Genomic DNA, 72,089 nt, shown 5'->3' on the forward strand with positions numbered 1-72,089 from the left:
AGACCTCCTTCACCAAGGTCAGCTCCTCCATCCAGCTCCGGACAGACTCCACTTGACAGCCTGGAGGTTGAGAGGGCTAGGCTTAAAGAACAAGGATGTTCCCAGGCAGTTATAGCAACCTTAATGCAGGCCAGGAAGGTCACCACGAATACTGTCTACACCAGAGTCTGGGAAAGATTCGCCCACTTGGCGCAACTCAGAGGTTGGAATCACGTCTCTCCGGATCCGTACCAAATCCTAGAGTTCCTGCAGACGGGAATTGACAAAGGCCTGAGCTCAAGCACCCTAAAAGTACATATCTCCGCTCTGTCCGCCAAAACGGGCACTAGATGGGCCCTGCACCCTTTGATAATTCAGTTCATGAAGGCATGTATTAAAATCAGGCCGCCCAGGAGACCATCCTTTCCGGGTTGGGATCTGTCAGTGGTCCTGGAGGCGCTGTCGAATCCTCCCTTCTTCCCACTCAGCTCAATCTCCTTATGGGACCTGAGCCTAAAGTTGTCCTTCCTCATTGCCATTGCTTCGGCTAGGAGAGTGTCGGAGCTACAAGCTCTCATGTCAAAGGAACCGTACTTAGTTTTCCTACCCGACAGGGTGGTACTGAGGCCTTCGGATCGCTTCCTTCCCAAGGTTACTTCGGCCTTCCATTACGGCCAGGACATCGTCTTGCCATGCCTTTCTAACGAAGAGGGTGAACCGCATGCCTTGGACATTAAGTCTGCAATTTCTAACTACCTATCGGCCACTATCCACCTTCGGTCAACAGACGCCCTCCTGGTTATATCTCACGGGGCCAGACGAGGCCAGGCTGCCTCCTCTCGGACCATCGCCTCTTGGCTAGTTAAGGCTATCGAAAAAGCTTATTCCACCCAACAGCTGGAGATCCCAGAGGGCATCAAGGCGCATTCAACCAGGGCAGTGGCTACCTCTTGGGCAGCATATTGTGGAGTCTCTTCGGAGACCATCTGCAGAGCAGCAACCTGGTCTTCCAGGCATACCTTTATCACCCACTACAGAGTCGACGCCGCTCTGTTGGCAACTTCTGAGTTTGGCAGATCTATCTTCAGGGCCAATTCTTCAGCTCTATAGGGAATAAAATACTTTTGCATTGAACCCTCCCGACTAGCGAGTTATTTCCCAGTGTGTGCTGCCATGAATGCGTCAGGAAAACGGAAAATTGTATACTCACCTTTCCGTAATTTTCCTTTCCTGACGCATCTTCATGGCAGCACACAACTGCCCACCCTTTTGTTCAATGATGATATTTACGGAGAATGATGCCGGGTGTCTCCTCTTCGAATTTATAGCTAACCAATCCTGTCAGGTTGTGGGGGCGGAGTCACAACCCAGTGTGTGCTGCCATGAAGATGCGTCAGGAAAGGAAAATTACGGAAAGGTGAGTATACAATTTTCCGTTTTTTTTCTCAGTCTAGGCCGATACGTATTCTACATATTTTTGGGGGGAAAAAAATCGCAATAAGCGAATGGCTTGCGCAAAAGTTATAGCGCCTACAAAATAGGGGACAGAATTATTATTTTATATATTTTTTTTTACTAGTAATGGCAGCGATCTGCGATTTTTATCGGCACTGCGACAATATGGCGGACAAAATTGACGTCCTTTTTTCCCTACAAATAGAGCTTTCTTTTGGTGGTATTTGATCACCTCTGCGACAATATGGCGGACACATCGGACACTTTTGACACATTTATGGCACCATTCACATTTTTACTGCGATCAGTGCTATAAATATGCACTGATTACTGTATTAATGTGACTGACATTGAAGGGGTTAACACTAGGGGGTGAGGAAGGGGTTACATGTGTGCCCTGCATAGTGTTTCTAACTGTGGGGGAAGGGGACTGACTGGGGGAGGTGACCGATCTGTGTCCCTACGTACAAGGGACACAGATCGGTCTCCTCTCTCCCTGACAGGACGTGGATCTGTGTGTTTACACACACAGATCCACGTCCTTGTCTGTGTAACCGCCGATCGCGGGTGCCTGGCGGACATCGCGGCTGCCAGGCACGTGCATCGGCATCTCAGTGATGCGCGTGCCGCTGTCGGCGTCGCTCGCGCTTCCCCCAGTGATCGCCGCCATTACTAGTAAAAAAAAATATTAATAAAAATGCCATAAAACTACCCCCTATTTTGTAAACGCTATAACTTTTGCGCAAACCGATCAATAAACGCTTATTGCGATTTTTTGTAGAAGAATACGTATCGGCCTAAACTGAGGAAAAAAATAGTGGGCCAGATTCACAGAAGAAGTACGCCGGCGTATCTACTGATACGCCGGCGTACTTTCAAATTTGCTGCGTCGTATCTTTAGTTTGAATCCTCAAACCAAGATACGACGGCTTTTGGCTTCGATCCGACAGGCGTACGGCTTCGTACGCCTTCGGATCGTAGCTGTAATACTTCGCCGCCCGCTGGGTGGAGTTTGCGACGTTTTCTGCGTCGGGTATGCTAATTAGCATTTTCCGTTAATCCACGAAGGTACGCGCGGCCGTCGCATTCTCTAACGTCGTCGCTAGTCTGCTTTTCCCGGCGTATAGTTAAAGCTGCTATTTTGTGGCCTATATTTAGACCTGCCATGTTAAAGTATGTCCGTCGTTCCCGCGTCGAATTTTGAATTTTCTTTTTTTTTTGCGCAAGTCGTCCGTGAATAGGAAATGATGTAACTCACATCGACGTTCAAAAAATGACGTCGGTGCGCTGTCATTTCGCGCAAAGCGCGGCGGGAAATTTCAAAACGGAGCATGCGCAGTACGTTCGGCGCGGGAACGCGCCTAATTTAAATGATCCACACCCTCTACCCGGATCATTTGAATTAGGCGGTGCATTGCCACGAAATTAGATTTGCCATCGGATGAGATGGTCCGCCTCCATCACATCCTATTGGCTCACTCCTGTCACGTGACATATTTAAACGTATCGACGCGAACATCAGTCTCAGCTAGGCTATCATAGGGAGAGGATCTCCTCTCCCTGTGATAGCTGAAGCTGCACGGAGCTGGTGCACGGAGCTCACATGGCCTAGAGCGGAATCGGGCCACAGAAGCTCATACATTTACTAGGCTAATAAATGTTCTCCTTCATTACAATGTTACTTCGGGATCTACAGCGATATCGGGATCCCAATGCCCGATAGCGCTGTCAGCGTGCCTCCCGCCAGCACTAACTACACCCCGCGCCCGCAGCTCTACTCCCCGTCCACCGTTAAGGCTCAGGGAACGGGGAACAGAAAGTAGAGCATCGGGTGCAGGTAAAGTAGTAGTGCGCAGGCGCAGCACTACGCAAACAGCTCCGTGCACCAGCTCCGTGCAGCTTCAGCTATCACAGGGAGAGGAGATCCTCTCCCTATGATAGCCTAGCTGAGACTGATGTTCGCGTCGATACTTGACGTTTAAATATGTCACGTGACAGGAGTGAGCCAATAGGATGTGATGGAGGCGGACCATCTCATTCCATGGCAAATCTCATTTCGTGGCAATGCAGGGGGCTTGCGCTGGAGGGATTTACGATACGCCGCTGCAACTTTACAGGCATGTGCTTTGTGAATCAAGCACTTGCCCGTAAAACTTGCGGCGGTGTAACGTAAATGCGATACGTTACGCCGCCATAAATGTACATGAATCTGGCCCAGTTTTTTTATATATTTTTGGGGGATATTTATTATGGTAAAAAGTAAAAAAAATATTATTTTTTTTCAAAATTGTCGCTCTATTTTTGTTTATAGCGCAAAAACTAAAAACTGCAGAGGTGATCAAATACCACCAAAAGAAAGCTCTATTTGTGGGGAAAAAAGGACGCCAATTTTGTTTGGGAACCGCGTCGCACAACCGCGCAATTGTCAGTTAAAGTGACGCAGTGCCGAATCGCAAAAAGCGCTCTGGTCTTTGACCAGCAATATGGTCCGGGGCTTAAGCAGTTAATGACGGCAATTTTGCAGCTCTCTAATATTTGAAATCATTTCTATTCCTCTCTTCAGAACACAGCTAAAGATCTTCTCTTATCCAACTTCCCACATGTCAAGGTTCTCTTTTGACCCCTTCTGTCATTAATAAATGGGCCTTTAGATTTATGTTATTTTTATTTTTTTTAAGTAATTCTATTGCCTTGAAGAATGAGAGGATCGTATATACATAAGTGTGTTTTATTTTCTGTTTTTCCTCTCTGTTTCCTAGAAAGATAGAGAAGAATAAAATCCGATCTGACATTTGAAATATTATTCCCTTAAGCAGCTCTGGCCTGTTCAGAGCAATGCGTCAGATAGGACCGCGGGGTAGTCCAGTCATATATTGGTGAAGTTGAACCACTTGTGAATTCAGCAGCGCCTGGTTTATAAATTATACTGTAACTAGTGCAACCTTTTCTGAATGAAAATCACATAGAAGACCGCCGGTGACCTTTTGCTGTTCCCTAATGCTTCTCCGAACACTACTACGGCTGGCCTAGATTTTTAGAAAATGTATTATTATTTCAGGTTTCTTTTTGTGTGAAATTTCAGGTTTACACAGATGAAATAATCACCCCACAACTACATACTAATAGCTGGATTCAGGTATGTGGTCGTAACTTTGGAGGCGGCGTAGTGTATCGCATATACGCTACGCCGCCGTAAGTCAGAGAGGCAAGTGCTGTATTCACAAAGCAATTGCCTTTTAAGTTACGGCGGCGTTGCGTAAATGGGCCGGCCTAAGCGCGTCTAATTCAAATGTGGAACAGGGGGGCGGGTTTTATGTTAATAACTGGTGACCCGACGTGATTGACGTTTTTAACCACTTGAGATCCGCGCTATAGACAGAAGACGTCCACAGCGCGGCTCTCAAGTGCCGAGTGGACGCCTTTAGACGTCCTTTTATGTGCATTACCCGCGCGCGCCACTGGGGGCCACGCAGCGGGTAAACACTGTCCCGGCGCATCGCCGAAGAGCCGATGCGTGTACCTGGCGGCCGCGATGTCCGCCGGGTACACACGATCGGCGGTGACACAGCAGGGACGTGGAGCTCGAGAGATTTGGGCGACCATCTTTGTGTGGTTTCTTGTTACAGTAAAGCTCAGGCAAGTTTTTAGGCAGAACACATGTGGATGTAGATAGGGACAGAGACCCTGCTTGTGAGGGAGAGACAGGAGAAGCCTGGGAGAGTGTTCCGGCCTGTGAGGGATAGTTTAGGGGTCCTACGGAGTCCTGCAGTGGTAACCTTGGTCGGATGAAAGACTCCCAGCTGCTACGGGTAACGTGTTTCCAGCCTCTTCCAATAAGCATTGTGAACTGGGGTATATAATATACCATTAAGTGGGAAGTGCCTGTGATACTCAGAAAGCCACATCGCTTAGAACTACAGTATCTGTACTGCATATTTGTGCCTCCATGCCTGGAGAGGAACCATTTGCCGTTTTTTTGTAAAGACTGTTACTACTACCGCCTCTCGGTAATAAACGTTACCTTCTTCAAAGAACTTTACGTGTGTCTCCCTCAGTGAATCGCCGCACCCCCCCACCCCGCTTGCACGCGTACGTTCGTGAATTGGCGTATCTCGCTGATTTACATATTATTCAGCGTAAATCAGCGGGAACGCCCCCCGCGCCATTTTTAAATTACAAATAAGATCCGACGGTGTAACACAGTTACACCTGTCGGATCTTAGCCATATCTATGCGTAACCTGATTCTATGAATCAGGCGCATAGATACGACCAGTGTAAGTCAGAGATACGACGGCGTATCAGGAGATACAACCGTTGTATCTCTTTGTGAATCTGGCCCAACGTCTCCGACAAGTACATTCCTTACATAAACAGTATACATAATGAGAGGGTCTAGGACAGTGATGGCGAACCTTTTTGAGCCCGAGTGCCCAAACCGCGACACAAGAGCAATTTATTTCTTGCAAAGTGCCAACACAGAATTAAACCTACCAGCGGCTCTGTACAGAGGATGGGACTGATCATCCCTCTGAATAAGCCCCAAGGGACTAGAAATGTACAATTCTGCCAGATTCGCTCAGACTGCAGGGATTAGGAATGCATTGTGCTTAGAATGCACTGTGCAACATACACTGACCATTACACTCACCTACCTGACCATTACACTCACTTACCTGACCATTACACACACATACACTGACCATTACACTCACCTACCTGACCATTACACTCACTTACCTGACCATTACACACACATACACTGACCATTACACTCACCTACCTGACCATTACACTCACTTACCTGACCATTACACTCACTTACCTGACCATTACACACACATACACTGACCATTACACTCACCTACCTGACCATTACACTCACTTACCTGACCATTACACACACATACACTGACCATTACACTCACCTACCTGACCATTACACTCACTTACCTGACCATTACACACACATACACTGACCATTACACTCACCTACCTGACCATTACACTCACTTACCTGACCATTACACTCACCTACCTGACCATTACACTCACCTACCTGACCATTACACTCACCTACCTGACCATTACACTCACTTACCTGACCATTACACTCACCTACCTGACCATTACACTCACCTACCTGACCATTACACTCACTTACCTGACCATTACACACACATACACTGACCATTACACTCACCTACCTGACCATTACACTCACTTACCTGACCATTACACACACATACACTGACCATTACACTCACCTACCTGACCATTACACTCACTTACCTGACCATTACACTCACCTACCTGACCATTACACTCACCTACCTGACCATTACACTCACCTACCTGACCATTACACTCACTTACCTGACCATTACACTCACCTACCTGACCATTACACTCACCTACCTGACCATTGCACTCACTTACCTGACTATTACACTCACCTACCTGACCATTACACTCACCTACCTGACACATGCAATGACACCAATAATGAGGCACAATGTTTTCCAATGACACCAATAATGAGGCACAATGACACCAATAATGAGGCACAATGGTCCCTAATGACACCAATAATGAGGCACAATGACACCAATGATGGGGCACAATGTTTCCTAATGACACCAATAATGAGGCACAATGACACCAATGATGGGGCACAATGTTTCCTAATGACACCAATAATGAGGCACAATGACACCAATGATGGGGCACAATGTTTCCTAATGACACCAATAATGAGGCACAATGACACCAATAATGACAAAAAATGGGGGAGCACAATGTTTCCCAATGACACCAATAATGAGGCACAATGTTTTCCAATGACACCAATAATGAGGCACAATGTTCCCGAATGACACCAATAATGAGGCACAATGTTTTCCAATGACACCAATAATGAGGCACAATGTTTTCCAATGACACCAATAATGAGGCACAATGTTTTCCAATGACACCAATAATGAGGCAATGACACCAATAATGAGGCACAATGTTCCCTAAGGACACCAATAATGAGGCACAATGACACCAATAATGACAAAAAATGGGGGGGAGCACAATGTTTTCCAATGACGCCAATAATGAGGCAATGACACCAATAATGAGGCACAATGTTCCCAAATGACACCAATAATGAGGCACAATGTTTTCCAATGACACCAATAATGAGGCAATGACACCAATAATGAGGCACAATGTTCCCTAAGGACACCAATAATGAGGCACAATGACACCAATGATGACACGTTTCCCAATGACACCAATAATGAGGCTGAATGACACCAATAATGAGTCTGAATAACACCAATGATGGGGCACAATGTTTACCAATGACAGTAATGAGGCTGTTCTTTTTGCACAATTGATTGTTTGCAGCACCTGATATCTGAGAGTGGGGCAGGCTTAGGACTAACAAGATAACTGTACCGTACACTGCACATTAACTCCTGTCTCCCAGTGTCTGACCTTGCTCCAGCAGCTTATTATTCCCGCCGAAGGGCTCCTCTGATTCCAGCCATGTGTGCTCCCAGTCACGTCACCGCTGATTTGTGCGGTGTGGATGAGACAGCTTCTTTGATTGGATCAGCGTGCACACACACGCACGCACGTCACCCCCGGGAGTTTCTTCTTTGTCACTCCCACTCAGACACGTCATCAATAGCCCTAGAGAACTGTGGGAGTTGTAGTTTGCGGTGCGGTGGGGAAAAATTGATTTTAGTGTGTTCTTTTCAATTTTTCATGGCGTGTGGCGTGCCCACCGAAACAGCTTGCCGTGCCGGGAGCGGCACGCGTGCCACACGTTCGCCATCACTGGTCTAGGAGCCAGGCTGACTCTCGGTTTCAATCCACAGAAGCAGTCTTAGTTAGCATCTCAACAGCCTCACACAATGGAAGGCCTTTCAAGAGCCAGGCTCATTTAACATGTCACTAGCCAGGGCTAATCATAGAAATGAGTCACTATTGACTGGTAGGGTCACAATATTCTTTACAGACATTTAACTAGTTACCGACCGCCCACCGTCATTCTACGTCAGCACTTTAAAGATGAATATCTCGGTAACGCCAGCAGCTGCTGCCACAACCGAGATATTCATCTCTTCAGTGGGCGGCCGCGTAAACGATAACGGCGGTCTCCGCGGCGGATTCGCCGCGAGATCGCCGTTATCGGTGGCGGGAGAGGGCCCCCCCTCCCGCCGCTCTCCCGCCGCTTACCGTAGCGGCGGAGGAGATCGGGACCGTTCGGCAGCTGTGCGGGGTTGCGACTGAAGGAAAAATCTCCTTCACCCGTCCCCATAGCTCTGCTGGGCGGAAGTGACGTCAAAACGTCAGTCCCGCCCAGCGTCTTAAAGAGACAATTTTTTTTTGTCATTTGAAAAAATGAAATTTTCAATTTTTTTTAATTTTTTTTTGCATTTAAGCCTAAATATGAGATGTGAGGTCTTTTTGACCCCAGATCTCATATAGAAGAGGACCTGTCATGCTTTGTTCTATTACAAGGGATGTTTACATTCCTTGTAATAGGAATAAAAGTGATAATTTTTTTTTTTTTGATTTCAGTGTTAAAAATTGTAAAATAAATAAAAATAAATACGAAAACCCCCCAAAAAATGTTTTAAAGCGCCCCGTCCCGACGAGCTCGCACGCAGAAGCGAACGCATATGCGAATAGCGCCTGCATATGAAAACGGTGTTCAAACCACACAAGTGAGGTATCGCCGCGATCGTTAGAGCGAGAGCAATAATTCTAGCCCTAGACCTACTCTGTAACTCAAAAAATGCAACCTGTAGAATTTTTTAAACGTCGCCTATCGAGATTTTTAAGGGTAAAAGTTTGACGCCATGCCACGAGCGGGCGCAATTTGTAAGCGTGACATGTTGGGTATCATTTTACTCGGCGTAACATTATCTTTCACAATATGTAAAAAAATTGGGCCAAATTTATTGTTGTCTTATTTTTTAATTTAAAAAAGTGTTTTTTTTTCCAAAAAAAGTGCGCCTGTAAGACCGCTGCGCAAATACGGTGTGACAAAAAGTATTGCAATGACTGCCATTTTATTCTCTAGGGTGTTAGAAAACAAAATATATAATGTTTGGGGGTTTTAAGTAATTTTATAGCAAAAAAAATGTTTTAGTCTCGTAAACACCGAATCTGAAAAACAGGCTCGGGGCTTAAGTGGTTAAAGAATATATGGTAGATTACTGTCCATGTTAAAACAATCCAATATTTGCGGGAGTTGTCCGGCCGCCATGGGAGAGACCTGTCAAGGTGGGCCAGTCTGGATGAAGTCCAGCCTCCAGGGCCAAATTTTTGTCCCAGTCCAGCCCTGTCCGCTGCTAAATGTTGGCGTCCAGTGCAAAGTCACTAAATGTGCCATGTGCATGGGGCTTTAATCTGGCTTTGAGTGCATTTGCCATTGGCCATGTGATACAGATATACAAAAAGGAAGGAACACTGTGACAGTAAGCCAACTTTACTAATAATTCCATGTAAAAAATATTATCCAATTAAAAAAAAAAGGTTTATTACCTCATCATAGCGGCATTTTCTAAATTAATTTTTCCGGCCAGTGTTTGTAAACATCAGAAAAATAAATCCTTGTACTGTAAATAAAATGTTTAAATGCGTCCTTTTACTTAATTAACTTTTTATATGCATTTTGGAACATTTTTATTTCACTTTTACTGGTTCCTTTTTTTCTGCTTTGAAATAAAACAGATTGATAAGATGACTTTTAATAGATTCAAACACTAATCACTAAAGTCTCATAGAATTGTTAATATGCCTAATGTACGGTAATTTTAAAAATAGTCTGTATTATTTTTTTAAATTGTAGCTTTAATTAAAAGAATCAGTGCCAATGAAAAATGCCTGCCAGTGCCACCAGTGATGACCGTATCTGCCGGCGTATAAGACGATTGGGCGTATAAGACGACCCCCCTAATTTTCCAGCCAAAATGTTGGTTCTGGGATATACTCTCCGTATAAGACTACACCCTTCATACTAGTCATGCTTTGCCTCGCCTCACGGTGCCACCATTACATGCCAGACTGTGTCACTACATGCCAGACTGTGCCCCATTACATGCCAGACTGTGCCCCAGTACATGCCAGACTGTGCCCCAGTACATGCCAGACTGTGCCCCAGTACATGCCAGACTGTGCCCCATTACATGCCAGACTGTGCCCCATTACATGCCAGACTGTGCCCCATTACATGCCAGACTGTGCCCCATTACATGCCAGACTGTGCCCCATTACATGCCAGACTGTGCCCCAGTACATGCCAGACTGTGCCCCAGTACATGCCAGACTGTGCCCCAGTACATGCCAGACTGTGCCCCAGTACATGCCAGACTGTGCCCCATTACATGCCAGACTGTGCCCTTAACTTATCCCAAGACATGCAGAATCGCGGGCGTACGATTTTTCAAAAGCCGCGCCTCCTACGTCTTCTGTTCCGTGATAGGCGGAACCACTCAGCCTTCCAGGAGGCACTGTGTTCAGTGTTCACCTATCTCGGACGAGAGGGCCTCCGTGATAGGCGGACACTAAACACAGGACGAGAGGCCCTCCGTGATAGGCGGACACTGAACACAGGACGAGAGGGACTCCGTGATAGGCGGACACTGAACACAGGACGAGAGGGACTCCGTGATAGGCGGACACTGAACACAGGACGAGAGGACCTCCGTGATAGGCGGACACTAAACACAGGACGAGAGGGCCTCCGTGATAGGCAGACACTGAACACAGGACGAGAGGGACTCCGTGATAGGCGGACACTGAACACAGGACGAGAGGGACTCCGTGATAGGCGGACACTGAACACAGGACGAGAGGGACTCTGTGATAGGCGGACACTGAACACAGGACGAGAGGGCCTCAGTGATAGGCGGACACTGAACACAGGACGAGAGGGACTCCGTGATAGGCGGACACTAAACACAGGACGAGAGGGACTCCGTGATAGGCGGACACTGAACACAGGACGAGAGGGCCTCCGTGATAGGCGGACACTAAACACAGGACGAGAGGGACTCCGTGATAGGCGGACACTGAACACAGGACGAGAGGGACTCCGTGATAGGCGGACACTAAACACAGGACGAGAGGGACTCCGTGATAGGCGGACACTGAACACAGGACGAGAGGGACTCCGTGATAGGCGGACACTGAACACAGGACGAGAGGGCCTCCGTGATAGGCGGACACTGAACACAGGACGAGAGGGCCTCCGTGATAGGCGGACACTGAACACAGGACGAGAGGACCTCCGTGATAGGCGGACACTGAACACAGGAAGAGAGGGCCTCCGTGATAGGCGGACACTGAACACAGGACGAGAGGGCCTCCGTGATAGGCGGACACTGAACACAGGACGAGAGGGACTCCGTGATAGGCGGACACTGAACACAGGACGAGAGGGCCTCCGTGATAGGCGGACACTGAACACAGGAAGAGAGGGCCTCCGTGATAGGCGGACACTGAACACAGGACGAGAGGGCCTCCGTGATAGGCGGACACTGAACACAGGACGAGAGGGCCTCCGTGATAGGCGGACACTGAACACAGTGTCTCCTGGCAAGCGGAGTGTTTCCGCCTATTACGGAACAGAAGACGTCGGAGGCGCGGCTTTTGAAAAATCGTACAGCCGCGATTCTGGGATAAGGTAAGTTAGGTTACCGGCGTATAAGACGAACCCCGACTTTTAAGAAGATTTTAAGGGGTTAGAAAGTTGTCTTATACGCCGGAAAATACGGTATCTGTAAAATGTATCAGTGGCAGACATCAGTGCTGTCTATCAGTGCCCATCAGTGCTGTCTATCAGTGCCACCCATAAGTACCCATCAGTGAAGCCTTTCAGTGCCTACCAGTGCCAAGTATGAGTACCCATCAGTGCCGCCTATCAACGCCCAGGGCTTTTTTTCAGGGGGAACTTGGTGGAACTCGGTTCCACCACCTCTGGCTCAGACCCTTGGGGGGGGCCTGCCCACCACAATCACTTGTAAACATAGAAGTGACAGCTCTGTACTCTGTGTGTAACCCCCCTGAACTCTGCACTCTGTATGTAATGCATTCCTGGGGCTAGATTCAGAAAGATCTGCCTATCCTTAGGCAGGCGTAACATATCTCCGATACGTTACGCCGCCGTAACTTAGGGCGCCAGTTCCGTATTAATAAAGAACTTGCGCCCTTAGTTACGGCGGTGTAACGTCTGTGGTCCGGCGTAAGCCCGCCCAATTCAAATGTGGATGATGTGGGCGTGTTTTATTTAAATTATGTGTGACCCCACGTAATTGACGTTTCTAATGAACGGCGCATACGCCGTCCGTGAACGTATCCCAGTGCGCATGCTCCTAATTACGCCGCAAATAGTCAATGCTATCGACGGGAACTTAACTTACGCAAAGTCCTATTCGCGACAGACTTACGCAAACGACGAAAACGACGCATAATTCGACGCTGGCCCGACGTCCATACTTAACATTGGCTACGCCTCATAGAGCAGGGGTAACTTTACGCCGGAAAAAGCCTTGTGTAAACGACGTAAAAAAATGCGGCGGACGTACGCTTCTGAATCGGCGTATCTACCGAATTTGCATATTTCTTGCGTAAATCGACGGAAGCGCCACCTAGCGGCCAGCATAAATATGCAACTAAGATACGATGGTGTAAGGGACTTACGCCAGTCGGATCTTAGCCAAATTCCGGGGGTATCTTGTTTTCTGAATAAAGAAAAAAGTTACGCCGGAGCATCCTAGAAGTTACGCGGAGTATCAATGGATAAGCCAGTGTAACTTCTTTCTGAATCTACCCCCCTGGTATTTAATGCCCCTTTAAGACCCTCCTACTGTTTGTGAAATTTGACTGACCACGCCCACTATTTTATGTGATTTGAAGGGTGTATGTAGGGGGAGGGGTTTTGGGGGGTCGTGGTTGAATTCCAGCACCAGCACCGTGGTTGAGTTTCAGTTTGAGAACTCAACCACGGCCCATCAATGCCCATCGGTGCTGCATATCAGTGCCACCTATCAGTGCCCATCATCAGTGCCACCTCATCTGTGCCGCCTTATCACTGCCCATCGGTAAAGGAGAAAACGTACTTATTTACAACATTTTATAGCAAAAACAAAGAAAATATATCAATTTTTTTTAATTTTTGGTCTTTTTTTTATTAATTTTGCAAAAAATAAAAACCACAAGAGTGATCAAATACCACCAAAAGAAATCTCTATTTGTGGGAATAAAATGATAAAAATTTACTTCAGGTACAGTGTAGCATGACCGCGCAATTGTCATTCAACTAATGACAGTGCTGAAATCTGAAAATTAGCCTGGGCACGGAGGGGGGAAAGTGTCTGGTATTGAAGTGATTAACCACTTAAGGATCGGTTCACACACATATATACATCGACACAATGCCTCCTGTGGGCAGATCGACGTATATATATACGTCCCCTTTAAGATGCCGCATTGTGAGCGCACGCCCACCGCGAGCTTCGTGACTCCGACCGCAGGTCCTGCGGACTAGATGTCTGCGATCGTATCACGGAGAGGAAGGAAATGCTGATGTAAACAAGGCATTTCCCCATTCTTCCTAGTGACAGGACACTGATCACAGCTCCCTGTAATCGGGAGTGGTTATCAGTGTCGTGTCACACACAGCCCACCCCCCTCTACAGTTAGAATCACTCCCTAGGACACACTTAACCCCTTCAGCACCCCCTACTGGTTAACCCCTTCACTGTCAGTGCATTTTTTACAGTAATCAATGCATTTTTATAGCACTGATCGCTGTATCAATGACAATGGTCAAAATGGCGTCAAAAGTATCCGATGTGTCCACCATAATGTAGCAGTCACGAAAAAAAAAAATCGCAGATCGCCCCCATTACTAGTAAAAAAAATATTAATAAAAATGCCATAAAACTATCCCCTATTTTGTAGACGCTATGGCCCGGATTCACAAAGCACTTATGCCGACGTATAACAAGATACGCCGACGTAAGTGTAAATGTCGTACCTGTGCGCCGGACCCACAAACTAAGATGCGCCTAAAAACAGGCTTCATCCCGCCGATGTAACTTGCCTATGTCGGCGTAGGGTGGGCGCACATTTAGGCTGGACGCATGGTGGCGCTCCCATTGATTAGCCATTCAAATATGGAAATTAGTGAAATACGGCGATTCACGAACATACGTGCGCCCGACGCAGTGCGCGTAAGTTGTACGTCCGGCATAAAGTTATTCCCCATAAAGGAGGTGTAACCCAGCAGCAAACATGCAACAGGTCTGCACCAGGGAACACAAGCCGGCGTATTTTACGTGTCTGGCTGGGCGTAGGTTACGTTCACACCGTACGCAGTGATCCGGCGTAGTTTAGGCAGTTGTTCCGACGTGGTTGTGAGCATGCAAAAAGGGGTGCGTCCACGTCTCGGCGCATGCACCGTACGTGATACGTATCTGTCTGGCGCTCGGCCCATCATTTGCATGGGGTCACGCCTCATTTGCATGGCTCATGCCCACTTCCACCTACGCCGGCGTACGCCTTCGAAACCCAGCGCAGCGTTGGGAGCACTGGCTTGGTGAATTCCATGCTTGCCTCTCTGCGCTGCGTTGGCGTAGCGTAAATTTTTTGCGCTACGGCGGCGTAATGTGCGCCCGCTCTCTGTGAATCTGAGCCTATAACTTTTGCGCAAACCAATCAATAAACGCTTATTGCGATTTTTTTACCAAAAATATGTAGAAGAATACTTATCGGCCTAAACTGAGGAAAACATTTAGGCCCAGATTCTGAAAGGGCTTACGACGGCGCAACGCAATGTACGCCGTCGTAAGTCCTAATCTGGGCCGTCGTATCTATGCGACTGATTCTTAGAATCAGTTACGCATAGATATCCATTAGATCCGACAGGCGTAAGGCTCTTACGCTGTCGGATCTTAAATGCATTTTTTTTGTTCGCCACTAGGTGTTGCCTCCGTGGTTTTCCCCGTCGAGTATGCAAATTAGCAAAATACGCAAATTCCCTAACGTACGCGCGGTCGTCGCAGTGAAGTTACAACGTTTACGTTAGATTTGCGACGCGTAAAGTTGCCCCTGCTATATGAGGGGCAACCCATGTTAAAGCGGAGTTCCACCTAAAAATGGAACTTCCGCTTAACCCACTCCTCGCCCCCTTACATGCCACATTTGGCATGTAATTTTTTTGGGGGGGGGGGTGGGGGCTTCAGGAGAAGGGGACTTCCTGTCCCACTTCCTCCTTCCGCCGAGGGGCTGGAAAGGCGATTAGCTTAATCGCCTTTTCACAGCCCCTCCCTGTAGGCGAGCGCCTGTCCAATCGGACGGCGCCGCTCGCGCATGCGCAGTGGGTGCCCGGCCGTGAAGCCGAAAGCTGTCACTGCCGGGTGCCCACACTAAGAATGAAGACGCCGGCCGGCGAGGGGGGGCGAGGAGCGGTGCCCCGGCCGGCGCATCGCTGGAGCCGTTGAGCAGGTAAGTGTCTGTTTATTAAAAGCTTTTAATAAACTTAAAAAAAGGCTGGAACACCCCTTTAAGTATGGCCGTCGTTCCCGCGTCGAAATTTAAAAATGTTACGTTGTTTGCTTAAGTCGTCCGTGAATGGGGCTGGACGCCATTTACGTTCACGTCGAAACCAATGACGTCCTTGCGACGTCACTTAGCGCAATGCACGTCAGGAAATTTTAGGGATGGCGCATGCGCATTACGTTCGGTGCGGGAACGCGCCTAATTTAAATGCTCCATGCCCCCTACCCGGCTCATTTGGAAAGCGTCAGGGGATTTGCGCTACGCTGCCGCAACTTTACAGGCAAGTTCTTGCCTGTAAAACTTGCGGCGGCGTAACGTGAATGATCGCAAAACGTGCCCTGGTCTTTGGGCAGCCAAATGGTTCGGGGCTTATGTGGTTAAGAACGCAGCGTATAACTTTTATTTTTCCAAGGCTGCAGCTGTACACGACAAAGGTACTAACCTTTCTTTTTTTTTTACGTTATTCTGTGTTTTTCGCTGTTTTAAAAGTCTCAAAGGTAACTCTGATGTCCGACATAAAGAATCCAAGCCAGAGCAAATATCTAAAGTGTAACTTTAATGGCGACATTAGAACATTGACTGTACTCGCCGCTTATAGAATGTTCCCTTTTGACAAATTGTTACCTTTTATAGTTTAAGGGGAGAATTTTTTATTTTTTTTTATCCTATAGCAATGTTTGAGAAAAGTGGCTGAACCTTTACAATAAGCGGCATTGTGTGACCAAAGGAATCATTTCCAGTTGGCAGTTAACCCAGAAATGCATCTCTCATTCCCGTAGACCGGCCAGCGAGTTACAAGCTATTAATCTTCCTGATGTAATGCAGCGTACGTCTTTCAAGAATAAAGTGTAAAGTCAGATTTTTTTTTTTTACATTGTATTGAGGTTCACTCACTGATGATAGGGAGGACAATTAATAACCCCTTCATGGGGGGAGGGGGGTGACTTCAAGGGCACTAAAAGCACATCATCGCCCAAAGATTGCATAACATCTGCAGTGTGAAAGCAGGGCCGATCCTAGGCAGCAGGGATGGACTGGCCATTGGGACTACAGGAAGTTTCCCGGTGGGCCGATGGCTCAGTGGGCCAGCTTCAGTGACAGCGGGCCGCTGCCCCCTCTGCTCCTCTGTCTCTCCCTCCCTGCAGCGCTCACCTCCTCTCCGTCCCCGCAGTGCTCACCTGGGGGGGGGGGGGCCAGAGAAGCAGGGGGAGGACCAGAGGAGCAGGGGGATGGCAGAGGAGCATGGGGGGGACCAGAAGGAGCACGGGAGAGGGGACAGACAGCTGACTCAACAGCTATGGCCTGGGAGTTTCTCACTTCTGCCTAATCTTGTCCCATGGGGGGGGGCACCGAACTGATTCTTTGCCCGGGGGAAATAATGTCTAGCTTCCCCACTGGTACTGCCTATAAGAGTACCAGTACCAGCCATTCTACTCTAATAAAGTAGAACGGCTAGTGGCTAGTAAAGGGAGAGAGGGGACTTGGGTGGCTGGGGGGGGGGGGGGGGGTGCGGGAGTTGTCCGGCCGCCATAGGAGAGACCTATCAACGTGGGCCAGTCTGGATGAAGTCCAGGGCCAAATTTTTGTCCCAGTCCAGCCCTACTAGGCAGGGTGCGTGGGGTGCTTCTCACCCAGGGGCCGCAGAGGTGGGGGCGCGGAAGCTCCAAAGTGCTCCCCTCCCTCCTCCTTGTCTGTGTCCAGAGGCGGAGCGCATGTAGCGGGTGCTGCGGTTCCCCATCCCGCTTGCTCTCTCCGCTGGCAACTGACAAGATCGCATACCTCCCGCTGTTCCCGGGAATCCGGGTTGGGTACCGCAGTATAGCCTAGTACTGTAACACGTTCCGGTACGAGGCTCCACTAATTAATTCTGTCCGGTGCGCGTGGAGCAGTCTCCTGTCTGCCCCGCCCCCTATGCGTGTGTCATCTCTTCTGCCATAGGCGGTGTGATGAGAGGCTTCTGGGTTGGCCGGAGCTGCTACCAATCACCCCGTGCACTCCCAGAAATGCTCTCCGAGTGCCACCCTCCTAGTAACCAAAGATGCCACGTAAGCCCCGCCACCTGTAATGTGCGCCTGCTCCCAGCGTGCCCAAGCTACAGGGAGCTATTGGACAGGTACTGATCTATGGGGACACCTGATGTGGGGGGCTTTGATGGGGACACCTGCTGTGGGGGGGGCTCTGATGGGGACACCTGCTGTGGGGGGGCTCTGATGGGGGGACACCTGCTGTGGGGGGGCTCTGATGGGGGGACACCTGCTGTGGGTGGCTCTGATGGGGGACACCTGCTGTGGGGGGCTCTGATGGGGGACACTAATGAAGACTTATTAGGGGAGCATCTATGTGTTTGAGTCATAGCCATAGAAACATTTGTAAAGGGGAGGAGTTGGTAAGCTGACCACGCCCATGTGGGGGTGCCAGCAATATTTCTGCACCCAAGCGTCTGTGACCCTAGGATCGGCCCTGTGTGAAAGCATGCAATAAAATACTTATGTATTCCACCTAAACATAGGTGTGCGCACAGGGTGTGCCTGGGCACACCCTAATTAACCCATGCACATTAGCATTATCACTTTGCATATCAGTGGGAAGATAGGAAAGATTTCCCTCTTACCGGCTCTGCCATAAGAAAAGTGCTTATGCACTTCTTTCACTGTGCAGGGAGATCAATTTGCCAGGGCCATACATATTATATATATACACTAGGGTTGTCCCGATACTGATACTAGTATCGGTATCGGGACCAACGCTGAGCATTTGCGCGAGTACTTTCACTTGCGCAAATGCTCCCGATACTTCCCCCCCCCCCGAGAGCGGATGGAGAGGGGGCGGAGAGCGGGCAGAGCAGAGCAGTCCTCGGGTATGGAGGAGAGGAGACCTGCTGCCGATGCCGCCTAGTCCCCAAAGTGAAAGCCAAGCCCCCCCTTCACTGCCGACATCTACAGGGAGTGCAGAATTATTAGGCAAATGAGTATTTTGACCACATCATCCTCTTTATGCATGTTGTCTTACTCCAAGCTGTATAGGCTCGAAAGCCTACTACCAATTTAGCATATTAGGTGATGTGCATCTCTGTAATGAGAAGGTGTGTGGTCTAATGACATCAACACCCTATATCAGGTGTGCATAATTATTAGTCAACTTCCTTTCCTTTGGCAAAATGGGTCAAAAGAAGGACTTGACAGGCTCAGAAAAGTCAAAAATAGTGAGATATCTTGCAGAGGGATGCAGCACTCTTAAAATTGCAAAGCTTCTGAAGCGTGATCATCGAACAATCAAGCGTTTCATTCAAAATAGTCAACAGGGTCGCAAGAAGCGTGTGGAAAAACCAAGGCGCAAAATAACTGCCCATGAACTGAGAAAAGTCAAGCGTGTAGCTGCCAAGATGCCACTTGCCACCAGTTTGGCTATATTTCAGAGCTGCAACATCACTGGAGTGCCCAAAAGCACAAGGTGTGCAATACTCAGAGACATGGCCAAGGTAAGAAAGGCTGAAAGACGACCACCACTGAACAAGACACACAAGCTGAAACGTCAAGACTGGGCCAAGAAATATCTCAAGACTGATTTTTCTAAGGTTTTATGGACTGATGAAATGAGAGTGAGTCTTGATGGGCCAGATGGATGGGCCCGTGGCTGGATTGGTAAAGGGCAGAGAGCTCCAGTCCGACTCAGACGCCAGCAAGGTGGAGGTGGAGTACTGGTTTGGGCTGGTATCATCAAAGATGAGCTTGTGGGGCCTTTTCGGGTTGAGGATGGAGTCAAGCTCAACTCCCAGTCCTACTGCCAGTTTCTGGAAGACACCTTCTTCAAGCAGTGGTACAGGAAGAAGTCTGCATCCTTCAAGAAAAACATGATTTTCATGCAGGACAATGCTCCATCACACGCGTCCAAGTACTCCACAGCGTGGCTGGCAAGAAAGGGTATAAAAGAAGAAAAACTAATGACATGGCCTCCTTGTTCACCTGATCTGAACCCCATTGAGAACCTGTGGTCCATCATCAAATGTGAGATTTACAAGGAGGGAAAACAGTACACCTCTCTGAACAGTGTCTGGGAGGCTGTGGTTGCTGCTGCACGCAATGTTGATGGTGAACAGATCAAAACACTGACAGAATCCATGGATGGCAGGCTTTTGAGTGTCCTTGCAAAGAAAGGTGGCTATATTGGTCACTGATTTGTTTTTGTTTTGTTTTTGAATGTCAGAAATGTATATTTGTGAATGTTGAGATGTTATATTGGTTTCACTGGTAAAAATAAATAATTGAAATGGGTATATATTTTTTTTTTGTTAAGTTGCCTAATAATTATGCACAGTAATAGTCACCTGCACACACAGATATCCCCCTAAAATAGCTAAAACTAAAAACAAACTAAAAACTACTTCCAAAAATATTCAGCTTTGATATTAATGAGTTTTTTGGGTTCATTGAGAACATGGTTGTTGTTCAATAATAAAATTAATCCTCAAAAATACAACTTGCCTAATAATTCTGCACTCCCTGTAGTTGATCAGCGCTCGGGGGAACATAACAGCTTTCATTTGAATAGCTGTGTGTTCCCTGCCGCGCCTCGTCATGTATAGCCACTCCCCCTTGTCCGGGCACTTTGATAGACAGATCACCCGTCCCAGGATTGGACGGGTGATTTTTCCATCAAAGTGCCCGAGCAAGGGGGAGTGTCTATACATGACGCAGTGGGGAACACACAGCTATTCAAATGAAAGCCGTTATGTTCCACGAGCGCTGATCAAGTAGACGGCAGCGGCGGGGGGGCTTGGCTTTTTCTTTGGGGACACAAGGCTGCATTTAGGGACAAGGCTGCATTTAGGGACATGGCTGCACTCAGGGACATGGCTGCATTTGGGGACACAAGGCTGCATTTAAAAAAAAGTATCGGTAATCGGTATCGGCGAGTACATGAAAAAAAGTATCAGTACTTGTACTCGGTCCTAAAAATGTGGTATCGGGACAACCCCAATATATACGCACATGTGTTTTTGAGCTTTAGGGTGCACACCATAATGCAATGAGCACTTCCCCCAACTAGTTTATTCCCTGACTTAGTTGGGGTAGGCGGTATACTTTGGTCAAGTAGACACGCCTCTTGACCTTTGACCCCTGGGAACCCGCCTTCTGACCTTTGACCTCTGGGGAGGTCCCTGTTCCAATTCCTGAGTCCTAGCCTTATTCTTCAAGGAGAAACCCTAACCCCTAAACCCTAACCCAAACCCTAACATCTGAACTCTAAGTTCCAACCCTAGCCCTAAGTTCTAACCCTAACTTCCAACCCTAACCCTAATCCAAACTGATCTTTGACCTATGAATTTTAACGCTAACCCTAAGTGCATCTCCACTTAGTGACTCTCCCCACCTATGCACCTAAATATGCTTGCAGTATCTAACCCCCAAACCCAAACTCTAACCCTTACCGTAACCCTAAACCCCAAGTGCATCTCCACTTAGTGACTCTCCCCACCCTAAAACCCCTACCTTACCCAAATCCCACTCGGTTTGTCAGAAAATCAACCCTAACCACAACCCTAAGTTCTAACCCTAACCGAAACTAACCTTTGACCTATGAATTTTAACACTAACCCTAAGTGCATCTCCACTTAGTGACTCTCCCCACCTATGCACCTAAATATGATTTCAGTATCTGTTAAAGCGTTCTTAACCACCTAAGGACCGGAAGATTGTCCCCCCTTAATGACCAGGCCATATTTTGTGATACAGCACTGCATCGCTTTTTCCTTAGCTTAGTGAATGAGGTGATACTCTGAGTTCCATCATCCAATCACGTGTGTAGCTCTAACCCCCGCAAGGGCCACTGAGTTGTGCCAGCAACATTAACTCCTTTGGCTCATTAAATTATTAAGTGACTCTCTGTTTAGTATGTCTCTCCCATTGTGTGCCTCCTAGGTGTGCATCCCCATCATTAATTGAATCACCTATTGTTTCTGTCTGTCTGATCATCTCTTGGAGAGATAATTAATATAGGGACTTTGTTATTAAACCATTGTGGGATGTTTATGCTTATGATAATGTGTCATGTGCTTTGTATCCAGGGTTGTGGGCTTGGTGTCGAACGTTCTGGGTGGGCACTGAGTCACCTAGGTGGCTGGTTGTTTAACCATTTAAGGACCGGAACATTTACCCCCTTAAAGCGTGGTTCCCATTACATTTTTCAATTTTTAAAAATATCTCCTTTCATCTCTCGTTTTATATGTTTATATAGTCTCACTTACCATTTTAAAAAGTTCCGCCGAGTTGTTCAAAACAAACACTTTATATTCTTGTCTCCAGATCGTTCTCATTTTGCTTGTGGGCATTGCAAGCAATTACTTCCGGGAATACTGTGGATGACGCTGCCCGTCCCGCCCCATTCTCGTGCGTCCGCAATAGCACTGCAGCGCCGCGCCGTCAAACACTTGGGTTGCCATCACAACGAGCGGCGGTGGTGGCGAAAGTGCACGCCGTTGTGATGGCAACCCATAAACATCAACAAGCCTGGAGACACAGGGGAAGCGCACGGCACCCTGGGAGCCGAGGGAGCTGACGTCAGGATCCTCGGTCAATAGGAAGGCAGATTTCGTGGGACTGCATAGCAACAGGCATTTCAAGGTGAGTACATTTTTTTGTTTGTTTTTGTTTTTTTAGGTCTTATCTACACTTTAAAGCGAAATTGTATCTTTGATGGAACCTCCACTTTAATTACCATTTTTTTTTGGATACGGCACTGCTTCACTTTAAGGCTGCATTCACACCTAGGCGATTTGCGTTTTTTTTTACCGCGATTTGCCGCGACAAATTGCGGCCTTTTTCCCCATGTCAAAACGCTGCGTTTTTCCCCGAGTTTTTGTACAGGTCATTGGCATCAATGTAAAACGCCCAAGCCGCCCGATTCGCGCATCAAAAAAGGGTCCGGGACTTGTTTGAAATTCAGGCGTTCGGCGTTTTGCGTTGGAGATGTGAACCATCTCCATAGAGAAAAATGTTATTTTTCCCCCTCTAGCGTCTTTGAGCGTCGCGCTTCAGGCGACAAAACGCTCAGTGTGAATGCAGCCTAACTAACAATTGCGTGGTTGTTTGATGCTGTGCCCAAAAAAGAAATCTAGTTCTTTTTTATCCACAAATAGAGCTTTCTTTTGGTGGTATTTGATCACCTCTGCGTTTTTTTATTTTTTTAGCTATAAAACTAAAAAAAGACCAACAATTTAGAAAAAAATACATTTTTTACTTTTTGCTATAATAAAAATAAAAAAATAAAAAATTATCGCAAAAAACGGCCTGGTCATTGAGCAGCCAAATTTTCCGGGGCTGAAGTGGTTAAACAGGATAGGTCCCAAAAGCGTGGTCCCAAAACCCTGGGGGACCCCACTACCCACCCCTGACCGTTCCGAGCATTCCCCATTTATCACCACTCTCTGAACCCTCATGTGCGTGTAAAGGCAGGTGTCCCAATACTTTTGGCAATTATGGGCTAGATTCACATAGAACCGCGTATCTTTGCGGCGGCGTAACGTATCAGATTTACGTTACGCCTCCACAACTTAGACGGGCAAGTGCTGTATTCTCAAAGCACTTGCTCTGTAAGTTGCGGCGGCGTAGCGTAAATCGGCCGGCGCAAGCCCGCCTAATTCAAATTTGGATCAGGGGGGCGTGTTTTATGTAAATGTACTGTGACCCGACGTGATTGACGTTTTTCCCGAACGGCGCATGCGCCGTCCGTGGAATTTCCCAGTGTGCATTGCTCCAAAGTACGCCGCAAGGACGTCATTGGTTTCGACGTGAACGTAAATGACGTCCAGCCCCACTCACGGACGACTTGCGCAAACAACGTAACTTTTTCAAATTTCGACGCGGGAACAACGGCCATACTTAAAGCGGGGGTTCACCCTAAAATAAATTTTTTGCCTAACCTATCTCTAGCCTTAATAAAGGCTTGTAGCGTTGTCAATTTTATTTTTTTGTGTACACTTACCTGTCTTCAGCCGCACTTCCGGGTCTTCGTCCTTGCAGGGAGTGGGCGTGTCGCTCCTTTTACCCCGACAGGGAGCTCTGCATAGATGATTGACGTGCGCGTCATCGCCTTCTGAAAATATCTGATGGGGTCTCGCGTAAAGTGCCGAGTCCCACTCGGATATTTTCGGAAGGCGATGACGCGCACGTCACTCATCTATGCAGAGCTTAGGAACGCCTACTTCCCGGGGGAGCGAGAACCCGGAAGACGGGTAAAAACAACAGAAAAAGGTAAGTACAGACCAAAAAAAAAAAAATCCAGCATACTGTTGATGTCAGCAGTATACTGATAAGACAGTTTTTTTTTTTTTTAGGGTGAACCCCCGCTTTAACATTGTTACGCCGCACTTATGCCACCATATAGCAGGGGCAACTATACGCTGGGAAAAGCCTAACGTAAACGGCATAACTTTACTGCGTCGGCCCGGGCGTACGTTCGGGAATTCGCATATCTAGCTAATTTGCATACTCGACGCGGAATTCGACGGAAGCGCCACCTAGCGGCCAGCGTAAAAATGCAGTTACGATCCGACGGCGTAAGAGACTTACGCCTTTCGGATCTAACAGATATCTATGTGTAACTGATTCTAAGAATCAGGCGCATAGATACGACGGCGCAACGCAGAGATACGCCGTCGTATCTCCACTGAGAATCTGGCCCATAGTTTATATATTATTATTATTTTTTCTATGGAAAAATAGTCGTTTTTTTGTGTTTTTATAAAACAAGTCGATAAAATAAATAGAACTTTCCTTTAATAAAATGAGTCGCGTCTGTCTGCTAGACTCCAGCAATTGGATTTAGGAAGAAAGTAAAAGCATCGAGATAACTTTCTTCCCCGGCCAAGTCTGAAGCCTCCTAAAGAGCTCTGCTGGCGATAAATATTTAAAACTCTGCCTCTTTAACTGTCTGTCTGAATTTTCCCTTTAACGTTTTAAGAAGAGGACATGAAAAGTGTCGACGGCAGCAGATCCGACGCATTGTTTTCTTTATTACCGGGCGCTGGATGTTTACCAAAACTAGCAATCTGCAGACTCTACCCCTCTGGTTACTTTTTAATGGCGGAGCTTAATAACTCAGCCATGGCTTTATGTTTAAACTGCACTTAACAAGCTGTTAATTATTTTGTTGCCTGATGTAAAAGAAATCAATTTATGCACACCGAGTATTCTTCTTCATCAAGGCAAAAAATAAAAAAATGTAATTAATAAATCAATGCCCAGCAATGAGCAAAGATGGCAAACAAGTGGTTTGTAATTAAAGAGGCAGGTCGCTATTTTTTAAGCCAATCAGGCTTTTGGCTTTAAGCAACACAGGCACCATGCGGCGGAATTCAATTAGTCCCACTTTAATGGAATAAACGTCTTCTTCTTAATTGACATATCAATAACAGAAATAGCCACCACCCCCCCCCCCCCTCAACACAGCAAAAGTTGGTATTTGTTACGATAACAAATTAAAAGTTAAAAGCTTAACTTGACAGTTGCATAATTATTCATGAAATTAAAATTTGCATTTAATTTTTTCTTTTCAGACTATGGACTAGATTCAGGTAGGGGGACGTAAGTTTGTGCGGGCGTAGCGTATGTTATTTATGCTACGCCGCCGCAATTTAGAGAGGCAAGTGCTGTATTCACAAAGCACTTGCCTCCTAAGTTACGGCGGCGTATCGTAAATGGGCCAGCCTAAGCGCGAGGATGAGGGGGGCGTGTTTTATGTAAATGTCTAGTGACCCGACGTGATTGATGTTTTTTTACGAACGGCGCATGCGCCGTCTGTGGACATATCCCAGTGTGCATTGCTCCAAAGTACGCCGCAAGGACGTATTGGTTTCGACGTGAACGTAAATTACGTCCAGCCCCATTCACGGACGACTTACGCAAACGACGTAAAATTTTCACATTTCGACTCGGGAACGACGGCCATACTTAGCATTGACTAGGCCAGCTATTTGTTCGACTAACTTTACGCCGGAAAAAGCCTTACGTAAAGGACGTAAAAAAATGCGCCGGGCGCACGTACGTTTCTGAAATGCTAGAGCATTTTTTTTTTCACGATCGTGTGTAGGCAAGGCCGTTTTAATGATCAAGTTGAAAAAAAACGTAGGGCCAGATTCACGTAGGACAGCGCATCTTTGTGCGGGCGTAACGTATCCTATTTACGTTACGCCTCCGCAACTTTGACAGGCAAGTGCAGTATTCACAAAGCAAAGTTGCGGTCGCGTAGCGTAAATAGACCGGCGTAAGCCCTCCTTATGTTATGTAAATTTATTGTGACCCTACGTAAATTACGCTTTTTACGAACGGCAAATAAACCCGCAAAAAGCCAATGCTTTCGTCGTGAACGTAAATGACGCCCAGTCCTATTCGCAAACGACTTAAAAACGTGAAAAATTTGACGCTGTTCCGACGTCCATACCTAACATTGGTACGCCTCATCTACGCCTCATAGAGGAGGGGTAACTTTACGCCGGAAAAAGACCAACGTAAACGGCGTATCTGCACTGCGTCGGCCAGGCATACGTTCGTGAATAGGCGTATCTAGCTGATTTACATATTTCTAGGCGTAAATCAGCGTACACGCCCCTAGCGGCCAGCGTAAATATGCAGTTAAGATACGACGGCGTAGGAGACTTACGCTGGTCGTATCTTAGGCCTCGTACACATGACCGAACATGTTTGCTGAAACTGGTCCGTCGGACCAGTTTCCGCGGACATGTTCGGTCGTCTGTACGGCCGACCGGACAATTTTCCGGCGGATCGGACAGGTTTCCAGCGGACAAATGTTTCTTAGCATGCTAAGAAACATGTCCGCTGGAACCATGTCCGCTGGACATGTCCGATGGTCAGTATGACTCATCGGACATGTCCGCTCGCCCGAGAACCCGCGCATGACGTCAAAGTGATTCGACGCATGCGCGGAAGCATTGAACTTTCGCGTCAGAGAACGTCGGTGTCGTATACGTCACCGCATTCTCTGTCCGCGGGGATTTTGGTTTGATGGTGTGTACAACCATCAGACCAAAATCTGCCAGCGGACATGTCCAATGAAAACAGTCCGCGGACCGTTTTTATTGGACATGTCCCGTCGTGTGTACGAGGCCTTAGAGAAATGTTGATGTATCTGATTCTTTAAATCAGGCGCCAAGATACGACGCCTCAGACTCAGAGATACGACGGCGTATCTCCTACGAGAATCTGGGCCGTAGTTTTTTCTAGAGCCTGAAAAACGTTGTTTTTTACAACCCGAAAAATGATCGTGTGTACGCGGAATTAGGCTTAGCTGATATGGAAGCCATTAAACACCCACTCACACACACTCATGTACAGGCTTTAGTCTTCATTTTTTTTCCAGCGCCAAGTGACCTAAAATTGTCGCGTAACCGCCTCCGTGCCGTTGGAAGTGACTTCCTGATTGGCGTAATGAACAAAAAACAGATGGGTTTCAACCAAACTTGCAGAAAACTCCCCATAGAGCGTCGTAAAAAAATTGCTGACAGATAGAGAGAGAATGAAATTCTCTGGAGCAGACGAGGATTAAAATTTAAACATCCAGCGAACAACCCAACACGCTCAATCAACACAATGTTCTGAAATATCAAATGGGAACGATCGAATTAAAGAAAGAAGAAGAGAGGGAAAAAAAAAGTTGCATACAATGTAATTAGAGGCATGTTGTGTGATAGGGATTTGCCTGCCACAAAGCAATATAGCTTTCTTTTTTTTTTTTTAAGAAGGATACTCAGAGATATCCCCAGAAGAATCGTTTCTGAATAATCTGTCAGCGGACACGTTTTAATGCATCTCACATTAGAGGAACGGAAAAGGCGGTGGATGTGGATTGATCAAGCCTTAGTTAATTAGGTGGAAGTGTCCGTGGTTCCCCCCCCCCCCGGCTGGCTGTAGGCTCCTTCCAACTGTTGCCCTATTGTCCGGAATGTAGTGTGGTTGGAAAGTAATGTGTCGAATTGATTGCATTAGAAGCAGGTTACATACCCTGTACAGCATTTACAGCGGATGGATTGAATAGGCTTCAGAATAATGTGAGCAGCCTTTTTTTTTTATTCTGGTCTCTCGAGTTTTTCTGTCTTCTTTTTTTTTTTCAATCTCCACTTCTTCCTCTTTTTAATTTACTCTCAATCTTGTTATTTTCCTTTTTTTTTTTTCTGGTGCCTACGTGGCAGCATAGTAATGATAGAGCTCTGTCCCTATCTCCACCTACAACACCAGTTTAAATGTAGTATAATTGGAGGGAAAGGGAGACCGCCAGTGTCAGGTCACCCGTAGTCAGGTGACAAGTGCACCCCGTTGGGGTCAGGGATGCACCTCAGGGTAGTGAACCCTATAGCCGACCGCTGCTATCAGGGACGAAGCATGAACCTAAGATCACCCAGGGAGCGGAGTCTAAGACCCAGTTTTGTATTCACCAGAGCCCCTGATGGTGGGGATGGCCTTGGCCACAACTGGATCCAGGTCGCGACCCCGAGATTCCCTAGGTCACACTCCGCAGGGAGAGAGCGGAAGCAGCCAGCAGGACAAACGGTGGTGAACGGTGGTGATGGGTAGGCCGAGGTCAGGGCAACAGGCAGACAAGGAAAACCGTGGGACAGGCAAATGGTCGGGGGCACAGGCAGACAAGGATAACCGTGGGACAGGCAAATGGTCAGGGGCACAGGCAAACAGCAGAAGTCAGGAACAAGCCAAAACGGTACATGGAAAGATGATCGTAGCACACTGCAAACAGGAACTAGCAAACTACACTGCAGACAGGAACTAAGCAAAGGAACACTGTTGAACAGTCCTGCAGACCTGTAGAGCAACGGTTAATATAAACTTCCTGGAATTGGCCTGGGTGGGACCATAGAGGAAGAGGAAGTGATAAAAATGGGAACCAGAACAGGGTCAGGCTTTTAATGAACACATGGAGATCAGGTAAGCAGACAGACTTTGTTGCATATCCATGACACCCAGTATCTCCAACTTTGTGGGCGACACATGCCAGAGGCACGGAGAAAGATAATTTAGGAAAAAAATTGCAGCTCTTTATATTGCGGAGGAAATAGATCTTTAGTGCGTGATGCCGCCATCAGGCGCTCTTTTACTTGACAGAGGTGGAGGCAGAGTATAACGTCTCTGGGTATGTTGTCAGGCAAGTGCGATGGCTTAGGTAAGCGGTGGATCCTGTCCACCGTGATGTCCAGCTCTGTCAGATCAGGCAGTATGGACATAAAAAAGTTGAGACGCATATTTGCACAATTCAGATTGATGGACCGATTTAGGGACGCCTCAAATTTTTTTAATTATTCCTTCTGGAGCGATCCTCAATGTCTGCTAACTTAGCAGACATTCTCTGGGTTCCCTGAAGTAGGGGTGTGAAGGCAGGGCTGGACTGGGACAAAAATTTGGCCCTGGACTTCATCCAGACTGGCCCACTTTGACAGGTCTCTCCCATGGCGGCCGGACAACTCCCGCACCACCCCCCTCCGCCAGGTCACCCAAGCCCCCTCTCCCCCTTCACTTGTCACTAGCTGTTCTACTTTATTAGAGTAGAACGGCTGGTACTGGTACTCTTATAGGCAGTACCAGTGGGGAAGCTAGACATTATTTCTCCCGGGGAAAATAATCAGTTTGGTGCCCCCCCCCCCCCTATGGGACAAGATTAGGCAGAAGTGAGAAACTCCCAGGCCATAGCTGTTGAGTCAGCTGTCTGTCCCCTCCCCCATGCTCCTCTGTCGTCCCCCCTGCTCCTCCCCCTGATTCTTTGTTCCCCCCAGGTCAGCGCTGCGGGGAGGGAGAGGAGGTGAGCGCTGCAGGAAGGGAGAGACAGAGGAGCGGAGGGGGGCTGCGGTCCGCTGTCACTGAAGCCGGCCCACTGAGCCATCAGCCCACCGGGAAACTCCCTGTAGTCCCAATGGCCAGTCCATCCCTGTGTGAAGGGGAGACTGTGGGCTTTTTGGTGGTGCATTTCTTTTTTCTGGATTACCTTTGGCAGATGCTGAGTTGTGCTGGACATACCTGGCGCCGATTGGGCCAGGTATTTGATCACCTCTGAATTTTTTTTTTTTTTTTTTTTTGCGCTATAATCAAAAGAGCAGCGACAATTTTGAAAAAAAAAACACATCTTTTACTTTTTGCTCTAATAAATATCCCCAATTTAAAATAAATAAATAAACATTTTCCTCAGTTTAGGCCGATACGTATTCTTCTACATATTTTTGGTAAAAAAAAACGCAATAAGCGTATATTGATTGGTTTGCGCACAAGTTATAGCGTCTACAAAACAGGGGATAGATTTATGACATTTTTATTATTGATTTTTTTTTACTAGTAATGGCGGCGATCTGCAAATTTTATTGGGACTGCGATATTGCGGCGGACCGATCGGACACTTTTGACACTATTTTGGGACCATTCACATTTATACAGCGATCAGTGCTATAAAAATGCACTGATTACTGTGTAAATGAGACTGGCAGTGAATGGGTTAACCACTAGGGGGGCGAGGAAGGTGTTAAGTGTGTCCTAGGGAGTGATTCTAACTGTGTGGGGGCTGGGCTTACTGTGACACAACAGTGATCGCTGCTCCAGATGACAGGGAGCAGTAGATCAGTGTCCTGTCACTAGGCAGAACAGGGAGATGCCTTGTTTACGCAAGGCATCCCCCCCGTTCTGCAGCTCCGTGAGACGATCACGGGACACCGGCGGACATCGAGTCCACGTTTCCCACGGGCATGTGCCCACACGGTGGCAAATTTAAAGGGATGTACCGTATTTATCGGGGTAAAGCGTGCACCGGCGTATAGCGCGCACCCCAAACCTAGAAGGTAATTTTAAAGAAAAAAAAAAAAGAAATACTTACAGTTTGAATGCCCCTCGTCGGTGTCTTGCCCAGCGTCCATCGGCGGCCTTGGTGGTGTCCTCCCCGCTTCTCCCGCGCTGTCTCTGAGCGCCGCTGCCGACATATACCGAGCGCAGTACACTCGGGTACACTCAGCTAGGCTCGGCCACGCTCGGCTCCTCTCGCATAAAGGCTAGGAGGCGGGACAGGGCGTGGCCGCGAGCGGAGCCGAGTTTAGCCGTCTAGCTAGGTATATGTTGGCGGCGGCGCTCAGACAGCACGGATTGGCATATATAACGTACACCCGCGATTTTCCCCTGATCTTAAGGCTCCATTCACACCTAGGCGTTTTGTCGCCTGTAGCGCGACGCTATTGCAGCCTGAAATACGCTGGAGGGGTGATTTAACATTGTCGGCTATGGAGATGGTTCACATCTCCACGCCGAACGCCGAAACGCCGTACGCCTGAAGCTCAAAACAAGTCCCTGACCCTTTTTTTCCAGGTGGCTTCGGCGTTCGGCCATAGCCGACAATGTGTAAATCACCCCTCCAGCGAGAACTGTGGTATAAAACGCCGCAATTTGTTGCGGCAAATCGCAGTAAAATCCGCCGCGTTCAGGTGTGAATGCAGCCCAAGGGGGAAAATGTGCGCGTTATACGCCGATAAATACGGTATATATACGCCCATGTGCCTCTATCCGTGACATTCTGCCGACGTAAAAGTGCGTGCGCAGGTCGGCAAGTGGTTAAACAAGCTGAAGTTGGAAGCCGATTGGCTACCACGCACAGCAGCACCAGATTGCGCACTCTCCCGTTTTAGTAAAGCAGCCCCTTCCTGCCTACATGCATTTCAGCATCGCATGACATTTCTCAGGGGGGGGTACAACTGCTTATATTTTTATATTGCATTATTATTCAATTATATTAATAAAATATAGCACACACACAATTACAGTGCTACCCAATCCACTAATCAATAATCAATTTCAAATCTCTCAAAACTCATTACATCAATAAATAATGAAAAAAAAAAAACATAAATTAATATAAGTCAACTGCAAATTCATACGTTGTAAATAAATCTAATTTAGTGTAAGTTATGAATATAAATCCATATGCCATCAGCGTCCATTCATTATTTTCCACATCGGTGACAAGCGCTGGTTATTTTAAGAAAAGTTGCCGATTTAAAAAGATTAAAAATGATTTTCAAAATGACATTAATATGTTAACGCCTCCGCGAGATTAGAGAAAAAATTCATATTTTATTTATTTTTTCCTTTTAAAAGTTGCTTAGTTTTCGTACTGCAGCATCTTAACCACTTCAGCCTCGGACCATTTGTCAGCTTAAAGACCGGGGGCCATTTTCAGATACGAGTTACGACGGCGTATCTCCAGATACGCCGTCGTGAAACTCTGAGTGTGCGGGGTTGTATCTATGCGCCTGATTCTTAGAATCAGTTACGCATAGATTTCCCCAAGATCCGACCGGCGTAAGTCTCTTGCGCCGTCGTATCTTAGTTGCATATTTACGCTGGACGCTAGGTGGCGCTTCCGTATATTTACGCGTAGAGGGCCAGATTCAGGTACAAATGCGGCGGCGTAACGTATCGTCTATACGTTACACTGCCGCAAGTTCATCGCAAGTGCCTGATTCACCAAGCACTTGCGTGCGCCTAATTCAAATGGGGCGTGTGCCATTTAAATTAGGCGCGCTCCCGCGCCGGACGTACTGCGCATGCTCCGTTTTGAAAAATTCCCGCCGTGCTTTGCGCAAAGTGACGTCATTTTTTTGAACGGCGACGTGCGTAACGTACTTTCGTATTCCCGGACATCTTACGGAAAAAAAAAAAAAATTATTTGAAATTCGACGCGGGAAAGACGGCCATACTTTAACATGGCTCGTCTAAAGTTAAGCCATGTAAAAGCAGGTTTAACTTTGCGACGGGAAAAAATTACTAGCAATGACGTAACGAACGCGAAAACCGTTGTGGATCGCCGTAAAAGCTCATTTGCATACCCGACGCAGGAAAACGACGCAAACTCCACCCAGCGGCGGCCGAAGTATTGCAGCCTAAGATCCGAAGGCGTACGAAACCGTAAGCCTGTCGGATCTTAGCCAAAAGCCGTCGTATCTTTGTTTGTGAATCACAAATTAAGATACGACGCGGCAAATTTGAAAATACGCCGGAGTATCAGTAGATACTCCGGCGTATCTCGTCTGTGAATCTGGCCCCGAATATGTAAATTAGGTAGATATGCCGATTCAGAAACGTACTTCCGCCCGGCGCATTTTTGTTTACGTAAGGCTTTTTCCGGCGTAAAGTTACCCCTGCTCTATGAGGCGTAGCCAATGTTAAGTACGGACGTCGGGCCAGCATCGAATTTTGCGTCGTTTACGTAGTTTGCGTAAGTCGTTCGCGAATAGGGCTTTGCATAAGTTACGTTCACGTCGAAACCAATGAGGCTTTGCGGCGTAATTTGGAGCATGCGTACTGGGATACGTCCACGGACGGCGCATGCGCCGTTGGTAAAAAGCGTAATTTACGTGGGGTCACGAGTAATTAACATAAAACACTCCCACCTCCTCCACATTGGAATTAGGCGGGCTTACGCCGGCCCAGTTACACTGCGCCGCCGTAACTTACATCGCAAGTTCTTTCTGAATACGGGACCTGCCGCTGTAAGTTACGGCGGCGTAGTGTATCTGAGATACGCTACGCCCGCCGAAAGATACGCAAATGTATCTGAATCCGGGCCCGGAGGTCTTTTTGCGATTCGGCACTGCGTCGCTTTAACTGACAATTGTGCGACGTGGCTCCCAAACAAAATTGACGTCCTTTTTTCCCCCACAAATAGAGCTTTCTTTTGGTGGTATTTGATCACCTCTGTGTTTTTTTATTTTTTTGCACTATAAACAATGATAGAGCGACAATTTTGAAAAAAGAAAAAAAAATATTTTTGACTTTTTGCTATAATAAATATCCACAAAAATATATATATAAACAATTGTTTTCCTCAGTTTAGGCCGATACGTATTTTTCTACATATTTTAGGTAAAAAAAAAAAATCGTAATAAGCGTTTATTGATTGGTTTGCGCAAAAGACATAGCGTCTACAAAATAGGGGATAGTTTTATGGCATTTTTATTATATATTTTTTTATTAGTAATGGCGACAATCAGCGATTTTTATCGTGACTGCGGCATTATGGCGGACACATCGGACACTTTTGACACATTTTTGAGACCATTGTCATTTTTACAGCGAACAGTGCTGTAAAAATGCACTGGTTACTGTAAAAATGACACTGGCCGTGAAGGGGTTAACCACTAGGTGGCACTGCAGGGGTTAAGTGTGCCCTAGTGAGTGTTTCTTACTGTAGGGTGGATGGGCTGTGTGTGACAAGACACTGACCGCAGAGCGGGGAGATGCTTGTTTACATTAGCATTAGCGCCAGCACCAAAGGCCCAATTTTTCTACCACTGTTCAACAACGGCATGTAATTACAGTTCTTGATATAATAGTTCGCACAGCAGGGCGTTCCAGCGCCCACCAAGACTAACTGTGAGGGCTTACAGTGTTGTGGCAACACCCAAATTTCTGCAGAGTATATACGGCAGGCCCCTACTTTCAAACATCCAACTTACAAACGACTCCTACTTGCAAACGGAAGGAGACGACAGGAAGTGAGAGGAAAATCTACCCCTAGGAAGGGAAATTCTCTTCTGTAAGGCCCCGTACACACGACCAAACATGTATGCTGAAACTGGTCTGCGGACCAGTTTCAGCATACATGTTCGGTCGTGTGTAGGCGCGAGCGGGCCGAATTCCAGCAAACATTTGCCCGCCGGGCCTTTTCCCAGCGGGCAAATATTCCTGGACGTGTTTTAAAACCGTCCGCTGGAATCCTGCCCGCTCGGACATGTACGGTCGTCAGTACAGACCTACCGTACATGTCCGAGCGCCCGCCATCCCTCCCATGCGTCGAATGACTTCGACGCATGCGTGGAAGCCTTTAAATGGCAGGCAACACATCATTTGTCATTGGGACAGAAAGTGAGGTGCAATCTTCTGAACAGATGCACACAGACAGCAAAACAAATGTTTTTACAGGGGTGATAACCCTTCTCTATGTTTTCAGAAAAGCTTAAAAATAGATTTTATGGCTGGAGCTACACTTTAAAGAAGTACCAGTTCAAAATTACAAACAGATTCTACTTAACAACAAACCTACAGTCCCTGTCTTGTTTGCACCGCCTGTAGACTGCTGTTCAAAGTACTGTATATAGGGCCTGGGGGTCCCACCTCTTTCCTTTTTTTAATTTGGGTGCGGAGTTCCCCTTATAATCTATACAAGACCCAAAGGGGCTGGTAATGGCCGGGGGGGGGGGGGGGGGACCATGCCATTTTTCTCAATGATTTTCATCCATATTGCCGGGACCAGACATTACATTAAAAAAAATAACTCATGTGGTATTTCATGTGTTTTTTTTTTTTTGTTAATTGCGTATTCCTGAATTACCGTATTTATCGGCGTATAACGCACAATTTTTCCCCCTTAAAATCAGGGGAAAATCGTGGGTGCGAGTTATACGCCGATCCTCGATATCTCAGAGCGTCGCCGACAAAGACCGACAAAGACCGAGCCGAGGGTACTGGGCACTCGGCTAGGCTCGGCTCTGCCCGCAGCCATGTGAGAGGAGCCGAGAGAAGCCGAACACACCGGAAATCTGGCTCTGCACAGCTCGACCGAGGCGCCAAACTCAAACACACAACGCTGCAAACCACGGCAGACGGATGCCGTACAAGGCCACGGATGGACGCGACGCCTGGCAAGACAGCAGACGGACACCGACAAGGCTGGATGGACCCCGCACAAGGCCGCAGACGGACGCCGGACGAGGCCGCCGATGGATGCTGGGCAAGACAGCAGACGGACGCCAAAAAGGCTGGACGGATCCCGCGCAAGGCCGCAGACGGACGCCGGGCAAGACGTTCCTTAAACTTCCCTTCTAAGCTTGGGGTGCGCGTTATACGCCGATAAATACGGTAATTACTGCTTGAGTTATTTTAACACAAATAATCACATGGGGCTAGATTCAGATAGCCCGCCATAACTTTGTGCGGGCGTAGCGTATCTCAGACACGCTACGCCACCTTAACTTAGTGAGGCAGGTTCTGTATTCACAAAGAACCTGCGCCCTAAGTTAAGGCGGCATAGCGTACGTTGTCCGGCATAAGCCCGCGGAATTCAAATTATCCATGTAGTGGGCGTGTTGTATGGTAATGAAGGCTGACCCCACGTAATTGACGTTTTTGACTAACGGCGCATGCGCCGTCCATGAACGTAACCCAGTGCGCATGCTCCAAATTAACCCGCAAAAAGCCAATGCTTTCGACGTGAATGTAAATTACGCACAGCCCTATTCGTGAACGACTTACGCAAACGACATAAATCGGCGGAAAATTTGACGCTGGCCCGACGTCCATACTTAACATAGGATACGCCTCATATTTTTTTTTTTTAAATCCAACAAAAGTTTTATTTAGTTTGCAGAGGTACAAGGCATACATAATCCCCTCGACATATCGGGGACATAAACAAGAATAGAAATAAAGTTCAAAGCCATGGTAACATGTACAGATATAGCAACCCCATTCTGGAGGTAAACCCCCCCACCATCACTCCGGACAGCACTCTCGTGACATCCACTCCCATTCCATGTCTCACCCAACATTAATACCCAGCAGGATACGCCTCATATAGCAGGGGTAACTTTACGCCGGAAAAAGCCGAACGTAAACAACGTAAAAAAAATGCGCCGGGCGGACGTACGTTTCTGAATCGGCGTATCTACCTAATTTGCATATTCCTCGCGTAAATCAACGAAAGCACCACCTAGTGGCCAGCGTAAATATGCAACTAAGATACAAAAGTGTAAGAGACTTACGCCAGTCGAATCTTAGCCAAATTCCGGCGTATCATGTTTTCTGAATCCAGAAAAAATATACGCCGGAGCATCCTAGAAGTTACGCGGCGTATCAATAGATACGCCACCGTAACTTCTTCCTGAATCTACCCCATGGTATTTAACTATTAGGCCCCGTACACACGACCAAACATGTATGCTGAAACTGGTCCGCGGACCAGTTTCAGCATACATGTTCGGTCGTGTGTAGGCGCGAGCGGGCCGAATTCCAGCAAACATTTTCCCCGCCGGGCCTTTTCCCAGCAGACAAATATTCCTGGACGTGTTTTAAAACCGTCCGCTGGAATCCTGCCCGCTCGGACATGTACGGTCGTCAGTACAGACCTACCGTACATGTCCGAGCGCCCGCCGTCCCTCGCATGCGTCGAATGACTTTGACGCATGCGTGGAAGCCTTTAAATGGCAGGCCCACCCACGTCTCCATGTCAACATCGCGGCGACGACGCGGACACGCCCCGCGTATTGTTTACGCGCGGACTTCTGTACGATGGTTCGTACTGCCATCGTACAGAAGCCCTCTGGCAGACATGTACGGTGAAAACGGTCCGACAGACCGGTTTCATCGTACATGTTTGCCCGTGTGTACCGGGCCTTAGTGACTGCTAGGTATTCCCCTTATAGTGAGAGGCTGACTTAACCCCCTTTTATTATTGGCCCTTATAGACCAGCAGGCCATAGTTCAAAGGTCATGCATTGCTTTATGGTCAATTTTTTTTTTGTAAATGCTCAATAGAAATTTTTCACATAAAACGCTCAACACACCACAGTTACCGCACCTCAACGGCACAACAAACATTTATTTTTCATTTCTATTAACAAGCAAAACTGCCTGAAATTTTCATCTCAAACAGTTGGCATACCAATATTCCCGAGTTGCGAATCCCCCGGATGCTGCAGTGTGTAATTATGTGACAAGAAAGGTTTTTGGAACTCTCGGAGACAAATAAATGCTCTCAGAACTTGCATTTAGCATGACATTTACAAAAGAACAGGGCTCTCCACAAACCCTGTGTTTTTCAGCAATTGACAAGTGCTGGTCTGATGAGTTTTCTTTTTTTTTTCTTGTTTTTTTTCCCCATCTTCTAAATAAATATGAATATAATAAAACAGCTTTGAGGTGTCAGGAACTGAAAATGTGAGACCCAATTAAATAAATCATATATAATTTGCACAGTGTATTCACAAGTGTAGAACAACTTTTGATTTTTGTCCCTGCCCCCGAGGAACATGGAGAAATAGCTTCACTGTACGCCTCTGTAGTGAACATATTTTAACAGGTAAGTGTAGTGTATCCCTAATAATAATTTTAATAAATATTGTGGTATTTTTTTTATATTATTATTATTCCTTATTTTATTTTATTAAAAAAATGTTTTTGAATATTGTGGTATTTAAAGCAGAGTTCCACCATTTTTTTTTAAGTCAGCAGCTGCTAAACACTGCAGCTACTGACTTTTAAAATAAGGACACTTACCTGTCCAGGGCGCCCGCGATGTCGGCACCCAAAGCCGATCTGTCCCACGGCTCTTAGGTGCTGCTGCCCTCATCATCTTCGGTAAGGCCTGCAGGACTTTTTTTCAGCAGGAACGCGGGGAACACAGTTCCAGCACCTCCAGCTCTGAATGTATGTAATGGCAAGGGTTGCTGGGGTATACTGTGGGGTCTATTGTTGCTGGAGGGGGTCTATTTTTACAGGGATAGGGTCTATTGTTGCTGGGGAGGTCAGTTGTCACTGGTAGGGGATCTATTGTTGCTGGGGGGGGCTCTTATGCCACTGGGAGACAATTGTTGCTGGGAGACATCAACTGTTGATGGAGGGGTCTATTGTTGCTGGGGAGAGCTCCATTGTTGCTGGCTACAGGTGGGTGGGCGCCGGAGCGAAGCCGAGCGGAGTCGTTCGGAAATGCTTGTAAAACCTTGTAAATACTCAGTTTCCTAGCCTTTCCGAGGTTTTCTGAGTTCAGCCGAGCTGTCCTCGGTCCTTTCCGGGTATTTCCGCCTGCACCACCTCTGGCCACATGCGGTATTGCATGCCATTAAAGTCAATGCGGAACTAATTATTTTCGTTTCCTTTGACTTCTATGGGGAAACTCGCTTTGATATGCAAGTGCTTTGGATTACGAGCATTCTCCTGGAACGGATAATGTTCGTAATCCAAGGTTCCACTGTACTTGGGTAGGCCCAACCGGGAACGGGTCTGCTTAGCCTCCGAGATCAGACGAGATTGAGCGCTTTCAGGGTGATGTCGCCATAGGCGAGCACCATGGCTGGCCTTAACTCTCTTGAAGATAGCTTGGGAGAAGACTTGGAGAAGACTAGAAAAATATATACAAGGACTCCCAACAAAAAAAAAAAAAGCCTACAGCACCTGGTATTCCCAGGCGGTCTCCCATCCAGGTACTAACCAGGCCCGACCCTGCTTAGCCTCCGAGATCAGACGAGATCAGGCGCTTTCAGGATGATGTGGCCGTAGGCGAGTACCATGGCTGGCCTTAACTCTCTTGAAGATAACTTGGGAGAAGACTTGGAGAAGACTAGAAAAATATATACAAGGACTCCCAACAAAAATAAAAAGGCCTACAGCACCTGGTTTTCCCAGGCGGAACTAATTATTTTAGTTTCCATTGACTTCTATGGGGAAACTCGCTTTGATATGCAAGTGCTTTGGATTACGAGCATTCTCCTGGAACGGATAATGCTCGTAATCCAAGGTTCCACTGTACTTGGGTAGGCCCAACCGGGACCGGGTCTGCTTAGCCTCCGAGATCAGTTGAGATCGAGCGCTTTCAGGGTGATGTCGCCGTAGGCGAGTACCATGGCTGGCCTTAACTCTCTTGAAGATAGCTTGGGAGAAGACTAGAAAAATATATACAAGGACTCCCGACAAAAAAAAAAAAAGCCTACAGCACCTGGAATTCCCAGGTGGTCTCCCATCCAGGTACTAACCAGGCCCGACCCTGCTTAGCCTCTGAGATCAGACGAGATCGGGCGCTTTCAGAATGATGTGGCTGTAGGCGAGTACCATGGTTGGCCTTAACTCTCTTGAAGATAGCTTGGGAGAAGACTAGAAAAATATATACAAGGACTCCCAACAAAAAAAAAAACCTACATCACCCAGTTTTCCCAGGCGGAACAAATTATTTTCGTTTCCATTGACTTCTATGGGGAAACTCGCTTTGATATGCAAGTGCTTTGGATTACGAGCATTCTCCTGGAACGGATAATGCTCGTAATCCAAGGTTCCACTGTACTTGGGTAGGCCCAACCAGGACTGGGTCTGCTTGAAAAAAAAAAAAGCAACTGAAATAAAGGACACAACCCAAACCTGAAAGTGAATTAAATATGTAATCTCACGGACTAGAAGAATTTTATTATTGATTTAATGGACTTTTTTTTTCCTGTTTATTAAATTTCCTGAGAATTGGCTACGTTCCTGGTTACGTTATTTGTCTTTAACCATTACGGGAAATGTCAATACGCAGCACTTTAACCGAGTAGATAATGATGACAAAAAAGGCCAAGCAGAACAGATATATGTAGATGCCACCACCATAACTCACCGGAGTCTACACGACCCGTAGAAGAGCCGGAGCTTTATTTGGCTTACAAACGAAAAACAAATGACACTAATGTATCAACCCCAACGTCGTTCTTTGATCTATAAGGATGATTATAACGCATGACATTTTATGCTGGGATAATTCAATAATACTTAGATTTTTTTTTTCTCTTGCAATTTGGAGAACATTGCTGTGTTTGGATTATTTATGGAGACCAAAAGGATTTAGTGAGTCATTGTGAAATTAAAATCTGTTTTTCTCTTACGCAAAGGTCAGAAACTGATGGGAAAAAATGTGAAAGATTTGATAAGAGAAATTAACCTTGGCTGGGCAATTTCTGGCTCTTTCTTGCTTTTTACAGTGAAAGGGCAAATGGGCACTTAGCGATAATTCCTTAACCGCTTGCCCATCGCCGCACGAACTTATACGTCGACAGAATAGCACGAACAGTCAAATGGGCGTACGTCCCTTTAAATTGGCCGCTGTGTGGTCGTGCGTGCGCACACCCCCGGCGACCCTGCCGCAAGCTCCGTGATTGTGTCCGCGGCACCCGCGGACTCGATGTCCCGCGATCAGGTCACGGAGCTGAAGAACGGGGAGATGACAGTGTAGACAACATCTCCCCGTTCTTCCTAGTGACATGTCACTGATCGTCTGTTCCTTCTCATCGGGAGCAGCGATCAGTGACGCGTCACCCGTTGCCACGCCCCCCAACAGTTAGAATGACACCCTAGGACACACTTACAGGGGTTGTAAAGGTAAATGTTTTTTCACCTTAATGCATCCTATGCATTAAGGTGAAAAAATATCCGACAATACCGCCCCCCCCCCCCCCCGAACCTCAGTTTTACTTACCTCACCCCTCGAAAAGACAGAAAGGCTCGGACAGGCAAATGGGCGTACGTGTACGTCCCACATTTACATCCCTTTAAATTTGCCACCCTGTGGTCATGCCGTGAGCTACGTGATCTTGTCCGCGGGATCCGTGGACTCAATGTCCACCGGTGTCCCGCAATCGGGTCATGGCGCTCAAGAATAAACACAATGGCGCATTGCCGCAAGAGGTAATCCGTGTCAAACGAGCTTGCTCCAAAGAGGCCTCAGTGCGCCAACCCACACCTGCACAGAAGACCTAATGGAAAAAGGCAGGAAAATGCCCAGGAGGCACACAGGAAGTGACCTCAACCTTATCAATTAGCGGCAACCCCCCCGCCCGGTTCTCAATTTGCCACGCCCTCCGCCCGCTTCTCAATACGCAGCACCCCCCACTGTTTCTCAATTTGCGTCATGACGCTGACAATAGCAATCTGTGTCTATCGAACCTGCGGTCGAATGTGCCTAACCTTAACTCTATTAGTCCAAGATTATTCCACACAGAGAGGAAAGATTCAACATGGAGAGAAAATGGAGAGATTTGACATTATAGAGACAATGTTGGTGTAGACCGGGGATATGCAATTAGTGGACCTCCAGCTGTTGCAGAACTACAATTCCCATGAGGCATAGCAAGACTCTGACAGCCACAAGTATGACACCCAGAGTCAGAGGCATGATGGGACTTGTAGTTTTGCAACAGCTGGAGGTCCGCTAATTGCAGATCCCTGGTGTAGACCATTCGACATGAAAGACGAAGATTCGACAAAGCAGCGAAAAACATACAAACGTCGAATCTGTCGTTGAAGGCTTATGGTGTCTGTCGAAAAAGTTCTAAGAAGATTCGACAAGCAGCTAAACTGTACGACGCCGCAATCGTATATTTCCGGTCAAATGATCCGCCCAAAAGCTATAGAAGAATTCTAATGTTGGTTGACTAGTAATAAAAATGAATAAATATAAATATTACTAGTGTTATACAACATTAGAATTCTTCTATAGCTTGTAGGCGGAACATTCGACCGGAAATGTACGATTGCGGCGTCGTACAGTTTAGCTGCTCCGTCGAATCTTCTTAGAACATTCAACAGACACCATAAGCCTTCGCTGACAGATTCGACCTTAATTCATTTGGATTTTCGGACTAATGCATTTTTTTAACGAAAAAAAATACTGTATTTATTGTCGTATAACACTTACTTTTTTACCCTAAAAATAGAGGGTAAACTGTGGCTGTGTGTTATACGCAGGGGGCTGTGGAAAGTTTTTTCCTGAAACTTCCCTAACCTCATCACTTCCGGCTGACGTCAATTGACGGCGGCACGATAGCTCTCTTGTTCTGAGAGGACATCATATGACGTCCTCGTCTTTCAGAGCCACTAGGGGGCACACCCGCCGCGTTACTGGGAACCCGATGCGCGTGCCCGGCGGCCGCGTTGGCCGCTGGGCACCCGCGATTGCCCAGTAACTAAGCTGGACCATGGATCTGTGTGTGTAAACACAGAGATCCACGTCCTGTCAGGTAGAGGAGACCGATGCTGTGTCCCTTGTACCTAGGGACACAGATCGGTCACCTCCCAAAGTCAGTCCCCCACAGTTAGAAACACTATGCAGGGCACATATTTAACCCCTTCCTTGCCCCCTAGTGTTAACCCCTTCCCTACCAGTCACATTTATACAGTAATCAGTGCATTTTTTTAGCACTGATTGCTGTATAAATGTGAATAGTCCCAATGTGCCAAAAGTGTCTGATGTGTGCGCCATATTGTCGCAGTCCCAATAAAAATCGCAGATCGCCGCCATTACTAGTAAAAAAAATAAAATAATCATAATTACTGTATGTCCCCTATTTTGTTTTGCGCAAACTAGTCACTATACGCTTATTGCTATTTTTTTTTTTTTTTTTTACCAAAAATATGTAGAAGAATACGTATCGGCCTAAACTGAGAACATTTTTATTTATTTTTTAAACTGGAATATTTATTATAGCAAAAAGTAAAAAATATTGGCCCGGGTTCACATACGCTACGGCGGCATAAATATGTGCCGATGTATCACTTTTACGCTACGCCGGCGCAGCGCACAGAGGCAAGCACTGAATTCACAAAGCACTCGCTCCCACTCGCTGTTAAAGATACGCTGGGTTTACTCGGTGTAAGCCAGCGTAGGTGGAAGTGGGCGTTTGCCATGCTAATGAGGCGTGACCCCATGCAAATGATGGGCCAAGTGTCATAGAAGTACTTAAAACGAACGGCGCATGCGCCGTCCCGTGGACGCATCCCAGTGCGCATGTGCAGAATCACGTCGGAACTACTCCCTAAGATACGACGGATCACTGCCTACGACGTGAACGTAACCTACGCCCAGCCCTATTCACGTACTACATAAACGACGTAAAATACGACGGGTCTGTTCCCTGGTCCATACCTTTGCATGAGTTGCGCCTCCTATATGGGGAATAACCTTACGCCGAACGAACGACTTGCGTAAACCGCGTACATTTTGCGCCGGGCGCAACTACGTTCGTGAATCGGCGTATCTCCCTCATTTGCATATGTGCATAGAAAATCAATGGGAGCTGCAAATGCGCCCAGCGTAAATATGCGCCCATGATACGACGGCGTAGGAAAGTTACGTCGGTCGGATGAAGCCTATTTTCAGGCGTATCTCAGTTTATGGGCACGGCGCATAGATACGACGGCGCCTACTTTCACTTACACGGCGTATCTGGAGATACGTCGGTGTAAGTGCTTTGTGAATCCGGGCCATTGTGTTTTTTTTGTTTTTAATTGTCGCTCTATTTTTGTTTATAACACAAAAAAAAAACACGCTTTTTTTACCAAAAATAGGTAGAAGAATACGTATCGGCCTAAACTGAGGGAAAATGTTTTTTTTATATATATTTTTGGGGATATTTATTATAGCAAAAAGAAAAAAAAAATATAGAATTTTTTTCAAAATTGTCGCTCTATTTTTGTTTGTAACGCAGAAAATGCAGAGGTGATCAATTACCACCAAAAGAAAGCTCTATTTGTGGGGGGGGGGGAAAGGACATCAATTTTGTTTGGGAGCCACGTCGCACGACCGCGCAATTGTCAGTTAAAGCGACGTAAGCTGAAATTTCGCCTGAGCAGAAAGGGGGTATATGTGCCCAGTAAGTAAGTGGTTAAATTTAGGGTGCGTGTTATACGCCGATAAATACAGTAAATAAAAACGAATTTCGGGAGTAACTAAATAAATGTATTTTTCGGACAAAAAAAAAAATATTTCAGTGTGCACATGTCTATAAATAAGGGACTAGATTCACAGAAGAAAAACGCTGGAGTATCTACTGATACTCCGGCGTATTTTCAAATTTGCCGCGTCGTATCTTTAGTTTGAATCCTCAAACCAAGATACGACGGCTGTTGGCTTCGATCCGACAGGCGTACGGCTTCGTACGCCTTCGGATCGTAGGTGTAATACTTCGGCGCCCGCTGGGTGGAGTTTGCGTCGTTTTCCGCGTTGGGTATGCTAATTAGCTGTTTACGGCGATTCACGAAGGTACGTGCGGCCGTCGCATTCTCTTACGTCGTCGCTAGTCGGCTTTTCCCGTCATAAAGTTAAAGCTGGTATTTCGTGGCCTATCTTTAGACTTGCCATGTTAAAGCATGGCCGTCGTTCCCGCGTCGAATTTCAAATTATTATTTTTTTGCGTAAGTCGTCCGTGAATAGGAAAGGACGTAACTCACGTCGACGTTCAAAAAAATTACGTTGGAGCTACGTCATTTCGCGCAAAGCACGGCGGGAAATTTCAAAACGGAGAATGCGCAGTACGTTTGGCGCGGGAACGCGCCAAATTTAAATGATACACACCCCATTTGAATTAGGCGGGCTTGCGCCGGACGGATTTACGCTACGCCGCCGCAAGTTTACAGGCAAGTGCTTTGCCCATAAAACTTGTGGCGGTAAAACGTAAATGCAATACGTTACGCTGCCAGAATTCGACGTGAATCTGGCCTAAGGTATTTGCAGACCTCGTTTTAGGGTAATTTCAATCTATTATCCCTTGTTATGAGCTATTGTATGTAAAAAAAAAAAAAAAAAAAAAAATTGTCCGGGGTTTACTTCCTCTTTAAGTGGTTACCTCTCTGGGACTCCCTATGTGGCCAGGTAATGAAACGACTTGAAACAAAACTCTGTGAGCCGTCCTTGCTTTAAAAAAACAGAGCAGGTTTGGCGGAAACGGCTCACTTTATAGACCGATGGCAGCCTCAACCCCCAAAATAATCCATCAGAGAATCTGAATTCCCCGCTGTTGATGGATCCTTAATAGCTTGGCTCACAGTGTCACAGCAGAACAGCCTTTGCTATTTTAACTCAACTCAGAACCTAAGTCGAACTAATCCTTAAACCAAATATTCAGTTCACCGGCTGACTAGAAGGAGAGCCGTCATTTGCAAAGCCATTTTTTCTTTTTTCCTCCACACTACAAATTAAATTGATCGTCTCAACTTCCCCTGCAGTATTTTTAGGGCTGTGGAAATTAAAGATTAATTTCTCGATTAATCGTAAATTTTTTTGATTGATCGAAATTCTTTTGATCGGTACTAGTGGTGCAACGGATCGTAAATGATCCGTGATCCGAACAGGGTCACCATATGCGGATCGGCACACCATGTGATCTGCGGAGCTCCTCTGCTGCCTCGGCCATAGGAAAGGCCATGGCTTCGGCCTAGCTCCTGGAGCGGTGGCCATCTTGGGCCTAGGTGGCCTAGGTGAGCCTAGAGCAGCGCGCTGACGTCATCACCCGGCTTCAACTGCTCGTGTTTGGCCGGCTTCTCTGGTAAGACTAAGCAAGCACTAATCTTCCTATACAGTGGGGAGATGTCTGTGGATATTACAGTGGGGGGGGGGGAGATGTCTGTGGATATTACAGTGGGGGGGAGATGTCTGTGGATATTACAGTGGGGGGAGATGTCTGTGGATATTACAGTGGGGGGAGATGTCTGTGGAGATTACAGTGGGGGGAGATGTCTGTGGAGATTACAGTGGGGGGAGATGTCTGTGGAGATTACAGTGGGGGGAGATGTCTGTGGAGATTACAGTGGGGGGAGATGTCTGTGGAGATTACAGTGGGGGGAGATGTCTGTGGAGATTACAGTGGGGGGAGATGTCTGTGGAGATTACAGTGGGGGAGATGTCTGTGGATATTACAGTGGGGGGGAGATGTCTGTGGATATTACAGTGGGGGGGGATGTCTGTGGATATTACAGTGGGGGGGAGATGTCTGTGGATATTACAGTGGGGGGGGGATGTCTGTGGATATTACAGTGGGGGGGATGTCTGTGGATATTACAGTGGGGGGGAGATGTCTGTGGATATTACAGTGGGGGGGGAGATGTCTGTGGATATTACAGTGGGGGGGGAGATGTCTGTGGATATTACAGTGGGGGGGGAGATGTCTGGATATTACAGTGGGGGGGAGATGTCTGTGGATATTACAGTGGGGGGGAGATGTCTGTGGATATTACAGTGGGGGGGGAGATGTCTGTGGATATTACAGTGGGGGGGAGATGTCTATGGATATTACAGTGGGGGGGAGATGTCTGTGGATATTACAGTGGGGGGGGATTTCTGTGGATATTACAATGGGGGGAGATGTCTGGATATTACAGTGGGGGGGGGGAGATGTCTGTGGATATTATAGTGGGGGGGAGATGTCTGTGGATATTACAGTGGGGGGGGAGATGTCTGTGGATATTACAGTGGGGGGGAGATGTCTGTGGATATTACAGTGGGGGGGAGATGTCTGTGGATATTACAGTGGGGGGGAGATGTCTGTGGATATTACAGTGGGGGGAGATGTCTGTGGATATTACAGTGGGGGGGAGATGTCTGTGGATATTACAGTGGGGGAGATGTCTGTGGATATTACAGTGGGGAGAGATGTCTGTGGATATTACATATTGGTGATCCGAAAAAATTTATGTGTGTTTTAACTAATCCCTCCGTACAATATAGTTGTTTTTGCGGTGAAATTTGTCCCATAGGAATGAATGGTGAATTTAGAGTGTGACATGACAAAAACTGAAAAATCAGGACATGATTTCTAAACTGCCACCACTCCCTCATTTTCAAGCCAACCTACACAAATCTTATATCAAAACATTCAGATATCCCAGCTGCCACTACACGTGTCCATGGCTAAGCTATCGTCCTGATCGTTTTCACAATATGACCATTTGTTTGCAACTCACGCCATCCATTGACCTCCATTGACTTGCATTGAAGTTACAGTCTAGACACCTAAAATTTGAAGGGCAATATTTAAAGTATGACTGTGCCTTCAATTTTTATATTTCAGAGACATACTATGCAAAAAAACTGTAGGTTGGGTTTTGTGATTCTCACAATATAAAGATATTCGCTGTACGATTTATAGTTTTTAAAATACAAACGTTTGAAGAAGGACCAGTATTCAAAAAGGGCTAGGCATGTGCAAAAGGGAAAATTTCGTTTCGTTTCGTTTCGTTTTAATTCGTTATTTAATTAATTTCGTTAAGTTAGGTTCGTTACATGTGTTAAATTCGTTTTCGGAACTCGTTCGTTTTCGACCGAATTTCGAATTCGAAAATTCTCTCTTCGAATATAATTTCGAAATTCGATCGGAATTCGAAAAAAAAAAAAAAAAAAAAAAAAAAATTCGAATTCCAAATCGAAAACCTGTGGACGAAATTCGATCGGAATTCGAAAAAAAAAAAAAAAAAATTCGAATTCCAAATCGAAAACCTGTGGACGAAATTCGATCGAAATTCGAAAAAAAAAAAAAAAAAAAAAAATTCAAATTCCAAATCGAAAACCCGCGGACGAAATTCGATCGGAATTCGAAAAAAAAAAAAAAAATCGAATTCCGATCGAATTTCGTCCGCGGGTTTTCGATTCGGAATCGAAAACGTTCGGATTCGGTAAATTCATTAATATTGCAATTCGGGAATTCGTATGCATCCGAATGTCCGAATAATGAAAAATTCGTCCGAATTTCGATTCGGAACGAAACGAAATGCACATGCCTAAAAAGGGCAAGAATCTCTGGTCTGTGCTTAGAGGCTGCATATAAACATTGGTTTCCTAAGAAACGCTGAGGTGAATTATAACTCCTCACACACAGCTGTGAGGTGAATTCTAGCTCCTCCCACACAACGCTGAGGGGATTTGGCTCTGTTTTTTTGGCTCTGGGTAACTTCTGCATATAGCAACCATCCATAGCAACCAGTCCATAGAAACCGTCAATAGCAACCAGTCCATAGCAGCCAGTCCATAGCAGCCAGTCCATAGCAGCCAGTCCATAGCAGCCAGTCCATAGCAGCCAGTTTTTGATGGTGCAATAGGATGGGGCAAATAGGATGGTGCAGTTTTGATGGGGCAGTGGATCGACACACTGTTGGATCACATTTACATCTCCAGGGGCACTGTCTCCAGTCAGGAGTATTGGTGGAGGCAAGAACACGTCACACAATTTCCCCAGAAATTGTATCTTTTCTGGTTAAACATTATTGTTCCATGTAGGTCACTATGACAGAAGTGAATAGGTTATCTGTCATAATTATTTATTCATACAAGTAGAAATATTTTAAATTATTTTAAATTAATAAGTCCCTGAGCTTATTGAATAGTCTCCATGAACTCTTTTTGCTGTGTTTAATGTTACTAGATTAGGATGATCATCCTAGGCCATTTAATTAGTCTTTGTGTCTGCCCCATACATTATCATGAGCCATTGGGATTTAATTACTGCCATTTATTCTAGTTTTATTTTATTAGCTATATGGCTGGCGTGGTTACAGGCAGGGCCGCTGGTAGGCCAGTACAGCCAGCCCTGATGTACCGGGCCCGACATCCTCCGGGGGCCCGGGCAGCCTCGCAGTCTCAGACAGCGCAGAATAAAAAAAAATGAAAAAAAAAAAGGCTGAATTACACCCCCGCTAAGCCGATTCTACTAGCTTAGGGGGGTGTATAATTGCTATGATTTTCCGGGCCCCTGATGTTGGAGTGGAGGAACTTTTTTCTTAGTTTCGGGCGCATGCGCACTGCAGCCAGCGCCCGCTCCGCACATGTTACCTGTCAGCCTGCAGATGCGGTCGCTTGTTTGCTTCCCGCCGATGCGGAGTGATCTTTCATCTGTTCAGCAGAGCTCCCCTCTCTGTAGTTGGCCCGTAAGAGATAGAGAGTGTGAGGTGGGCGGAGTCAGGCAGCTGACAGAGTCCAGAGGCAGAGGAGGAAGCTGGAATTCGTGGCTACTGCTGGGGGTGGGTGAATATAACAATATCTGTACATTCCTTTAATGCCACCATACATATCTATATGTATAACACTCAGGCAGCAAACAGCAGGTTCTCTCTCACTGTGTGTTACATGACATGGCTGTTGGGTGCAGATTTTGTAGTTTATTGGTCATAAGTTAACAAGGTCAGCACCCAACAGCCATGCCATGTATGTCATGTGTTATAATGCTGATGATTTTAAGCTCCCTGTGTTGCTGTTTGCAATGAAGGCTTTAAGACTGGGTAGAATCTGCTTGTTCAGCAGGGAATCTGTCCAGTGTCCACTGATCCCGGCTGAATGGAGTGGGCTGATGACAGGTCCGTGTCCACTCAGCTTATGCAGAGCAGACACGGACACAGCCCACTCTACTCTAAGGGCGGTTGGTGTAAACAAACCAGCTGTCCGCTTACACCCGACTGCACTCCAATCCGATCCGCTAGACGGAGGGGAACAGATCCTTTTCTGTTTTGTTTAGCGCATGGGTCTTTAAACGACGGCCCTCCAGTTGTTCAGGAACTACAATTCCCATGATGCCTAGTCATGTCTGTGAATATCAGTGTGTAACAATGCCTCATGGGATGTGTAGTTCAACAACAGCTGGAGGGCCGTAGTTTGAGGATCCCTGGTTTAGCAGATCGGATTAGAGGTAGGCAGGTATAAATGGACACAGGTCCATTTAGATCCATCGCTCTATAATTGTGATGGGAGGCTCAGATCAGACCCAACCTCTTCCTTTTAACTGCTTGCTGCCCACCCTCTGTACATTTACTGCAGCAGGGTGGCACGGGCAAGCTGGATCAAATATATGTACTTCATGCAGTCTGTTCCTGCACTTTGTTTCAAGGCGGGTATGGGGGAGGGGCCAGGGGCGGAGTTGAGGGTGGGGCTGCAAAGGGGGCCCCGCCAGGTAGGATGTACGGGGCCCCATGATTTCTATCAGCGGCCCTGGTTACAGGATATCTGACCGTGACCTTAAATTTGTCTACCCCTCCAAAAAAATGGCCGCTGCCGTGATGGGAGACTCATTTTAGCCTTTTTTGCTGCAGCTAGTTGTTTGTATAGCCATTTCCCTCCATTAAAATGGCGGCCGCTATACTTGGAGACACTTCGTTTCCAAAATGGCCGCCGATCTACTTCCGCTTTTAGTATATATAAATAAACATCACCTAGCCAATCAGAATCCTCTGATGAAGTCACGTGACGCAACGCGTAAGGACTTCTAGACGTGACCGGAAGTGACGTGGGGACCCGTTTTTTTAAACTTATGCTTGTAAGCAGTTTTTCGTTTTGAATACATTCTCTTTTCTAAACGTACTTCACGATGGGAGCTTGTATTCTTCTGTTTCCTCCCTGCTGATCCCTGCATTCCACGGTGAGCCTCCATTTTGTTGGAGACCAGAAGTCACATTATAGGCACCAGGACGCCGCAGTATGTAGGATCCATCAAGTTTGGCTGCAGTTACTTCATGCTATAGACCAGGGATATGCAATTAGTGGACCTCCAGCTGTTACAGAACTACAAATCCCATGAGGCATAGCAAGACTTTGACAGTCACAAGCATGACACCCAGAGGCAGAGGCATGATGGGACTTGTAGTTTTGCAACAGCTGGAGGTCCGCTAATTGAATATGCCTGCTATAGACCTACAAAGGGGAGGTAAGCGCTCTGTGGGCCCACCAGTGGCGGCTGGTGCTCAAATTTTTTGGGGGGCGCAAACGAAAAAAAAATTGCAGCCTCACTGTGCCCATCAAACGCAGCCACTGTGCCATCAATTGTCACCACTGTGCCATGCCATCAAACGCAGCCACTGTGCCATCAATTGTCACCACTGTGCCATGCCATCAAACACAGCCACTGTGCCATCAATTGTCACCACTGTGCCATGCCATCAAACGCAGCCACTGTGCCATGCCATCAAACACAGCCACTGTGCCATCAATTGTCACCACTGTGCCTTTTAATTATCACCGCTGTGCCCTTTAATTGTCGCCACCGTGCCCATTGATGTCGCCACTGTGCCCTGTAAAGTGCCCCTTCCCCCTCCTCCCGCCCGGCACTTACCTTTACTGGAGTGAGCCATCCACGTCCCTCGATGTCTTCTACCGCCCTCGATGACTGACAGGCGTCTCAGCCAATCAGGTTACGGGTAGCCAGAATCAGCCAACCTGATTGGCTGAGACGCCTGTCAGTCTTATCCAAGGAGCGCATCCCTAGTGCCTTCCTTGTATAAGCTTCCGGGACCCGAGGGCTGTACTCGGAAAAGCCTATCAGAGCCGATGGCTCTGATAAGCACTTCCGTACAGCCAACCAGCTGCCGTTATTCAGATGGCCGAACATGAGCGCCGACCATTTGAATAGAACAGCGGCAGCCGCGATAATAACATAGATTCGTGCAATGCATGAATCTATGTTATTAGACTCAGTGGCGGTGAGAGCCAGAGGGGCCGGCGCTCCAGCGTCCTCTATGAACGAACCGCCACTGGAGCCCACCATCTAAGAAGACCCTTTTGTGAAGCTTTTGTGTGTTGCATTTGGTAGCACTGGTCTGACTGCCATTAAACACTTATCATTATTATTTTTTTACAGACTGTTTTAGTTGTCAGCACTTATATAGTTTCTAGTACTCACTCAGTTTTGGTCATTTCATTCATATTGGTCCACGGACTTTATCGGTTTTGAAGCACTTGGCACGGATGTGTCACATTCATGATATCTTTTATTAGATTCGTTAATACTTTGTTCGCGATTTAGTGCATTTAGGATTGCGCTCATCACTTGCTTTTCTTTAGTCGATTAATCGATAAAAAAAAAAAAAAAAATATCGAACGCGAAAAGTATTTTACTTTCTAAGAAAGAAATGCCGAATCTACGAGCCAGCAAATTAATTATGAATCTTCTTAATATTCCATATTGCTGTGTGTACAAAATCAGATGTTCTATTTTGGGCGCTACATGCGACGCAACGTGTTGAAATGTTCCATGCATGCTTGAGAAGCTACAAGCAAAGAAAGATTATTATTCTGTCACAAGCAGAGGAGCTGTAAGCGTTCGCAAGGGGCCCGTGATAATTAACTTGTTACTCGGAAGTAAATCCATGAGAATTTTTTTTCACGATGTTGTTCACACATAGTTTGCTTACTTGTTTCGTTTTCATCCCTGATGTCGCCGCGACAAAGTTGCTGTTGTCAATTAAAGTTCCATAAAAGTATATGCCTACAACGTACATCCAGAAAGGGAGCAAAGAGTTCATCAACCTGGATCATCATCGCATATTATTAACCACTTAAGACCCGGACCTTTAGGCAGCTAAAGGACCTGGCCAGTTTTTTTGCGATTCGGCACTGCATCGCTTTAACTGACAATTGCGCTGTCGTGCGACGTGGCTCCCAAACAAAATTGGCGTCCTTTTTTTCCCCCCACAAATAGAGCTTTCTTTTGGTGGTATTTGATCACCTCTGTGGTTTTTATTTTTTTGTGCTATAAACAAAAATAGAGCGACAATTTTGAAAAAAATATATATATATTTTTTACTTTTTGCTATAATAAATATCCCCCCAAAATATATATCGCAATAAGCGTTTATCGATTGGTTTGCGCTAATTTTATAGCGTTTACAAAATAGGGGATAATTTTATTGCATTTTTATAAAAAAAATTTTGTACTACTAATGGCGGCGATCAGCGACTTTTTTCGTGACTGCGACATTATGGCGGACACTTTTGACACATTTTTGGGACAATTGTAATTTTCACAGCAAAAAAGGCATTAAAAATGCATTGTTTACTGTGAAAATGACAATTGCAGTTTGGGAGTTAACCACAAGGGGGCGCTGAAGGGGTTAAGTGTGACCTCATTTGTGTTTCTAACTGTAGGGGGGTGTGGCTGTAGGTGTGACGTCATTGATTGCGTTTCCCTATAAAAGGGAACACGCGATCAATGACGGTGCCACAGTGAAGAACGGGGAAGCCGTGTTTACACACAGCTCTCCCCGTTCTTCAGCTCCGGGGACTGATCGCGGGACTCCAGCGGCGATCGGGTCCGCGGGTCCCGCGGTCACGGAGCTTCGGACCGGGTCGTGGGCGCGCGCCCGTGACCCACGGCTGGGCACTTAAAGAGGACGTACCTGTACGCGCTTGTGCCCAGCCGTGCCATTCTGCCGACGTATATGTATATGTACCACCCACATGGGCCAAACCTTGTCCTATGCGGTGACTTTCTCCGCGTCCCCCTGCTACATTTACTCGGGGTCTGCAAAGACACTCCCATGCCTTTTTACGTGTACGCTTCCAAAAGCGCTGTATTCCCATTTCCCTTGGACCTACCCTAGCCACCTTATCAGTGTGGAGTTTACTACTCTTGGCACCTTTTTGCACCCAAGGCTGATTTCTGAGCTTTGAGGGTCCAATACCATTAAGGTTACCAAGGGCTCCCTCAATTTCCAATAGACCACCCCTTTCCCTTTATTTAATTTGGAAGGGATCAGATTTTTACACACTTGTTTAGTAATAAGTGGGGGCTCTTTTATTGGGGGTGACACTGGTCCCTCTCTGAGCTCTATGTACGGGCACCCCCTTACTGTCCAAACTTGGCGTCACTTGTTTCCCCCGTGTACACTGCATGCTTCATTCTGTCAGTTTCATCACTAACACCCTCATAGGACTGCGGCCTCGTCCTAGTCTCCCTCTGAAGGACATCCTGACTGTCTCGCCACTCTGAGGTTTTTCTCCTTTTTCTTTTTCTTTTTTTCTTTCCAAATCTTTTATTTATTGAAAGAACAAAGACTCACAAAATACAGCATCCGTCAAAAGCAAAAACAGAGGGAAATAACAGAAAACAAAAACAAAGCAAAATACATGACCAAATACATGTACAGCGGTGCAAGGTTAGTTGAGCAGTACTATATAACAGCGATATTGGCAACGGGCATGGACTGAAAAACGCAGGGTTTGACAAATTTGCTTGGAATCTAGGAGCCAGCTAAAAAAGTTAGGAGCCAGAAAACGCACCCCGTCCCGACAAGCTTGCGCGCAGAAGCGAACACATACGTGAGCAGCGCCCGCATATGTAAATGGTGTTCAAACCACACATGTGAGGTATCGCCGCTATTGGTAGAGTGAGAGCAATAATTCTAGCCCTAGTCCTCCTCTGTAACTCAAAACATACAACCTGTAGATGTTTTTAAACGTCGCCTATGAAGATTTTAAAGGGTAAAAGTTTGTCGGCATTCCACGAGCGGACGCAATTTTGAAGCGTGACATGTTGGGTATGAATTTACTCGGCGTAACATTATCTTTCATAATAAAAAAAAAAAAAAAATGGGATAACTTTACTGTTGTCTTATTTTTTTAATTAAAAAAGTGTAATTTTTTCCCAAAAAAGTGCGCTTGTAAGACCGCTGCGCAAATACGGCATGACAGAAAGTATTGCAACGATCGTCATTTTATTCTCTAAGGTGTTAGGATAAAAAATATATATAATGTTTGGGGGTTCTAATTAGAGGGAAGAAGATGGCAGTGAAAATAGTGAAAAATGACATTAGAATTGCTGTTTAACTTGTAATGCTTAACTTGTAATACCAACGGCTTACCACCAGATGGCGCCAGCTCACAAGCCAAGTCGCTATTTGTAGTCGCCATGGCGACCTGGATTTGTCGAGCCCTGGACAAACTTATCTATCCCCATCATTTAGCATCTCCAGTTGGAGAGCCTATTAAACTGAAATCAGACCCTATCCCCGCTTGTGACAGAGCATACCGACTACTAAAAATCAACTCGTATCAACGGACGGTTCCGCGAGTCTCGTCCCTATTTTCAATTATTCCAAAATGACAGAACAGAGCAGAATGGGCCATGGGGATCAAAATTGAAACCCCATGGACCTGAACATAGAGGGAGAGAATGGGAGAAACAGGTGAAGGGACAGGAAGGGAAGAGGAGAGAGGGAGAGAAGGGGAGAAACAGGTGAAGGGACAGGAAGGGAAGAGGAGAGAGGGAGAGAAGGGGAGAAACAGGTGAAGGGACGGGAAAGGAAGAGGAGAGAGGGAGAGAAGGGGAGAAACAGGTGAAGGGACGGGAAAGGAAGAGGAGAGAGGGAGAGAAGGGGAGAAACAGGTGAAGGGACGGGAAAGGAAGAGGAGAGAGGGAGAGAAGGGGAGAAACAGGTGAAGGGACGGGAAAGGAAGAGGAGAGAGGGAGAGAAGGGGAGAAACAGGTGAAGGGACGGGAAAGGAAGAGGAGAGAGGGAGAGAAGGGGAGAAACAGGTGAAGGGACGGGAAAGGAAGAGGAGAGAGGGAGAGAAGGGGAGAAACAGGTGAAGGGACGGGAAAGGAAGAGGAGAGAGGGAGAGAAGGGGAGAAACAGGTGAAGGGACGGGAAAGGAAGAGGAGAGAGGGAGAGAAGGGGAGAAACAGGTGAAGGGACAGGAAGGGAAGAGGAGAGAGGGAGAGAAGGGGAGAAACAGGTGAAGGGACGGGAAAGGAAGAGGAGAGAGGGAGAGAAGGGGAGAAACAGGTGAAGGGACGGGAAAGGAAGAGGAGAGAGGGAGAGAAGGGGAGAAACAGGTGAAGGGAATGGAAGAGGAGGGGAGAGAAGGGGAGAAACAGGTGAAGGGACGGGAAGGGAAGAGGAGAGAGGGAGAGAAGGGGAGAAACAGGTGAAGGGACGAGGAGGGAAGGGAAGAGGAGAGAGGGAGAGAAGGGGAGAAACAGGTGAAGGGACGGGAAGGGAAGAGGAGAGAGGGAGAGAAGGGGAGAAACAGGTGAAGGGAAGGGAAGAGGAGAGAGGGAGAGAAGGGGAGAAACAGGTGAAGGGAAGGGAAGAGGAGAGAGGGAGAGAAGGGGAGAAACAGGTGAAGGGACGGGAAAGGAAGAAGAGGAGAGAGGGAGAGAAGGGGAGAAACAGGTGAAGGGATGGGAAAGGAAGAGGAGAGAGGGAGAGAAGGGGAGAAACAGGTGAAGGGGTGGGAAAGGAACAGGAGAGAGGGAGAGAAGGGGAGAAACAGGTGAAGGGACGGGAAAGGAAGAGGAGAGAGGGAGAGAAGGGGAGAAACAGGTGAAGGGACGGGAAAGGAAGAGGAGAGAGGGAGAGAAGGGGAGAAACAGGTGAAGGGACGGGAAAGGAAGAGGAGAGAGGGAGAGAAGGGGAGAAACAGGTGAAGGGACGGGAAAGGAAGAGGAGAGAGGGAGAGAAGGGGAGAAACAGGTGAAGGGACGGGAAAGGAAGAGGAGAGAGGGAGAGAAGGGGAGAAACAGGTGAAGGGACGGGAAAGGAACAGGAGAGAGGGAGAGAAGGGGAGAAACAGGTGAAGGGACGGGAAAGGAAGAGGAGAGAGGGAGAGAAGGGGAGAAACAGGTGAAGGGACGGGAAAGGAAGAGGAGAGAGGGAGAGAAGGGGAGAAACAGGTGAAGGGACGGGAAAGGAAGAGGAGAGAGGGAGAGAAGGGGAGAAACAGGTGAAGGGACGGGAAGGGAAGAGGAGAGAGGGAGAGAAGGGGAGAAACAGGTGAAGGGACGGGAAGGGAAGAGGAGAGAGGGAGAGAAGGGGAGAAACAGGTGAAGGGACAGGAAGGGAAGAGGAGAGAGGAAGAGAAGGGGAGAAAACAGGTGAAGGGAAGAGGAGAGAGGGAGAGAAGGGGAGAAACAGGTGAAGGGACGGGAAGGGAAGAGGAGAGAGGGAGAGAAGGGGAGAAACAGGTGAAGGGAAGGGAAGAGGAGAGAGGGAGAGAAGGGGAGAAACAGGTGAAGGGACGGGAAGGGAAGAGGAGAGAGGGAGAGAAGGGGAGAAACAGGTGAAGGGACGGGAAGGGAAGAGGAGAGAGGGAGAGAAGGGGAGAAACAGGTGAAGGAACGGGAAAGGAAGAGGAGAGAGGGAGAGAAGGGGAGAAACAGGTGAAGGGACGGGAAGGGAAGAGGAGAGAGGGAGAGAAGGGGAGAAACAGGTGAAGGGACGGGAAGGGAAGAGGAGAGAGGGAGAGAAGGGGAGAAACAGGTGAAGGGACGGGAAGGGAAGAGGAGAGAGGGAGAGAAGGGGAGAAAACAGGTGAAGGGAAGAGGAGAGAGGGAGAGAAGGGGAGAAACAGGTGAAGGGACGGGAAGGGAAGGGAAGAGGAGAGAGGGAGAGAAGGGGAGAAAGAGGTGAAGGGACGGGAAGGGAAGAGGAGAGAGGGAGAGAAGGGGAGAAAACAGGTGAAGGGAAGAGGAGAGAGGGAGAGAAGGGGAGAAACAGGTGAAGGGACGGGAAAGGAAGAGGAGAGAGGGAGAGAAGGGGAGAAACAGGTGAAGGGGTGGGAAAGGAAGAGGAGAGAGGGAGAGAAGGGGAGAAACAGGTGAAGGGACGGGAAAGGAAGAGGAGAGAGGGAGAGAAGGGGAGAAACAGGTGAAGGGACGGGAAAGGAAGAGGAGAGAGGGAGAGAAGGGGAGAAACAGGTGAAGGGACGGGAAGGGAAGAGGAGAGAGGGAGAGAAGGGGAGAAACAGGTGAAGGGACGGGAAGGGAAGAGGAGAGAGGGAGAGAAGGGGAGAAACAGGTGAAGGGACGGGAAGGGAAGAGGAGAGAGGGAGAGAAGGGGAGAAACAGGTGAAGGGACGGGAAGGGAAGACAAGACAAGACAAGACAAGACAAGACAAGACAAGACAAGAGAAGAGAAGAGAGAGCACAGGGAGGCAGCCTACACTCCAGCCCCAGGCCGCGAGCGTTGCCCAGCAGGTAACCTCGTCACACTCCATCAGACCGGACGCCCACGCTGGGGCCACACTGATTTGATACGTCACTTTGCAGAAGGGCCCGGCCCTCACCAGAGAAAACAAACATGTTCCACGCGGCCCAAGTCTTAGTATATTGCTCTTGCTGATGACGAGCTGTGAGGGTCAGGTCCTCCATTTTATTAATTTCCCCCACCTTTTTAAGCCACATACTGATGGACGGGGGACTTGTGGACTTCCAGTGCAGGGGGATGCATGCCTTGGCCGCATCAAGTAAATGATGGATCAGAGACTTTTTCTAAGTTTTACGCGAGCGGTCGGAGGCATGGAGGAGAAAGGAGGCTGGGTCAGCCACTATAGGGCGTTCCGTAAATTCCTCCACTGTGTGCTGGATGGTCTTCCAGAACCGCTCCAGTACGGGGCAGGACCAAAAGATGTGAAGAATCGTTCCCCGGTCGCCCTGGCATCTCCAGCAGCGATCCGAGGATGAGGGGAAAATCTGATGCAGCTTTTCGGCACTGTGACACCTTGCTGAGCTTTGGGCTATTTCCTTCCGACCATTGTTTACCAGGATCCTTCTCAGATCCTAGAAGCTCCTCAAACCTCAGGAAACCTTCCCCAGAATTACCCCCCTGAACCTGTAGGGGGCCTAATTCTGCTTTACCTTTTAAGTCTTCTGTGTCAAACCTACAATTCCCTGTCTCGCCACCTTTTTCAGGGTTTGCTACAACCAGATCAACTTGACCAAGACCATCAGGTCTACCATTATTTTTGTTGTCACCCATGGCAACCAAACCATCAAAAATCGCCAACATGCTGCATTTTTCATCATGGTCAGAAATATCAATGCATTTGTCATATTTCATTTCACCCATGTTTGGCAGGGCAGTGTCTGGAGAGGAACTGCACCCAGCGGTGTGGTTGTCTATGGCAGCTTCAGTATACACCAACTCCTCTGGCATGAGATCCTCTGCCAGCAACTGTCCCGACCGCTGAACATCATTGCATAACACAACATTTGGACCTTTGACTACAATCACTTCATTTATTGCTGTGCCATCTGGCACTTCCACCAACATCGGCTCATTTGGCACGGCACCATTCATTACCACATCATTAGAACCTTTGTGGATCACAGACATGACGTCTTCTGTGCGTTCGCCATTACTTGGCGCTTCCATCTTGTGAGCAACATCACCTGCAAATGCACCATTGCATACAAGTTGGTCTGCAGGTCCTTCATCTGGCACTGCAGAAATCATTTGTACTCCACTTTTACCAACAGAGACCTTTTCCAACAAAACCAACAGGCCTTTTGCCCATCTGTCCCAGTCTGTTATCTCTGCGCTACCAGAGGGACAGAGTGGCACAGCAACAGACACATTGCAAACGTCACTTTTGTTTAACCTCCCTGGCGGTATGATTCTGTCTGGAATTACGTACCAAAAGCGGTACATTTATTCTGCAAGGAAATTGGCGTTTTATACTGTAGGCCTGTAATTTTTAGAAATAACTCACTTAAATCTGACCAAGCAAGAGTCTTGTAGGCATCCCGGGTATGATTTTTTTTTTAAAACAAAATTATAAATTATAATATAATAAATAATTATAAATAATTATAACAAATAATAATATAATTACAATAAAAATTATTCAATAATGTAATCAACTCAAAATCACTGAAATTTGCAGTTGCAGAATTGTCGCTGTCATTATTTTATTTTTTTTATGACGAATTTCCCCGCAAATCGCTATCGCACATTTCTGCAAGTGATTATAATTTATTATCGCTGTTTTCTAGCTGATCTAAAACCATTTTTGACATAAAGGGACACTTTTGGACAATCTACAGTTTTTAGGCAGAAATGACATTTTTTATTATATAAAAGTACATGTAGGGCACTGGGCAGACCACTAGGGACAAGGGGGGTGTGTATTTTTTACATACAGTACTGTAATCTATAAGATTACAGTATACTGTATGTAATGTGTTTGTTTACTTTTTTGAATTTGGCGCCGTTCTCCGTCCCCGTGCGTCGTAACGTCGCAGGGAACGGAGATCGGCGTCACACGGGGACTGTGAATCGAGCGAGGAGGTCCCGCTCGCTCACACAGCGGGTGGCATCGCTGGATCCAGGGACAAGGTGAGTAAACCAAGCCTGTGGATCCAGCGAAAGGTAAGCCCGTCCAGCCCGAGCGTGACTCGGGTTTGCCGATCCTAACATGTAAAACCAACCCCGAGTCACGCTCGGGTTTACCGTCAGGGGGGTTAAACCAGACTGTGGCAATACATTTTTAACCAGAGCAGGCTGCAATACCACTCTCTCACCACCTTTCCATCATGAGTGTTTTCAAACATATCACTTTTAGCATTTAACATTTTGTCATCACCATGTTCAGGTACCCTCCTATTCACCAGAGCGGCACCATAGCTGTCCCAGGCAACCTCCGGCTCCAAAACGCAGAGCTCCCTGGGGGTTTCTAGGGACACCTCTATAACCTTTGTCTCAGTTGCTAGGGGAGATAGCACATCTTTAACTGCATTCATAGCAACATTTATATCTCTAGTGAGCTGCACTAGCCCATTAGCAACTGGACCATCAACTTTAGACAACACAATATTATCAGTTTTACCCATCACATTGTCATATTCAACTTTACCACTTGCCTCCCCACTGGAGGGGGCACTGCAGCGAGGTAAGTCCTTTTCCACACAGACAGTGGATCTCCCATTTGGGGGTCACTGCAACTCCAGTGTGCACATTCACATTGTCAATCATTTCCATGTACTTACCAGCAACAGTCTTACCGATCACTGTAACGGGGGTCGCCATGTTCATTTGAGTACGTTGTCTATCCTTTATCGCACTTTCACTGGCCAACTGTCCCTGGTGGCCATGGGATGAAACTGCAGCAGCCACTGCTGACTCCTTAGCACCCCCTGCAGGCACAACAGGTACTTCCTCACTGTTGCCAGAGGTGATTGCAAACACACTTGCAAATAAATCTGGGCTTGCAGACAAAGACTTCTGCCCAGTAGCCATGTCTCCAGCCATGTTCCATAACCTGGGACAAGAAAAAATGCCATGCCCCAGCCGACCACGTTCCAGGCATGGTACATTTTTGCACACATCTTTAGTGGGACGCCTCTCCACATCTCCACTGTAGCTCCTCCTTCCGGTTACTATTTGATCTCTCGTTGCTAAGGGAGACGGCGCTCTTCTAGCTGTACTTTGCTGACTCTCCCAAACGCAGCGACTTTGCGATCCTTGACGCATTGTTGCTTTCAACTTGCCACGCTCCTCTGTCGGCAATACGTTTCTCACATGGTCCTCAGACTTGATATCACCACCGTTGCTACGGGCAACCACATACCTCTCGAACTTCGGATCCAACTTTTGGACACTCCTGGCACTCAAATCAGGTTTTCCAAACATTGTCGCAGACCTTTGTCTGGCGATGTCACCTTGTCTTGGCGACTGAGACAAAGGGCACTTAGAGACAAAATGCCGCCCCCACTCTCTGCGCCGCAAACAGCGATCTTGTTTCAGAGCCTTAGCAGGACGTCCCCAACTGCATCCTCTTGTAAGTATGGGACTTTGCATATTAACAGCTGGCCTGTCTGCGCCAGCGTTGCCAGGGGCAACCACATGCACTTCCCCTTTAACTGGCGTTGGTGTAGCAAAAAACAGTCTGCAATACTCTCCGGCAGGCTCAAACCCTTGCATCATCTTCAGTCACTCCACCAAACTTTTGCGCCGTCCAGCAAAAAATGAAGCGCTGTCACTTTAAAGCACGTTGCTTCTCACTTCATGCAAGCTCTCCTCAGCTCCACACAGATTGTGCGTCTCATGCACACAAACACCGTTCATATAACAGATGGACTTACATTTCCAGGGGTACAGAACCTGCAACGTGCAATGCCTTTCGCCTGGCTGCACTTCCGCACACAGCCAACAGTTCCTGACGTGAACTCACTGCGGAGAAAGGATCCGGATTTCACCATCTTGTGCCTGCCGAATCCACCACTTGTAACGTTGGGGGTTGTTAGCTCAAGTGGGATATGCGGTTTTAAGTGATTCACGCCAGCCAGGAACTACGTTTAAGGGCACGGTAGCCCATTTTTATCAAAAAAGTCCAAACAAAATAATGACTTCAGCCTCCTGGCTCACACGTGCAAAAGAAAATACCGAGCCACCTGGCTTTTGTCAGCAGTAGCACAACTGCTCAGGCTCCAGCATGGAGCCCTCCTGACTCCTGTCAGCAACCTCAGATTTGGGTCTCTGGGGTTTCACAGTGCAGCCTGCACTCTCCAGCTAATTGCGTGCACACCTGGACTCCTCAGAATGCTGGTCCCGAGTCTCCCATCAGGCCCACACACACCTGACCAATCAGTGTGCTGATCAGCTTTAAAGCCTGAACCCAGGACTGGGGATTTCATTAACAATTGAGGAAACTGGAATGCCAATTTCCTCTGTAAACTGCAAGCTCCCTGGAGCCCCTCAACCAGTTCAGTTGAAAACCCTGGGTCACCACTCCCCTGGGGTACCACACTACTACAATATATATATATATTATATATATATATATATATATAAAAAATCCTCAGTTTAGGCCGATACGTATTCTTCTACATATTTTTATTAAAAAAAAAAATCACAATAAGCGTTTATGGATTGGTTTGCGCAAAAGTTATAGCGTTTACAAAATAGGGGATAGTTTTATTGCATTTTTATTAATTTTTTTTTTTTCTACTAATGGCAGCGATCAGCAATTTTTTTCGCGACATTATGGCGGACACATCGGACAATTTTGACACATTTTTGGGACCATTGTCATTTTCACAGCAAAAAATGCATTAAAAATGCATTGTTTACTGTGAAAAATGACAATTGCAGTTTGGGAGTTAACCACAGGGGGGCGCTGTAGGAGTTAAGTGTGACCTCATTTGTGTTTCTAACTGTAGGGGGTGTGGCTGTAGGTGTGACGTCATTTATTGTGTTTCCCTATAAAAGGGAACACACGATCGATGACGGCGACACAGTGAAGAACGGGGAAGCCGCGTTTACATGCGGCTCTCCCCGTTCTTCAGCTCTGGGGGCCGATCGTGGGACTCCAGCGGCGATCGGGTCCCGCGGTCACAGAGCTTCGGACCGTGGTCGCGGGCACGCCTGCAACCCACAGCTGGGCACTTAAAGTGGACTTACCTGTACGTGCTTGTGCCCAGCAGTGCTATTCTGTCGACGTATATGTGCAGGAGGCGGTCCTTAAGTGGTTAAACAGCTATAGAGAACCTTATAGAGAGAAGAAATATCTAAGAGAACACACGGGGAAAGAGCTTCTAAAAGTAACCATCTCTGTACAAAGAGAGCTAGAAGTTTGTGTATGGGTTTCCTTCACTTTGTATGGAGGCTTTTTAATGACACTTGCGCGGCCATACAAGCAGGGGTCAAGTCCTGGGGAGAAAAGTGTGGGAACTCCCACCCAAGATCCACTCCCCCACCAAAAAAAATAAAAAATGACACGCTCATATGCATAATTACTAAACCGCAAGTTCTTTCTAAATCCCGCGATAACTCGCGGTAGACCTCCGCAATGTCTCCTGGGAACAATGACAAAAGCTCCCAGGAGACATTGCGGCATCGAGGAAGTGACGCAATACCCGCACACTACCCGATGAATCCATATACAGGAAGCGGCCAGTAACAAAGGATTACTGAGATTCGCCTGCCCCTGACAGTGACTCGAGCTGGGCATCGCCGCTTAGTGAAGGATTGGCTCGGGCAGCTCGGCTGCTCTAGTCCTGCAAAGGCAACTGAGTTCCTGCTGTGAAAAAAGTGCAGGGACTCCGTTCCCGCAGGACTTGAGCCCTGCATACAACGCTGTACCCAAATTAAATTTTGATCCTTTTTTTTTCACACAGATAGAGCTTTCTTATGGTGGTATTTAATCACCGCTGGGGTTTTTATTTTTTGTTAAACAAACAAAAAAAAAAAAGGAAATTTTTTAAAAAGTAAATAAATCATGTTTCGTAGTTTGTTCTAAAATTTTGCAAACAGGTAATTTTTCTCCTTCATTAATATGCGCTGATGAGGCAGCACTGATGGGCACTGATAGGCTGCATTGATGGGAACTGATAGGCACAGATTAGGCGGCACTGATAGGCACAGATAAGACGGCATTGATGGGCACAGGTAAGGTGACACCCTAGGCTTATACTTGAGTCAATATGTTTTCCCATTTTTTGTGGTAAAATTAGATGCCTCGGCTTATTTTCCGATCGGCTTATACTCAAATCGGTATATATATATATTGTGACAGGAAGACAGGTAAATCTGTGGGTGTTGTCACAGACAGGACATACATTTCTGCCTTGTTTAGACAATACACCAATTGTTATTAGGCGTCGGCTGCGAGAAGTAGCCAGGAAAAGTCTAAGGCCGTTGGAAAACGTCAGCTGTTCAGAATGAGGCAATTAAGGCCTCTATAAGTAATCCAGAGGATTACCACTGAATTGCTGCATCCTGAGGCTCTGTGAGAAAGGAGAGCAGTGTACTGAAAGTCTTCTGAGGAGGTGAGGAGGTGTTTGATTTTTCTGTGTGATAAAAATCAAAAGACTATTGTTTTTCTGCTGTATGACCAGCACTGTCTGCCCAGCACTAGGCTGTGCCAGACCCCATAGATAGGTTCCTGTGTGGTGAAGGTAGACGCCCCAAGTGGCCAGGGTTTATTTTATGTTTGATTTTGTCTATGCTGTTTGGATGCTTGCACTTGTTTCCAGCAAGATGGAAGAATAAACCAAAATCTTTGTTTTCAACCGTCTCCGACTGTCAGTCTGTATACATTCAGTGTGTAGTGAACCCATCCAGGGGGTCCCACACCCCGCTACCGAGCTAACCCCTTACAATATATATACATATATATACACACACACATCTATCTATCTATCTATCTATCTATCTATCTATCTATCTATATATGCATACTTCTGCTTTCGTTGCATTGTTGCCTTGTCATGAAAAATAAAGAACTGCAAAAAAGCATTTTTCGAGTTGTAGAAAATGGTCAAAAAAAAAAATTCGAACATGCTCTATTTTTTAACGACATTTTTAACGTTGTCGTTTTTCGGGTTGTAAAAAAATGATCGTGTGTGGGCTTAAATGACGTAAAAAATTTGCGCATGCTCAGAAGCAAGTTATGAGACGGGAGCGCTCATTTTGGTAAAACTACCGTTCATAATGGAGTAAGCACATTCATCACGCTGTAACAGACAGAAAAGCGCGAATTGTCTTTTACTAACACAAAATCAGCTAAAGCAGCCCAATGGGTGGCGCCATCCGCATGGAACTTTCCCTTTATAGTGCCGTTGTACATGTTGTACATCACCACCCTTTGCTAGAGCATTTTTTTTTTCACGATTGTTTGTAGGCAAGGCCGTTTTAATGATCAAGTTGAAAAAAAACATTTAGGTAGATTCAGAAAGAGTTAGGCCGGCTTATCAGTAGATAAGCCGACCTAACTCAGAATCTACGCCGCCTTATGTTTAAGCGTATGCTCAAACAGAGATACGCGCCGTCCTATCTTAGATTGCAATTTTTCGGATAGCCGCTATTTGGCGCTTCCATTGCGGCCGGCGTAGATTATGTAAATCAGTTTGTACGCCGATTCACGAAACGTACGCCCGGCCGCCGCAGTCGAATTACGTAGTTTCCGTAAGGCCTTTACAGGCCTAAAGTTATTCCACCTATTAGGTGGAATAACAATGTTAAAGTATGGCCGCTGTTCCCGCCGCGAGGTTTGAAATGTTAACGTTGTTTGCATAAGTCGTCCGCGAATCGGGATTTACGTAGTTTACGTCCACGTCGAAATCAATAGGCCCGTGAGGCGTACGTAACCGCAATGCACACTGGGAAATGTAGTCGCCCGGCGCATGCGCAGTGACAAAAAAACGTCAAAAGCGTGAGGTCAAGCCTCATTGCCATTAAACACGCCCCAACCCATTTGAATTAGGCGCCCTTACGCCCGCTCGTTTTAGGCTACGCCGTCGTAAATTAGCAGGTAAGTATATTGAGAATCATTACTAGCCTAGCTAATTTACGGCGGCGTAGCCTAAACAGGCTACGCCGCCCTAACTTTATGCCAGTGTACCTGAATCTACCCAATTGTTTTTTCTAGAGCCTGAAAAACCTTCGTTTTTTACAACCCGAAAAACGGTCGTGTGTACGCGGCATCATCCTCCCAGCAAAAATTTTGCTAGCAGTCCCATCAGTAATTTTATTTCAGAATCAAATTTGTTGAAATCATTCAGCTCATTTCCTACTCTTGATAGAGAAAAGCCCAAATAAATCAGTTTATCCAAATTACTGACTGAATTCACCTGCTATTTTCTCTAATATTTATAAAGTGGAAGCCTCCAGGTTAGTGAATAAAAAAAGGTTGAAGGAGTCTAAGAAGGTTGAGCACAAAAGTGCAGAATTTGAAAAAAAAAAAAAAATTATCGGTGGCAAAAGTGGTGAATTAGATTAAAAGTGGCAAAACCCATTGATAGGAAGGATAGAAGGCTTGTATTACAAGTAGCGGTAATTAGATAGATTGAATTTATAGTACTGTAAAGCTGCACTTCTCCTCAAATCCAATTTTACAGCTTTTATTACGCTAACAAAGTTCAATGAAACATGTGAAAAATGACTAAGAAAGCGCAGAATGTAAAAGTGCTGAACTAACAAATGGAAATAAGGGCACTCGGGAGGATGAAATCTCCGATGGGTTTCAAGCGAGGCAGTGTTCTGAGATCAAACGGGACTTTGCGTGAATTATTTCAGAGAGTTTTTGCTTCTATAGGTCTTTACTTTATTGAAATAAGTTGGACTACTAGACTCATCTACATGGAGTGTGAACATCTTCTAAGCTACAAACTTAGAAACCTGCGCAATTTTTTGCGGAGTCCCTCAGTGCTTTTCAACATCTACCTCCACCCAGTCCTCAAAATCATCAGCAAACAGGACCTGTGCTATCACTCCTACGCTGATGACACTCAACTCTACTTTCGCATTACACCGAAAAAATAAAAAGCCAAGATCACAGACTAAGGGCCAGATTCTCAGAGACTTACGTCGGCGTATCAGTAGATACGCCGTCATAAGTCCGAATCTGCGCCGTTGTATATTTAAGCGTATTCTGGAAACCAGATACGCTTAACCACTTAAGGACCGGACCAATATGCTGCTACATGACCCAAGGGGTTTTTACAATTCGGCACTGCGTCGCTTTAACAGACAATTGCGCAGTCGTGCGACGTGGCTCCCAAACAAAATTGGCGTCCTTTTTTCCCCACAAATAGAGCTTTCTTTTGGTGGTATTTGATCACCTCTGCGGTTTTTATTTTTTGCGCTATAAACAAAAATAGAGCGACAATTTTGAAAAAAATGCAATATTTTTTACTTTTTGCTGTAATAAAAATCCCCCAAAAATATATATATAAAAAAATGTTTTCCTCAGTTTAGGCCGATACGTGTTCTTCTACATAGTTTTGGTAAAAAAAAAAAAATCGCAATAAGCGTTTATCGATCGGTTTGCGCAAAATGTATAGCATTTACAAAATAGGGGATAGTTTTAATGCATTTTTATTATTATTATTTTTTTTTACTACTAATGGCAGCGATTAGCGACTTTTTTCGTGACTGCGACATTATGGCGGACACTTCAGACAATTTTGACACATTTTTGGGACCATTGTCATTTTCACAGCAAAAATTGCATTTAAATTGCATTGTTTATTGTGAAAATGACAGTTGCAGTTTGGGAGTTAACCACAGGGGGCGCTGTAGGAGTTAGGGTTCACCTAGTGTGTGTTTACAACTGTAGGGGGGTGTGGCTGTAGGACTGACGTCATCGATCGAGTCTCCCTATAAAAGGGATCACTCGATCGATGCAGCCGCCATAGTGAAGCACGGGGAAGCCGTGTTTACATACGGCTCTCCCCGTTCTTTAGCTCCGGGAAGCGATCGCGACGGAGCGGCTATAAACGAATAGCAATTAGTTATGCCGTTTACGTAAGACATACGGCAGCGTAAAGATAAAACAGGTCTCTAGGTGGCGTAGCCCATGCAAAGTATGGACGTCGGAACAAGCGTATCTTTTTACGTTGTTTGCGTAAGTCGTACGCAAATCGCACTGTGCGTAAGTTACGTTCACGTCGTAGGCAGTGTTCGACGTATCTTAGGCATTCTATCCGACGCATGCGCACTGAGATATGTCCACGGACGGCGCATGCGCCGTACGTTCAAAACGTCATTTACGTGGGGTCATGCTTTATTTGCATAAAACACGCCCACCTCTTCCCAATTTGAATTAGGCACGCTTACGCCGGCCGATTTACGCTACGCCGCCGTAACTTAGGACGCAAGTGCTTTGTGAATACAGCACTTGCCTCTCTAAGTAGTGGCGGCGTAGCGTAAATAAGATACACTACGCCCGCACAACGTAAAGCCGCTGTCAGGAATGCTGGTAGATCAGACTGTGTGACCGCACAGAGGAACCAAACAAGGTGAGTAGTGAAATAAAAGGTGTTTATTTACAAATGTGTGAACCACCAGTGCACCATAAAACGACAAACAGTATGTACAAATAAAGGGGAATACCGTATTCATAAACAAGCCAAACCGAGGTCATACACATGGGAGGTCAGTAGATGGGTGAGGATGGGAACACAGCGGATCAGGGAGCGGATGGATGGACAGGCTGCGGGGCAGGAATCCAAGAGGGAACAGGAACCAATGTAAACAGGCAAAGGGAAGAACGGGTCCAGGATAAGCTCAGGATGGGGAACAGAAACAGAGTCCAGATAGCAGGGTCAGATAACAGGCTCAGGTCCAGGAGGTATGACGATACAGTACCAGGGCGAGGAGTGATTACACACGCCGGGTATTTATAGAGGCGTGCTGATTGCATTCAGGTCACACCTGAATGCAGGAAGGGCTGTATGCTCCATACTGCCAAGAACGCCCCGCTGGTGGACGCCAGTACTGCAGCCCAAGGATCACATAATACCACCAGGGGAGAGCTCCCCTGGCAGTCCAAGACTGCCGGGAGACACCTGGTGGTGGGCCACAGTACTGCACGCCAAATACCAGGCAGTAACACCAGCGGGGGGAACCTTCCCTGACAGCCGCCCTACGTGAATCTAGACCTAAAACAATGCCTTACACTGATCAAGGATTGGATGACTAATGCCGCGTACACACGATCGGTTAAACCGATGAGAATGGTCTGATGGACCGTTTTCATCGGCCAAAACCGATCGTGTGTGTGCGTCATCGGTTAGTTAACCATCGGTTAAAAAAAAGGCAACTTTTTTTAAAATTAACCAATGGATTCCTAACCAATAGGACAAAACCGATCGTTAGTGGGCACAACCATTGGTTAAAAATCCACGCAAGCTCAGAATCAAGTCGACGCATTCTTGGAAGCATTGAACTTCGGGTTTTTTCAGCACTCTGTTGTGTTTTACGTCACCGCGTTCTGACACGATCGTTTTTTTTAACCGATGGTGTGTAGGCGCGACGGACCATCAGTCAGCTTCATCGGTTAACCGATGAAAAAGGTCCATCGGTCCGTTCTCATCGGATGGACTGATCGTCTGTACACGGCATGAGAGTTCCCTCAAACTCAATGGATCCAAAACAGAACTTCTTCTCCACGCAAATCGAAAGACAAAAGTTAAGACTTCATGGACACCACCAACCATCCTTGGACAGACAATCACCCAAAGCTCCAAAGCTCACCACCTTCTCCGCTTGCTGTGTAGACTCATTCCCTTCATCCCAGAAGAGGAGAAAGCAGTAGTAGTTGGAACAATCATCAATTCCCAACTGGACTACGCAAACTCCCTCTTTTTAGGACTACCTAAATACCAGGTTTTGTGTCTACAGGTCGTCCAGAACACGGCAGCCAGACTGTTTACAGGGAAAAAAAAAACTGGGAATCCATCGCCCCATCCCTGAGGACCCTTCATTGGCTAACCGTAAAGGATCGGATCACTTTCAAGACCCTCTGATCACTTTCAAGACCCTCTGATCACTTTCAAGACCCTCTGCCTCACCCACAAATGCTCACAAGGAAGCGCTCCTCAATATTTATGAATGACGAAGATTCGACAAAGCAGCGAAAAACATACAAATGTCGAAACTGTGGTTTATGGTGTCTGTCGAAAGTTCTAATAAGATTCGACAAGCAGCTAAACTGTACAACGCCGCAATCATACATTTCCATTCAAATGCTTCTATATGTCTTTATTGTATTGAATAAAGTTGGACTACTAGAGCATCTACATGGAGTGTGAACATCTTCTAAGCTACAAACTTAGAAACTTGCGCAATTTCTTGCGAAGTCCCTCAAGGATCACCCGTGCTTTTCAACATCTACCTCTGCCCACTCCTCAAAATCATCAGCAAACAGGACCTGTGCTACCACTCCTACGCTGATGGCACTCAACTCTACTTTCGCATCACACTGGAAAAAAAAGACCAATATCACGGACTAAAAAAATGCCTTAGGCCCCGTACACACGTCCGAGAAACTCGACGGGCAAAACACATCGTTTTGCTCGTCGAGTTGCTTGTGAAGCCGCCGAGGATCTCGGCGAGCCAAGTTTCCTCATTGACTAACAAGGAAATAGAGAACATGTTCTCTATTTGGCTCGACGAGTTCCTCGTCGGTTTCCTCGGCCAAAAGTGTACACACGACCGGGTTTCTCGGCAGAATACGGCTCCGATCGAGTTTCTGGCTGAATTCTGCCGAGAAACTCCGTCATGTGTACGGGGCCTCACACTGATCAAGGATTGGATGACTGAGAGTTCCCTCAAACTCAATGGATCCAAAACAGAACTTCTTCTCCACGCAAATCGAAAGACAAAAGTTAAGACTTCATGGACACCACCAACCATCCTTGGACAGACCATCACCCCAAGCTCCAAAGTCAAAAGTCTCAGAGTCATCTTTGAACTCAGATGTCGATGGACGCACAAATAGGATCAGTAGTCAGCGGATCCCACTATCATCTCCGCTTGCTGCATAGACTCACCCCCTTCATCCCAGAAGGAGAAAGCAGTAGTAGTTGGAACAGTCATCAATTCCCGACTGGACTACGCAAACTCCCTCTACTTAGGACTACCTAAATACCAGATTTCGCACCTACAAGTCGTCCAGAACACGGCAGCCAGACTGGTAACGGGGAAAAAAACCTGGGAATCCATCGCCCCATTCCTGAGGACCCTTCATTGGCTAACTGTAAAGGATCAGTTTCAAGACCCTCTGATCACTTTCAAGACCCTCTACCTCACCCACAAATGCACACAAGAAAATGCTCCTCAATATTTATGCAAGAAAATAAAAAACACTATTCACCCAATCGCATTCTCCGATCAACTAACCAAAACCTCCTCCACATCCCCAAGTCCCGCTACAAATTGAAGGGAGAACGAAGATTTGCAGTCCAAGGACCCCGGCTATGAAACGCTCCACCCACAAACATCCGCATAGAAGAAAACTATCGGGCCTTCAGGAAAAAACGTAAGACTCACCTCTTCTGAAGGAAAATACGATGCTGAATGGAAAAAGCGCCTTGAGGCGATTCAGTTTGCATTTGTAGCGCAATACAAGTTACTCACTCACTCAAAAAGTTGGGGCTAGAGACAAGCCATATAGGTACCCCCTGAAATCCTTGTGAGGTGTGGGCTCTCTCTAATTTGGAGTGGTGCAGGTTTACTATAGGAAGAGTGGTTTCGGAACTGTCGAGGTTCTCAT

General features: G+C 46.8%; 2 non-coding genes across 2 annotated transcripts; both read right to left on the bottom strand.

Annotated features, from left to right (window-relative positions):
* Positions 1 to 39,205: 39,205 nt before the first annotated feature.
* LOC120914638 lies at positions 39,206 to 39,324 on the bottom strand. The gene has a single exon (XR_005743697.1). It is a non-coding gene; the product is annotated as a 5S ribosomal RNA (ribosomal RNA).
* A 422-nt stretch (positions 39,325 to 39,746) lies between these two features.
* LOC120914728 lies at positions 39,747 to 39,865 on the bottom strand. The gene has a single exon (XR_005743736.1). It is a non-coding gene; the product is annotated as a 5S ribosomal RNA (ribosomal RNA).
* Between the last annotated feature and the right edge of the window lie 32,224 nt (positions 39,866 to 72,089).

Source organism: Rana temporaria, chromosome 9, assembly GCF_905171775.1.
Source record: "Rana temporaria chromosome 9, aRanTem1.1, whole genome shotgun sequence".
Lineage (NCBI taxonomy): Eukaryota > Metazoa > Chordata > Amphibia > Anura > Ranidae > Rana > Rana temporaria.